This window comes from Neovison vison, chromosome 5 (assembly GCF_020171115.1).
Source record: "Neovison vison isolate M4711 chromosome 5, ASM_NN_V1, whole genome shotgun sequence".
NCBI lineage: Eukaryota > Metazoa > Chordata > Mammalia > Carnivora > Mustelidae > Neogale > Neogale vison.
This window is the reverse complement of record NC_058095.1, coordinates 19,186,030-19,255,673: the sequence shown is the minus strand read 5'-3', so window position 1 is coordinate 19,255,673 and position 69,644 is coordinate 19,186,030. Positions and strand designations below refer to the sequence as shown.

At 48.4% G+C, this 69,644-nt stretch overlaps 2 protein-coding genes and 1 non-coding gene across 7 annotated transcripts; 2 read left to right on the top strand and 1 right to left on the bottom strand.

Moving 5' to 3' along the window:
• Positions 1–5,466: 5,466 nt before the first annotated feature.
• Positions 5,467–5,539, top strand: TRNAK-UUU. Its single transcript has one exon. It is a non-coding gene; the product is annotated as a tRNA-Lys (tRNA).
• A 4,119-nt stretch (positions 5,540–9,658) lies between these two features.
• DHX8 (DEAH-box helicase 8) lies at positions 9,659–40,761 on the top strand. The gene is made up of 23 exons (XM_044247826.1): positions 9,659–9,869; positions 15,461–15,546; positions 16,497–16,569; positions 17,003–17,088; positions 17,946–18,055; positions 18,442–18,807; positions 19,288–19,432; positions 19,529–19,732; positions 20,372–20,459; positions 22,620–22,717; positions 23,615–23,762; positions 24,926–25,107; positions 27,068–27,262; positions 27,575–27,760; positions 27,883–28,093; positions 28,738–28,919; positions 31,446–31,586; positions 35,130–35,285; positions 37,394–37,531; positions 38,208–38,336; positions 38,516–38,712; positions 39,157–39,336; positions 40,059–40,761. The coding sequence occupies exons 1-23, from the start codon at positions 9,722–9,724 to the stop codon at positions 40,276–40,278; spliced, it is 3,669 nt and encodes a 1,222-aa protein (XP_044103761.1). The 5' UTR covers positions 9,659–9,721; the 3' UTR covers positions 40,279–40,761.
• Positions 40,762–44,034: 3,273 nt separating this feature from the next.
• ETV4 (ETS variant transcription factor 4) lies at positions 44,035–58,588 on the bottom strand. 5 transcript variants are annotated; one of them, XM_044247821.1, is made up of 13 exons: positions 58,509–58,588; positions 57,882–57,992; positions 57,620–57,713; positions 57,342–57,389; positions 50,249–50,302; positions 48,894–49,020; positions 48,315–48,476; positions 47,880–48,148; positions 45,782–45,856; positions 45,560–45,628; positions 45,214–45,386; positions 44,844–44,945; positions 44,035–44,530 (listed from the first exon to the last, which is right to left on the bottom strand). In XM_044247821.1, the coding sequence occupies exons 2-13, from the start codon at positions 57,939–57,941 to the stop codon at positions 44,306–44,308; spliced, it is 1,458 nt and encodes a 485-aa protein (XP_044103756.1). In that variant the 5' UTR covers positions 57,942–57,992; positions 58,509–58,588; the 3' UTR covers positions 44,035–44,305. The 5 variants fall into 5 exon arrangements, with proteins under 5 accessions (XP_044103756.1, XP_044103755.1, XP_044103758.1 ...); XM_044247820.1 differs by lacking the exon at positions 58,509–58,588 and adding an exon at positions 58,120–58,263; XM_044247823.1 differs by lacking the exon at positions 58,509–58,588 and adding an exon at positions 58,120–58,263 and having other exon boundaries at positions 48,315–48,458.
• Between the last annotated feature and the right edge of the window lie 11,056 nt (positions 58,589–69,644).

Below are 69,644 nucleotides of genomic sequence, written 5' to 3'. Positions count from 1 at the left end.
ATTTACTTGCACATACCAAAAGTATGCAAAGCAGTTACTTTAAAAAAAAAATTATTTCCCAGGCAAGACCTAAATTCTGGAATTCAGTGTTTAATTAAATAATACCTTTTAAAATGGTGAATGAAATTGTGTATTAAAAAATGCAAATTGGGATGCCTGGATGGCTCAGTTGGTTAAGCCACTGCCTTCGGCTCATGTCATGATCCCATGATCCCATGATCCTGGGATCAAGTCCCAAATTGGGCTCCTTTCTCCATGGGGAGCCTGCTTCTCCCTCTGCCTTGCCTGCCATTCTGCCTGCCTGTACTCTCTCTATCTTTCTGACAAATAAATAAATAAAATATTTGAAAAAAAATGCAAACTGATCTGAAACATATTATTACAGAATGGGCGAAAAGACAAAAAGCATGGTGTAGTAGACCTCAAAGAACATAACTGAATGTGAAGTCTTTCTGTTTTATGTAAACCAGGTTTAAAATAAATAAAGGGAAGGGCAAAACATAGAAAATGATAAAGAATAGCTTTTTTATGAATCAGCAGTTTAAAATTATAATAAGCAAATATATTGCTAATACAGATTATTACATATGAATTTTATAATTTTCAAGAGTATGTGTCATTATTTGCTCTTTCTATTATATTCACAGAAATAGCTAGGTGATACCCAAAGAGGATCTTCCCTTATGCTCTGGAGGAAGAAATTGCCGGAGTGATAGTAACATGAACCCTGTCTCCTAAGTGGCCAGGGGAAGAGTTTCTTGATCACAAACTTAGATGGAATTTACACGTAGCTGTGAATGACTAGTCCAGCCCAAGGCAACTGGGGCAAATGGCTTTTAGAAAGAGTTGGAGGATATAGTTCAAGGCTTAAACCAGCTATGCTCAGATCTGCTCCTGAAAAGCAGAGAAAATTGGAAGCCCCATCATCTGAGGCCTGGCCAAATGGTCCTGTTGCCTGTCTCCCCAGTTTCCCATATCTTGCAGTCCCTACTTACCTCCTCGGGCTGTGATGATAACCACTAGAGCATTTAGCCACATGCTTACATAGATACTCAATGGATATTGATTCTCTTTCTATAGCTCAAAAACCGTTAAAAAAAAAAATCATGGGCACATAAACAAGATGGGCTACAGACATTCAATTGTAAAACTAGGCCATATAGCTCAAATAGTGACTATGGTATCTTCTGATTTGCTTAAAAGTGGCCCAGAGGACCCCATGATGATTCTTTTTTTTTTTTTTTTTAAGATTTTATTTATTTATTTGACAGACAGAGATCACAAGTAGGCAGAGAGACAGGCAGAGAGGAGGAAGCAGGCTCCCCGCAGAGCAGAGAGCCCGACGTGGGGCTCGATCCCAGGACCCTGAGATCATGACCTGAGCCGAAGGCAGCGGCTTAACCCACTGAGCCACCCAGGCGCCCCCCCCATGATGATTCTTAATTTCAAAAATATCTCAGTATTCTAAATACTTCCTGGCCCACAATGAATTAGGCAGGCCTAAGCATGTTGGGAGGAAGAGTCACATCTACTCCATGAAAATACATAAAATGCTCATATTGTATCTTGTATTAGATAGAGACATGGATATAATTACAGTGCATGGTATGCCAAAGGCTCAAAATGGCAGAACACTTATTTAAATTGTAGTTTAGAATTTCTCAAACCACTACCCTTTCCTAAGAAGCCCGTGTCCTCATGACATTGTCAGCCCCATTAAAAAAAAACAACAACAGGAAGTTGTCTGTCATCTGAATGTGCAGTCTCCATCATCTAGCAAAACACTTCTAACTAGACATGTGGCTTTGGCAAAGCTGCTTGAGCCCTTCAACTTGAGGAACATTTTTGTGCCTACCACAGGGAAGGCTTTGGGATGGATTTCTGTGGGATGACTCAGACGTGCCCTTAAGATTTGGAGCCTGAGTAACTTGGAGAATAGGGATGCCTTTTAAGCAGCACCAGGGAAAATAGCAGGATGGTTAGTGGGGAGCTTAGACATACAAAGTTAAAGATCTTAGTTGGTTCCCCAGATGCCGCTCCCAATAGGAAACTAAAATGTGGGCTCAGAGCTTGGGAGAGTTGCAGTGGCTGGAGACAGAGCTGAGAATTTCTGGAAGTGATAGTTGAACTTGACTGACTCTTTATTAATGAGGTTGTAGGTTCAGCTGATTTAATAATGACACCCACATAATGGTACCTTAAACCAGACAGAAGTGTATTTCATTTTTTGGTCTTTTGCAAGATTTTATTTTTAAGTAATCTCTATGCCCACCATAGTGTTCCAACGCACAACACTGAGATCAAGAGTTGTATACTCAAGAGTGGCCAGCCGGTCTCCCTGGAAGTATATTTCTTTCTCCGTTACATAACAGTTCAGGAGTAAGCAGTCTTGGGCTGGTATAGTGGCTCTGGGAGGTCAAAGACTTAGGGTCCTTCGGTCATTTTGCTTCAACGACCCCAGAGTCATGACCTTGTTCATATGGTCCAAGATGACTCACTCAACACCACCACATCTGCACATCCAGTCAGTGGGAAGGGGGGAAAGTGGGAAACAGACAGGAGCCGAAAGTACTGTAGGACCAGAGCCCCAGTCTTTAGCTAGACATGGCTGCCACAGGAAAGGTCACATTTCTTGTCTTCCTTGAAGGTAATTGGTTAAGGGGAGGTGAGCAAAAGACTTGTGAGCAACTTCTAGGTCCACTCTGTAAACATGTTTTGAATATGAATATGTCCTTCCCTACTGGGTCAGAGGGCAGTGCTGAGAAGGCCACGTCAAGGAGGGTCTCCTTAAGGAAGGTTTTTACAATGCCACCCACAGGTCAAGGAGGATGGGAACTGAGGACATTAGGGCAATGGCTCTTAACCAGACTGATTTTGCTCCCCAGGGGATATCTGGAAATTTTTGGAGACTTCTTCCTTTTTTTTTTTTTTTTTTTTAAAGATTGTATTTATTTATTTGACAGCAAGAAAGAGAAAGAGAGAGTACAAGCAGGGGGAGAGGGAGAAGCAGGCTCTCCACTGAGCAGGGAGCCCAATGCGGGGTTCAAACTCAGGACCCCAAGATCGTGATCTGATCTGAAGGCAGAATCTTAACCGCTGAGCCGCCCTCGTGCTCCTTTGGAGACATTTTTGACATTTGTGACTGCTGGGGGCGGGGGATGCTATTGGCATCTACTAGGCAGAGGCCAGGGGTGCTGCCAACCACCCTACAATGCAGAGGAAAACCCCTAACAACAGGTGATCTGACCCTAAATGTCAGTAGTGCTGAGGTTGAGAAACCTTGCATTGGGGGATTAGGGGAGTGGTTCCCAAACTTTGCTACAAAGTAGACTCGTCTGGGAGCTTTTCCAAGTCCTGATGCTCCCATCACACTCAGACCAATTAACTCAGTATCTCAGAGTGAGTTTGATTACATTATTTCTTAAATCCCTTCCAACTCGAACATTTCACGAGTAATACAAATGATTGAATACTGCCTTTTTTTTTTTTTAAATTATTTATTGGGGTGGGTGGCTCAGTCGGTTAAGCATCTGGCTTCAGCTCAGGTCGTGACCCCAGGGTCCTGGGATCCGGCCCTATGTTGAGTCTGCTTCTCTCTCTCTCTGTTTTCTTGTTCCTGCTCTCTCACTTGCCCTCTCTTTCTCAAATAAATAAATAAAATTTAAAAATTTCTGAAAAAATGATTTTTCAGAGAGAGAGAGAGCACGAGTGAGGTGAGAGGCAGAAGGAGAAGCAGAGTCTCTGACGAGCAGGGAGACCGATGTGGGGCTCAGTCCCTGGACTTTGGGATCGTGCCCCGAGCTGAACCCAAGGCAGATTAGCTGACTGAGCCACCCAGGTGCCCCTGAATACTGCATTTATGATTTTATTTATTTATTTGACAGAGAGCTAGACAGAGCCAGAGAGCACAAGTGGAGGGAGTAGCAGAGGGAGAGGGAGAAGCTGGCTCTGCACTGAGCAGGGAGCCCGACACAGGGCTTGATCTCACGACGCTGGGCTCATGACCTGAGCCAAAGGCAGATGCTTAACCATCTGAGCCACCCATGCACCTGGACTTTTTGCTTTTTCCTTAAGTATGCTCCAGACCCAGCATGAAGCCCAACACAGTGCTTGAACTCATGACCCTGAGACCAACACCTGAACTGTGATCAAGAGTCAGACACCCAGGCGTGCCTGGGTGGCTCAGTGGTTTAAGTCTCTGCCTTCCGCTTAGGTCATGGTCTCAGGGTCTTGGGATCGAGACCTGCATCGGGCTCTCTGTCAGTGGGGAGCTTGGTCCCTCCCCACCCCGCTCTCTGTCTGCTGCTCTGCCTACTTGTGATCTCTTTGTCTGTCAAATTAATAAACAAAATTAAAAAAAAAACCAGTCAGATGCCCAACTGACTGAGCCACCAGGTGCCCCACTCACACCAATCTTTGAGTGTAGGCTGTGGAAATTAGGGAAAATTGGTCTTCCTGGGTCATGTAAAGGCAAATATATAACTAGGGAGAAAAAAATGTCTTTGCCTCACACATACCCATGTGATAGAGGTTTATCCTTACTTCCCCCCTTCCCTCTCTCAGCCCAGTTTGCAACAAAAGAGGGTAAAATAGCCATCCGGGAACAAATAACTTGGAAAGGTGGACCCCCAGGCTTGTGTTTACAAGAGGACCAGGGGCACTAAAGAGGCACAGAGGGGACACTTGTTAGAACCTGTGATCATTATTGGACAAGGCAGGGGCCCCTGAACTTTGCCTCCTTCTGCTGAGCCCTGAAAGCAGGAGCTGGGCTCTCTAATTACCACATATGCTGGTTTTATTGGGTGGCTCAGCTGGGTGGAGTGAACTCCAGGAAGGGACGCATTCATTTTTAGTTACTGCACCAGATTGCTAATTTTCACTCTGGAGGCATAAATCACCATAATTGTTGTAAACCCAAAATGGAGGGGCAGCTCTTCTGGGCATGGAGGGCGGGGGCGGGCAGGAGCAGCAGTTCCTGTTACCACCAAATCTCTGTTCCTTGCGGCTCAGGGCCTGGAGAGCCGGAGAAGAGGTCTTGTGTGGCTCTGCGGGGCACTCCAGATTTTGGATGGAGGCCATCCTGGAAACTCGTCTTCCTTCTGTTGGGGGAAGAAGCGGAGTTTCCAGAGGATCAGTCCCTTTTGAGTTAGTGGCAAGAAGATGACCCCAGATCTTTGGTCCGCAACTAACTGGACGGCTGTTGACATGCTTGGTTTGCAAATGGAACATCGTCCCTCTTTTATTTCTAGTCTCTTCCCATCAACACACTTCTTGGTTGGGCTTATTTTTTGCATCTCTCCTGAGGAAAGCCTTAAAAGTTCCCAAAGAATTACCTCGAATGGAAACCAGAGGCTACACAAATCACTAGAGGAAAAAGAAGTCAAGTGTATCTTGTCACTTTGTTGCCCATGCTTGCAATATTGACTTCTAAAAAATTTGTTTTTTAAAGAAAACCAACCTAGGGGCGCCTGGCTGGCTCAGTCGGAAGAGCATGTGACTTTTAATCTCCAGGTCATGAGTTCAAACCCCATGCTGGACGTAGAGATTACTAAAAAATAAATAAATACACTTAAAAAAGATAAACTTAAATCAAGTTTAAGAAGCAGGGTCATTTAAAGGATGATTAACTCATAAATAAATATGTGAAAATTCCTTACTATTCTCACAGAAGATGAGGAAGTGGAAAGTGGAGATGGGAGAATAATTTTTTTTTTTAAGATTTTATTTATTTGTTTGACAGAGAGACAGAGATCACAAGTAGGCAGAAAGGGGGAAGCAGGCTCCCTGGTGAGCAGAGAGCCTGACATGGGGTTTAATCCTAGGACCCTGAGATCATGACCAGAGCTGAAGGCAGAGGCTCAATCCACTGAGCCACCCCCCCTATTTTTTTTTTTTTTTTAACAAAGTTCATCTTGTAAGCATGTCTGGGTGTCTGATTTTTTTTTCTTTTCTCCTGATATTTTTAAGATGGCCCTGAAAGTGAGGAAGGAGGAAACTTGATTGTGATACCCCCCCCAAAAAAACCCTGTTGAGGAGGAATGTGTTTTTTAAATTGTTTTTAAAGATTTTATTTTATTTATTTATTTGAGGGAGAATGAGAGAGAAAGAGAGCATGAGAGGGAAGAGGTCAGAGGGAGAAGCAGATTCCCTGCCAAGCAGGGAGCCCAATGCAGGACTCGATCCCAGAACTCCAGGATCATGACCTGAGCCAAAGGCAACCAGCCGAGCCACCTAGGTGCCCCATGGGAAGAATGTTTTTTGCCTAATACTATAAAGCTTTGGAGAATTTGCAGCCCAAACATCCATTATTACTGATGGTAGGTTGTTGGCCTAACATGAGAGGGAATTTTACGTCAGGGACATTTAGGGCAAAATCGAGGCTGTGCCTGGGTTTAAAAAGATAAGGCTGACAAATAATGGATTGCAACTGGAGAAACTGTCCTGTGAGATGGCCCTGGTCCTGGTCTGTCCCCTCCCCTCCTCCAGCTGCCCCCAGATAACAGGGGGAAGCCCTGCTTTGTTTTTTGTTTTCCAATCACCTGCCCTCATGTTTAGGCAGCAGAGAGAGCAGAATTAATAAACACAGCTCTGCCACCAGCCACCAGTGCAGTATTTATAGTTTTCTAATTCTTCCTTGACAGCTTCCCACCACTTCTCAGATCCCTAAGTGTCCTTTTCAGAACTTATCAAAGTGCCCAGGTTCAAAGTAGATGTTCCATATGAGTTTGATGAATTCATTCAGATTTGGAGAAGAATTTGGGGGAAAAGTCAAAGAGGTATTTTTACTGCTTCATTTTCTCTGGGGCCCTGCCCCTATCAGGGAGGACCTCAGATGAAAAGGTTTAGGGCATCTTTGTCAATGTCTCTAGGTTGGGTCAGGGCTCCAGTGGAGCAGTGACCATTTTTTCTAAAGTTCCCTGTCATTAATAACAATCATAGCCGAGTGGCAGTTATATACTTAAAAGCAAATCATTCTGATTTTTGCCTTCCAGGGCAGAGGTGTTTCCCCCAAGAGCTGAGATTCCCCCCCAACAGAAAAAGCTAGGGCTCTCTTGGCTGCAGCAATTCCTTCTTGTTTTGGTGACGGGAAGTCTTGTGATTTTTCTCACCAACTTCTCTGAGGATGCCACCTTTTGGCTACACACACTTGGGTGATTTCTGCCATCCCCCATCCAATCTAGGGTTGCAAAGAGCTTCAGTACTTTCTTCTCTGCTTCCTACCTTCCCCAACTTCTTACCCGAATGCCAGCAGCTGTGACTAGTCTCTGAGACAGAATAGAAATAATGCGGGGATTGCCGTTAGGGCCGAACACATATATCAGTCTAGGAATAGGCATCAAAGCGAAGTCCTTGTTACTACAAAGAGGATGGTGGGAAATCATTTCTTACCCATAATGGGTGGTAGTGTGGGCGGTGATGAGGCCTAGGGTATTTGTTTTAATGTATTTTTTGGTGAAGGTAAATTATTTACTGGAAACTGTCAATGGCTGTGTTGTAAGGGCCACATGGAAGCTGTCCAAGGAAAGCAATATAGTTATAATGTGCAATTAGAAGTATCTGATATATTTAATAAAGTATTATAATATTATTAACATAATATTATATATATATTAACCAAAGGGCAATAGGAATATATTCATTTTTGGACTGCATTTGATTCAGTGTCTCTTAGGGGAGAAGAGGATTTCCTGGGCATCTGCATTTGGGCTGTCAAGTTATCCATTATCTTTGCTTTTCTTTCTTTTCCTTTGGCTTAAAAAATTCCTTGGTGTTACAGGAAATATGTGTATTGTGTAACAAACTTGCACTCTTGAAAACATGTATATGTTAATAAAATTTGGTAAGTTTTGCTGTTAATATTTACTACTGAGATGCATGTTCAATAATTTCCAAATAATCCTAAGAGTGCTTAAAGTTAAATTTTATTTTTAAAATTTTTTTGAGAGAGAGAGAGCACGTGGGGGTGCAGGCAGAGGGAGAGAGAGAGAGAGAATCTTTTTAAAAAAATTTTTATTTTATTTATGTATTTATTATTTATTTATGTATTTGAGAGAGAGAGGGAGAGAGCACGAACAGTAGGCCTCCCACCTAGCAGGAACCACCGCCCCCCACCCCCCCAACTAGAGGCTTGATCCCAGGACACTGGGATCAAGACCCAAGGTGAAGGCAGGCACTTAACCAACTGAGCCACCTAGGCTCCCCATCTCTAAGAGATCTTACAGTATTTACTGCTACTACTACTACTACTACCGACTACTACCCACTGTGGTTCTATATCCCTTTCCCCCACAGCGCTTTGAAGACAAAACAAACTCCATGTTCCCCCCTCCTTCCAGGTAAATATCAGGGAAAAGAAGAATATAAATTTAAAAGTTCTAAAGGCAGAGAAAGGAAGTCAAATGGGTTAAGTCCCTAAGCTGGCAAGTTGAGCACATTGACTGGAGAGCAGGATCTTCCTTTCCATTCACCAGGAAAAAGAATCCGAGCAGTACTGATTCCTTAGGAACCTGGAAACACAGAGCTTTTGGAGTCACTGAGAACTATTGCTCCTGGTTTTCTCTGTCATTTTTTCAGTCCGTGGTGAGATGTTGGAGGGACAGAGTCCAAATGTGCAGCACTGTAATATAGCCTGAAGCTAAAAAGCAAAAGGGTCTGACATCCTCCCTTTTGCCTAATTGGAGGGTCACTCAGGCCAGGGTGCCTTCATTTCGTTATGCGTTACACAGAGCTGTGCGGTGTGGGAGAGTCCTTACTTCACCTAGGATTGTTGCAAAGGAAAACAGAGACCAGAAATACAAGTTGGGAGAACCGAGCTTATGACCTTAGGTTCACAGCACGGCTGCTATCTGGGGGCACAAGTTCTGAGGGTACTGGCGGGGGAAAATTCGGAGTTGAGAAGTGGTTTTCACAAGACAGCTGGGTGGCTATCTGGGGTCTCAGACTGAGGGGACCTGTACCCGACAGATGGATTTGACACTGACCATTATCTCACCCTCAGGCTTCGAGTAACTGGCATTCGTAGTGTGTTTACTATGTGTCAGACGCCTTGCACAATTGTCTTAGTTATCACCTGAGCCCATTTACAGCAACATTATCCCATTTTATAGATAAGAAAGCGCAATCCCCAAAGATTAATTTGCCCAGTGTCACTTAGATTAGCGGAAGTGTCAGTTTTCTTATCTGTAAAATGAATTAACAGCAGAATTAGACTATCGCCTAGTGGTTTGTTACAGAATCGCTCAAGATAGTAGTTACGAGCCACGACGAGGTAAAGCTCCGGGGGTAGAAGGAACCGCTATAAAGCAAGTTTTGCCTTTTCTAGGCTTGAATTCGGGTTCCTTTTTCAAAGCGCAGGCGCAGGCGCGCAGGAGGCGTGAGGGTCGTAACTTCCCGGCACCCTTTGCGCAGGCTACGGTCGCCCTCTGCCGACGTCAAGTGGGAGAGCGCTGAGAGCGAGCGTTTCCGGGCCTGAGAGCCGCCTGAGAAGCTTGCTGGCCTGTAGAGGGCGCTGCCGGCGTACAGAGTAACCCACTTGGCCGTCCCTTCCTTAAGCACTTCCTGTCTGATCTCTATGATTCGTAGGCTGCGTCAAGGGAAATTCCATTCGTTTTCAATTTACTGTAAACAAAAGGGACGTGCGCCGACCCGGAAGTGAATACCGGAGCAGGCCGGGAGTAGCTCTGAAGGCCGGCTGTAAGGCTGGACGGCGGCGGCCTTAGCCATGGCGGTGGCTGTGGCCCTGGCGGGAGCCGTAACCACCACAGAACTAGGCCCCGCGGAAGAACTCGCCAAACTCGAGTATCTGTCTTTAGTGTCGAAGGTTTGCACCGAGCTGGACAATCACCTGGGGATTAACGACAAGGATCTGGGTAAGTCGGAGGAGGCCCCCGCGGCCTCTGGGCCTGGGTCGAGGGAAGCGGAAGGAGAAATGGGGTTGATGGGCTGAGTACCTGTGTTTCTGTGAGTCTCTTTCCCTCTCTGTCGCAGATACTTGGGCCCAGGGAAGCAGCGGCCTTAACCCCCGCTTGAGAACCCTCCCGGCTGAGGTGTTAAAGAGACCATTGCCCAGAGCTATCAGTGAAACCCCGAGCGGCTATCGCTCCTGCTCCCTGCTCCCTCCCCACCTCCAGCCTTAGTTAATTAAACAGCGTTAACAACAACAGCAGTAGCAGCCGCCGCTTCGTAATGATGATAATGATGGCCGACCTTTATTGACAGGGCAGATATTATGTACAGGGCTTTACTTACATTATCTTACTTGGTCTTCACACGACCGTGTCAGATAGTATTTGTTTTTCCATTAAGAAAACAAGGGTCTTGGGCTCCCGGATGATTCAGTCGGTTAAGCGTCTGCCTTCGGCTCAGGTCATGTTCCCAGGGACCTGGGATCAAGCCCTGTGTGGTGCTCCGTGCTCACCTGCGTCTCCCCCTCCCACTACCTTCCGCTCCCCCTGCTTGTGCGCTCTCTCGCTCTCTCTGTCAAGTAAATAAATACAAACGTAAAAGAAACCCCCAAAACCTAAGGGTCGAGTAATTAAGTGATCCCCCTCAAAGTTACATATCAAATGTGAGCCTAATCTGGAATCCCAAGTCTTTCGAAGTCTGCCTTTAACTGTTCTCAGCCACTTATTAAGCGTTTACGGATAGAATGTACCAAAAGGTGGAACTGAAAAAGGCCGGGGGCCTAGAGCTAAGGCCACAGGCAGGTGGAGTCCTTATGAAAGCAAAGGGAGGAAGGGATCAAAAGCGTCAGTGGAGGTGTTCACCTTTGATAGGTACAGGGATGCTTGATCCATTTTAATAGGAAGGAGGACAGAGAATGTGGTTTTAGATGCAGATAGGTTTAGGTACTAGTGGTAGGAAGATGAGGGAAAGACTTCCATTTAGTTGTTCTCTTTTCTAAATGAAGATGAAGCCATCAACTGAAGAGGTGGAGGGGAAAGGGCATGTGACAAAAGGGGTCAGGGAGGTTAGATGTGTGATCTTGATTAAGATACCTACTGTCTCTGAAGCTGTTTTCCTCATCTGTGAAATGGGGACGATAAGGTGTTTTTTCCGGGGTTATCATGTGACACCTAGGAAGATGCGTTGCCGCCAGTATGTTTTAGTTCACCTTTTTCTTGCTTCCCAGTCAAGATACGCTTGTCCTGTATTATTTGTCTTCATTCTCCTTCTCTTTTAGATGGTAATGAGTGACACTCTTGTAGTTTGCTATCTGGGTTGTATGTTCCTTCAGCAAACATTTACTGAGCCAGTGTTAAATCGTTTTGATGTTAACCTCATTATGTACAAAAATAGAATGAGGTATAAACGCCATAATTTTCTAGCCTATATATGACTGAAGACTCCATTTAATCTGCAGGTAGTCCACAAATTTTTTTTTCTGTTTGTAATTCTGACACCATTTTTTTATTTATTAAAAATATTTAAGTAATCTCTGTGGCCAGCATGGGGCTTGGACTCATGAATCTGAGATCAGGGGTCGCACTCTCTTCCAAATGAGCCAGTGAGGGCCCCCTGACGCCATTTGTAATGTGTGTTTTTTCCAGGACTGCTAAGCAGTTCTGTGACACTGGGTGGTAATCCTACATTGAACTGAGTTTTGATGCTGTCTGCCTGGAGATAGCATCAGATCCCACAGGTTATGGACTCAGACCTACAAGACTGCCCCACCCCAAACTTCAGGTTGTCAACTTGTGCCCACCAAGTTACTATATATATAGATAGAGGTTCCAATTACCCCCCCCCTTGGGTTTGATTAATTTGCTAGGGCGACTCCTAGAACTCAGAGAAACATTTTACTTACTAGATTACCGGTTTATTATAAAAGGATATAACTCAGGGATAACCAGATAAAAGAGATGTGTAGGGCATGTATATGGGAAAGGTTGACCAGTGTCCATGCTCTCTAAGTGCCCCCTGTCCTCAAATCTCCATGTGTTCACGTCGCCATAAGCTCTCTAAACCCAGTCCTTTCGGGTGTTTGTGGAGGATTTATTATAATAGGCATAATTGATTAAATTGTTGGCCATTGGTAAACGAACTCAATCTCCAGCCTCTTTCCCCTCTTCAGAGGTCAGGGGGTGGGACTGCAAGTTCCAGCCAGTAAACACAGGGTTGGTTTCCCAGGCAGCCAGCCCCCAGCCTCACCCTTTTTGAGGAGATTTCCTAAAGTCATCTCCTTAATGTAACAAAAGACTTTTTTCACTCTTCACACCTCTGAAATTCCAAGGGCTTTTAGGAGTCCTGTGCTGGGAAAGGTGATGGAGACCAAACATATATTTCTTCTTATAAATCTCAATATCACAGTGTTGTACACAGAATTATAAAACCAGTAACATTAAAGTTACTAAAGTTGGAAAAATGAGATAGTATTGTTCATTTGAAACTAAATTGCCAGAGTGGGTTTAATATCTAAAAGGTGTATATTTGCTACTCGTTTTTTTTCTTTTTAAAGATTTTTATTTATGTATTAGAGAGAGAGTGTAAGAGGAGAGAGGTCAGTGGGAGAAGCAGATTCCCTGCTGAGCAGGGAGCCAGATGTGGGACTTGATCCCGGGACTCCAGGATCACGACCTGAGCTGAAGGCAGTTGCTTAACCAACTGAGCCACCCAGGTGCCCCTATATTTGCTACTCTTACAGTTAAAAAAATTTTTTTTAAAAGATTTTATTTATTTGACAGAGAGAGATCACAAATAGGCGGAGAGGCAGGCAGAGAGAGAGGAAGGGAAGCAGGCTCCCTCCACTGAGCAGAGAGCCAGAGGGGGCTTGATCCCAGGACCCTGGGATCATGACCTGAGGGGAAAGCAGAGGCTTTAACTCACTGAGCCACCCTATTTGCTACTCATTTTTTTAAGATTTTATTTAGGTATTTGACAGAGAGAGATCACAAGTAGGCAGAGAGGCAGGCAGAGAGAGAGAGGAGGAAGCAGGCTCCCCGCTGAGCAGAGAGCCCGATGCGGGACTCGATCCCAGGACTCCGAGATCATGACCCGAGCCGAAGGCAGCGGCTCAACCCACTGAGCCACCCAGGCGCCCCCCTATTTGCTACTCTTATGATTATTTATTGACTTGATTCTTTTGATTTTGGCCTTAATTTTTTTTTTTTTAGGGAGATGGTGGGGGAGGGACAGTGGAAGAGGGAGAGAAGTAGGCAGAGAGGCAGGCAGAGAGAGAGAGAGAGAGAGAGGAGGAAGCAGGCGCCCTGCCGAGCAGAGAGCCGGATGTGGGCTCTATCCCCAGGACCCTGGGATCATGACCTGGGTCGAAGGCAGAGGCTTTAACCCACTGAGCCACCCAGGTGCCCCAGGAGGGAATCTTAAGCGGCCTGCAGGCCCAACCGGGAGCCTAATGCAGGGCTCGATCTTACCACCCTGATAGCATGACCTGAGCTGAAAGCTAAGAGTCAGATGGTTAATCGAATGAGCCACCCAAGCACCCTGATGTACTATTACTTAAATCAGTTTCATTATTTTTCCTGTTTTCACCACTTAACTTTTTTTTTTTTTTTTAAGATTTTTATTTATTTGACACAGAGACAGCCAGAGAGGAGCACAAGTAGGGGGAGTGGGAGAGGGAGAAACAGACTTCCTGCAGAGCAGGGAGCTCCGCGCGGAGCTTGATTCCAGGACCCCGGGATCATGACCTGAGCTGAAGGCAGATGCTTAATGACTGAGCCCCCCCAGGCGCTCCAGCACCAACTTGTTTTTAATCACTAATTCATCTTTGAGGTGCCTGGCTAAATCAGTTGGTAGAGCATGTGACTCGATCTCCAGGTCGTGAATTTGAGCCCCACATTGGGTGTAGAACTCACTTAAAAAAAAAAAAAAAAATTCTGGGTGCCTGGGTGGCTCAGTCCTTAAGTGTCAGCCTTCAGCTCAGGTCGTGATCCCAGAGTCCTGGGATCCAGCCCCGCATCAGGCTGTCTGCTTGGCGGGAAGCCTGCTTCTCCCTCTCCCCCTCCCCCTGCTTCTGATCACTCTCTCTCTCTCTCTCTTTCAAAAATCAATATATCTTGGGGCGCCTGGATGGCTCAGTAGGTTAAGCCTCTGCCTTCAGCTCAGGTCATGATTTCAGGGTCCTGGGATCGAGCCCCACATCGGGCTCTCTGCTCAGCAGGGAGCCTGCTTCCTCCTCTCTCTGCCTGCCTCTCTGCCTACCTATGATCTCTCTCTCTCTGTCAAATAAATAAAAAACTAAAAAAAAATCAATATATCTTAAAAAATTCTGACTCATTAGTTCATCTTTGATTGTTGACTTAATTTAATGATGTCCCCATTTAATTTTGAAAATTAAATTAAGAAAAAGCCCCTGATTAATGACAGCCGCAGTGTGAATGTGCTCCTGATTGCTTCGGAGTAGCCTCTCAAGCACTGCGTGCCCAGCACCACATGACTGACTTCTCTCTCCACATTTCTCTGTGGAATGTGGACCCAGAAGTCAGGTTGCCTCTGTTCCACTCCTGGCTCCACCAGTTATTGTAGGGTAGGTCAGCATCTCAAACCCTTAGCCTCCTCATCTGAAAAAAAAAAAGTGGGGGGACAATAATGGCATCTGCCGATGGGGGCTTATCGTGGGCATAACTCTGGTGAAGCACTTAGCATAGTGCTTGCTGGGCACAACAGGGCAGTCACAAAGCCTTGACCATTGACATTGTTATGTGTAAGCTCTGTCCCCGTACTCTGATGGCATTTGGCTTTTACTTAATGGCATCAAAAAGGTAAAGTCTTGGAAATGGCATGAGAGCACTAGTTTATGTTAGTTATCCAGATGTCCCATGCGATTATTGTTAGGTTTTAGCTTTAAAATCTAGATGAAACCATTACCGCTTTCCTGTGGGGGTCACAGCGTGAATGTTACTATCTCAGTCCCTCAAAAAATGCACTTTGCTCCCGAAAGTCTCTTACTTAATAAATAGCTCTAATATTAGAAATTTCCAACACTGGGCAGGTTTGTAGAGAAAAATCTGGGGGGCAAGTTGAGTCTTTGATCAACTTGGAGATTGTATCACCCAGCAGCCGCCTGGCTGGCGTAGATGGATTGGGTCTGACCTTCCTGAAACTGTAGAAAGCTTCCTACTGTGTGCTTCCATGGGGGGAGATGGGAGGGGGGAAGGAGGGCTCTTGCTTTTGGGTACAGTCACCTCTGGACTCTCTATGGCAATGTGGTCAGCTACTAGTCTTGTAAGAAGAGTATGATGATCTGGGGGAGGGAGAAATTTCTCGCTTTGGTGCATGAAGGGCCCGGCGAGCCATTCTGTAGTGATATCTTTGCATTTCTGAAAATGAACTGGAATATACCTGGATAATCTTGGTACTCTAAATTCTCTTTACTCTCACTGGATGGCGCTCTTTGGTTTTTATGACTCTTGGATAGGCTAATTGGTTTGGCTCTTAATGTACTTGAAAGTGATTTTTTACTGGTCTCCATTCCAGTTTTAATCCCTTTTCTCCTTTGCAGCTGAATTTGTGATCAGTCTTGCTGAGAAGAATACCACCTTTGATACTTTTAAGGCTTCCCTGGTCAAAAATGGCGCTGAATTCACGGTATGTGTATCTAGGGACCCTTGTTTTATTTTAATGTCACTACTGAAATTTTGATAGGATTTCACATAGGATTTTGGTGGAGAAAGGAGATTGTATTTGTACATACCAATCAAAGAAAGCAGTAAATGTGTAATGTTTTCATACCGTGGGGCAGCGGTGATATAACTGGATTTCCTGTGATACCTTTCTAGGAAAGTGGGGCAGGATTTCCATCATTAAGTCTTTATGAGTGTTTATAGTCTTGTTCTATGAATCCGAAGTCAAAAGCAAAAGAGTCTAGGTTTTGGAAGTAATTCTGAACAGTGGAAAATAAAAATGGTTGAATGGAACTAAATTACTTTTCCCCCAAAGAGTCCTAAATATCAGCTTTCTCTGAAGCCACTTTGCTAGGTTCATGCCCGTCATATAGATACTCTGTGCTTCGTTTGTTCCAGCTAGCTCCGTTCAGGTGTACAACCAGCTTTTCTTAGTTTTTCTTTTTTAAGATGTGTTTTTTATTTTATTTTTTATTTTTTTTAAAGATTTTATTTATTAATTTGACAGAGAAAGATCACAAGTAGGCAGAGAGAGAGAGAGGGAAGCAGGCTCCCCGCTGAGCAGAGAGACCAATGTGGGATTCCATCCCAGGACCCCAAGATCACGATCTGAGCTGAAGGCAGCGGCTTAACCCACTGAGCCACCCAGGCGCCCCAAGATGTGTTTTTTTTAGAGAGGGTGAGAGAGAGTGCATGTGTGCGGGGGGGCAGAGTGGCAGAAGGAGAGAAAATCTTAAGCTCAAGCTGAGCATGGAGCCAGACATGGAGCTCAATCTCATGACCTTGAGACCACGACCCACACTGAAACCAGGAGTCAGACGCTCAACTGACAGTTGCCACCTAAGTGCCCCTAAAACTAGTGGTTTTAAGCACTAATTCAGGGGCTGATAATTTTTGTTCTGTTTCTTTTCAAAGGATTCTCTTATTAGTAACTTGCTGCGCCTCATACAAACCATGCGGCCCCCAACAAAGCCGCCTACTAGCAAAGGTGAGTAGAGTGTCTGGCTGTGCTTAGCTTCCAGAACGCTGTAGAGCGTGAGCATCCTGTAAATTGTGTTCTTTTCCCTTGTGGCAGCTCTTGAGCCAAGTTCACAGTCTAGTAACATTTCCCAGATGACTTAAAATTAAACTCATTAGACATAACTAATCAAATGAATTCTTATGTATCTCTTTCCCCAACCTCACACCCTACCACATGCCCAGATAGTTTGTTGAGGGTTTTGTCATCAGTGTTATTTTCAGGAAATCAGATTATGTTTATATTAATGTACATGAGTTACATGTAGAAAGAAAAATGCCATGTTCGGTTTTTAGTTTGATGCAAATCTGATATTGAGGTTCTTTGTTAAAAATATTAAATCTGTCTTTCTCTTTTTCTTTTTCTATACTTTTAACCCCTCGATGCTCTTTGATGAAACAAGATCCAGTTGTTAAACCCAAAACCGGAAAAGAAAAGCTGAAGGAACTCTTCCCAGTTCTTTGCCAACCAGACAACCCTTCTGTCCGGGTACTGATACTATTTTGAGAATGTCTGCTGAACTGTGGTGTTTCCTCCATCCCTGTCCCTTTGCTTTTTGTCTCATTAGTTCCTAGTTTTAAGTTTGTGTTCATTGTAATATATTTTTCAAATTGAAAGTGTTGGTCAACTCCCTGAATGCGCACTATGCCTAGAATAGTGTTACAGTTCAGAGAATGATGTTTGAGGGAAATGGGATTGACAGTTGTAGGGAGCAGTGATTAGGGATATGAAATAAGTATGGAGTAGCTTAAGGTTCTAAAACAGATACTGATATGTGAAATGAGATTTTTTTTACTCTATTACATGTTAGAAGTGTTTTTGTTTTTATTTATTTTTTTGAAGATTTTGTTTATTTCTTTGAGAGAGATTGAGAGAGAGCGTGCAAGAGTACACAAGCAGGGGTAGGGGCAGAAGGAGAGGGAGAAGCAGACTCTCTACTGAGCAGGGAGCCTGATTCGATTCGGGGCTTGATCCCAGGACCCTGAGATCGTGACCTGAGCTGAGAAGCAGAGAGTTAACTGACTGAGCCACCCAGGAGCCCCCTTAACATCTGTTTTCTATTTATAGTAATACCTTGGATGCTTTTGCAGGAGGGGTGGTAGCTAATTGCCCTCTGTAGGCTAGGCTTGTATGAAGGAGAAAGGGAATTTGCCAAATGTAGCAGTGATTTCCAAGAGCCTCTGCTCATTCCTTCTGCTGGAAATCACCACCTGCCTCTCCTCTGCTTCCTTTGCGTAAATATGGTCAGTGATGTAGGGGCTGGAGTGATGTAAGGGATCTGGAGTGCGGATGCTCACGATTTTCTCCCCCTCTCCTCCTAACTTCACCGGCCGCGGCTGTTATAGACCATGCTGGATGAGGATGACGTGAAAGTCGCTGTGGATGTGCTGAAGGAACTAGAGGCCTTAATGCCCAGCGCTGCGGGCCCTGACAAGCAGCGAGATGCTGAGCACCGGTTCGTCCTTAGCGTCTTAGCCTTTGGAGGTTTAGGGTATCGTGATAGTTGAATTTCGTGGATCTGCTAAGCAGAATTTTGGGCAAGTTTACAGAATCTAGACCAGCCATGTCCCACATTGTTAGATCTCCTTCATTGCTCCCTGCAGAGTATTTACACAGCGAATGCTAAGTCGTTCATAAGGTAGAAGTCTGGGTTGAAGGAGGCTGAATATGTTTGTGACCTCCTCTTTTATTGGCCTGCAGGGGTGTCACAGAGAAACTCTTATTCAGTTCAGTGCTCAGAAGGCACTTAATGTATGCAGCACTGTGCTGGGTGCTTTGGGATGCAGAGAGATGAAATTGGGCTGGTTTCTTTTTTCAAACAGGTGTTTGTTGATTTGTTAGGGACAAGACGAAGAAGAAGAAGCGGAGCCGGAGCCGCGACCGGGACCGAGAACGGGACCGAGATCGGGAGCGAGACAGAGACCGTGATAGAGACCACAAGAGGAGACACCGGTCCCGCTCCCGGTCACGTTCCAGGACCCGGGAAAGGAATAAAGGGAAGTCTAGGTATCGGTCCAGGAGCAGAAGTCAGAGTCCCCCCAAAGATAGGAAGGACCGGGACAAGTATGGGGAGAGGAATTTGGACAGATGGCGGGATAAGCATGTGGACCGCCCTCCCCCCGAAGAGCCTGCCATCGGAGACATTTACAATGGCAAAGTTACCAGCATCATGCAGTTTGGATGCTTTGTGCAGCTGGAGGGATTAAGGTAATGGCTGGTACTCTTCTTTCACACCTGTGATGTGCAGAATTTCTCTTATCACTAGGGATTTTCACGTTCTAAAAAGTTATGATTAATGTTGCTTTAATGAAGTCAACCATATCAGGTTGTTAGAATTTGACTTTTTTTTTTTTTTTTAAGATTTTATTTGTTTATTTGAGAGAGAGTGCATGGGGCTGGCGGGGATAGCAGAGGGAGAGGGACAAACAGACTCCATGCTCAGTGTGGAGCCTGATGTGGGGCTTGATCTCACAACCATAAGATCACAACCCTTAGCGGAATTGAAGAGGTCAGACACTTAAACTGACTGAGCCACCCAGGTGCTCCACTATTTTATTTTTTGACCACCTTCTTGGTACTTTCAAGTTTTGGAGTTTAAGACCATTTCCTTTTGTTGAGTTTCAACAATAAATCTGTTGGGGTAAAGGTATTTTAGGCATTCTCCAGATGTGTGTGACTCTCCCTTAGGAAGCGGTGGGAAGGCCTGGTGCACATCTCTGAGCTCCGGCGAGAAGGCCGTGTGGCCAATGTGGCTGATGTGGTGAGCAAAGGCCAGAGGGTGAAGGTCAAAGTACTGTCCTTCACTGGGACCAAGACCAGTCTGAGCATGAAGGTAGGTGAGATACCCAGTCAGTTTCTACATCTCATGGCCAGGGAAACATAAGAGGACAGAGAATGAGTGAGTTCCCTTTTTTTGTATGTGTTTTAGGATGTGGATCAAGAGACTGGAGAAGATCTAAACCCCAATCGACGACGGAATCTTGTTGGGGAGACCAATGAGGAGACCTCAATGAGGAATCCAGACAGACCAACTCACCTCTCCCTTGTCAGTGCCCCTGAAGTAGAGGATGATTCACTGGAGCGCAAACGCCTTACCCGCATCTCTGACCCGGAGAAGTGGGAGATCAAACAGGTTGGGGCCATTTGCCTTTATGGCCACAGAGTTATTCTGCACGTTACGGTAGTTAGGAGGACAGACCCTGGAGCCCAGTGGCCCAGGGTGACTTTTGGGCACTTACTAGCTGTGCGATTTTGAGCCAAGCTACTCGACTTCTTTGTGCCTCAGTGCCCTCATCTGTGAAACAGGGTAGTGGTGGCGTTGTGGGGGTTAAATGAGTCCGTAGAAGTGGAGCGCTTAGGTTCTTGTTTTCACCATTCGTCAGTGTATGTCAGCGCCATGGGGTGCCAGGCCCTGAGTAGATGCTAGGGCCACAGAGATGGATGTATCATGGTTCCTTACCCTTGAGGAACTCAAAGTCCAGATGGAAACATCATTGTCACAGCTGGATGTTATGTAACAGGGAATGTGCACAGGGCTGTGCTGGGAAAAGCAGGGAGGGAGCAGGTTACACTTCCTCGGGGTGAGACTCTTGAGCCCTCCTTAGGTACTATGTGCCCAGGGGTGTGATAGATGGTGTTTGAGGCCTCATAGTCCTGGGTCAGAAGGGACAAAAAAACCCAGGCTTCCTATGGGAACTTCTGTGTTAACTCCTACGAAGGAAGAGTTGTGATCCTAGTGGGTTACAGACGTTGCCTTCTGTCCTTGCATTAGATGATTGCTGCCAATGTGCTTTCCAAAGAAGAGTTTCCGGACTTCGATGAAGAGACTGGCATTCTTCCTAAAGTGGATGATGAAGAAGGTAACTGGCTGCTTGGATTGAGCAGGATCATGGATCTGGAAAGACAGTGGGCAAGTTGAGCCATTGGATGGGGGGCTTAGATGTCGTTTAACCTTCATCTACGTCTAAGGAGTGACTTAGCTCGTCTTTTCCTTAGGTCTCGCCACTCCTTATCTCTGAGAACCAGAGTGGTTCTCATCCCAGCATCCCCCCCAGGATGGAAGCAGAAAATGCATTTTTCTGACAGACATTTATATATTGTACTTTTTGGTGATGATACTTTTTAAAAAAAAGATTTTATTTATTTTAGAGAGGGAGTGAAGAGCAGATACGTACCAAGCAAGTTGGGGAAGGGGCAGAGGGAGAGGGAGAGAGAGGATCTAAGGCAGACCTGCTGAGCACAGAGATTGAGACCAACTCGGGGCTCAATCTCATGACCTGAAATCATGACTTGGACTAAAACCAAGAGTTAGACACAACCAACTGAGCTACCCAGCACCCCTATGACACATGTTCAGGCTATAAAAAGTTGTATTTTATTTTGGGTAGTAAATTTCATCTGATAGTCTTAGTAATTGTTCTGAAAATTATGGGTCCAATTAGACTACCTCTGAGTTGCCATGGAAATAACTTTGAACTCAGCTTATTAACAGTTTTTTAAAAATTGTGAAATCCAACAGTGGGACATAAATTTATGTAACGGTAATAACTGAACACTATGTACTTAATTACCCAGGTTACATAGAATTTTACCTGCACCTTTGAAATCCTTACATGTCCCCCACTGATTAGATGCTCTGCTTTGCTCTGCTGGATAACCTCTGTCCTAAATTTTGTGTTAATTATTTCCCTGCCTTTTTTTTTTTTTTTAAGCATTTTTCTATCTGTATATCTATCTGTCCCTAACCACTACCTTATTTAGTCAGTTTGAATTTCCTTTCTTTTGATTATTCTTTTGATATTTATCTGTGATGATTTTTAAAAAAATATATTTTATTTATTTATTTGACAGAGATCAGAAGTAGGCAGAGAGGCAGGCAGAGAGAGAGAGGAGGAGGCAGGCTCCATGCGGGGCAGAGAGCCCGATGTGGGACTCAATCCCAGGACCCTGGGATCATGACCTGAGCCGAAGGCAGAAGCTTTAACCCACTGAGCCACTCAGGCGCCCCTGATTTTTATAGTTGTATTTCATTTTCATTTCTGTACTGTTTTCTGTATGTAAATTTACTATAATTTATCCATTTCACTTTCGATGGGTATATGTTTCTGATGGACATGTTTCGGTGTTTTTGCTTTTTATTTTTAATGATTTTATTTATTTTGAGGGCTCCTGGGTAGCTAAGTAGGTTAAGCATCTACCTTCGGCTCAGGTCATGATCCCAGGATCCTGAGTTCGTGTCCCATATTAGGCTCCCTGCTCCAGGTCTGCTTCTCCCTCTGCCCTCCCCTGCCCACTCCTGCTCAAGCTCTCTGTCTTAAATAGGATCTTAAAAAAAATGTACTTACAGATTTATTTATTTTGAGAGAGAGAATGTGAGTGTGGAGATGGGCAGAGGGAGAGGGAGAATCTCAAGCAGACGCCATGCTGAGCATGGAGCCTGACACGGAACTCAATTTCATGACCCTGAGTAATTCAACTTATTTTTTTTTGCTTATCTGTTGTGGGTTAAGTTACTCCATAATGAAGTTGGGTGGCAAATACCTTAGGACCATTTAGAATGTTGTACCATGTTTTTCCATAGGCTTAACTTTTCTTTTTTTTAAAAGATTTTATTTGACAGAGATCACAAGTAGGCAGAGAGAGAGGGGGAAGGCGGCTTCCTGCTGAGCAGAGAGCCCAATGTGGGGCTTGATCCCAGGACCCTGAGATCATGACCTGAGCCGAAGGCAGAGGCTTTAACCCACTGAGCCACCCAAGGGCCCCTTAACTTCTTTTGACAGTAGCTTCTCTGATCAGTTCTTCTGTCGGAGTATAAATGCCAGAAGTACCTGGGGGCAGGGGAAACAGCCCTTTCTGTTAGAGTTTCACTTGAATTGCTGTCTTTTTGACCTTGTTAGCTGTCTTTGTTAAAGATCACTGGTGCCCATGGAAATCATTTGTTTTGGTAACAATGATTATTTCTCTCTCTCTCTCCCTCCTTTTTTTTTTTTCCTTAATTTTTCTTTTGGGGGGATTTTTAGATGAAGATCTTGAGATCGAACTGGTTGAGGAAGAGCCTCCATTCTTGAGAGGGCACACCAAGCAAAGCATGGACATGAGCCCTATTAAAATCGTTAAGGTAAGAAATGCTGGGCCTCTAACCTGGGTGTGCCGAGCGAATTTCTTTTCTTGATATAACTGTTCATTTAGTTTCTCAGAGCAGTCTATTACATATGCAAAAGCAGAAGTTAGGCTGAAGGTAATATTAACTGTTGGTCAGAGTCTAGAATGTTTTTGTGAATCTTTAGGGTGATTTTTTAGAATCTTTAGGGTGATTGATTTGGCTTTGTTACTTTTGCCTTTTTGCTTCTTTTTCTCTCATTCTGCTCTGTTTTGGGAACAAAGGAGGAAATAGGAGTGGTTGATCTACTATTACTGCCTTTGCCCTTGCAGATTCCAAGGCAGTTTTTGAAGGGCTCACGTGACCAGTTGGGGCCGGCCCTCAGTAGAAAGCTCTAGTGCTGAGTGCTGCTGGTGGCAGGGCTGTGAAGAGAAGAACGCATGGAAAGTTATGATATGTTTTTAGGTTTGGAAAAGGATATTTTAAAGATCTTCCAGCCCAGCCCAGTAATTAACTCACATAGCCTTTGCAGCAATTTCTCTCCTGTGCTTTTCTGTCTGCTTGACATTTTGGTGACAGGGAATTTGCCAGCCCTTAAGGAGACCCACTCCCTTCTTCAGAAGGATCTGATCATTAGCTGTTCTTTAGAAGCTGAAATGTCTCTTACCAAGACAGCCATGTTAGTCTTAATTTTAGTTCCACATTCTGTAAATACAGAAGAAGTGTTACCCCCCTCCTGTGTGTCTCATCTCTCTTGGGGTTCTTATCTTCAAGCCAACAGCCCCATTGTAGTCTGGTACATTGAGATGAATGTCCTTCTTAGGTTCAGGGGGCTTAAACTCTACATTTTATTTCCCGGATATTTACTGCATGCTGAGATCTTCTTGTGATGCTGTTTGTTCTCTGGTACATTAGAACCCGGATGGTTCCCTCTCCCAAGCAGCAATGATGCAAAGTGCCTTAGCCAAAGAAAGGCGGGAACTCAAGCAGGCCCAGAGGGAAGCTGAGATGGATTCTATTCCCATGGGGCTCAACAAACACTGGGTTGATCCTCTGCCTGATGGTAAGACCCTGGGAGGAGCATGTGGACTGTTCAAAAATAATCCGATCCTTCAGTGGGTTAAGCATCCAACTCTTGATCTCAGCCCCCATTGGGTGTGGCGCTTACTGAAAAAACAAAACAAAACTTTTTTTTTTTAAGTATTTTATTTTGTGATTTTATGATTTTTTTTTTTTTTTAAGATTTTGTTAATTTTTTTGACAGACACAGCAAGAGAGGGAACACAAGGAGGGGGAGTGGGAGAGGGAGAAGCAGGCTTCCTGCTGAGCAGGGAGCCCAATGCAGGGGCTTGGTCCCAGGACCCTGGGATCATGACCTGGGATGAAGACAGATGCTTAACGACTGAGCCACCCAGGTGCCCCAAGTATTTTATTTCTAAGCAGTCTCCACACCCAATGTGGGGTTTGAACTCACAAACTTAAAATCAAGAGTCGCACACTTTACCAACTGAGCCAGCCAGGTGCCCCAAGAATTTTCTGTGCTAAAGATAATACAGCTTTGAAGCTTCTTTTTTCACATAATTGTTTGTGTAGTCAGTGTTAAATAACTGCCAGATAGAGTCTTACTGGTGTGAGGCAACTGGGGAGCTTGAGGTATGCTGTGAAGTAAGTAGACATGATTGCTTCTCTCACAAGGCTTACAGTTTAGTGGGGAAAATGAAGATTAATCACAGTTGCCAGGTAACTAACCATGTCACGACCGGTACCATGTGAAGTACAGGTGATGTGAGTCACTTCCCTGAGAAAGTTGAGACCTGAGTATAAATAGGACTGTGTCCATCAGAGGGGATGAGGTGGGCTTGGGGCGTGTCCCAGGCAGAGGAGTAGCCTGGGCTGGGGCTGTGAGGTGGGGCGGCCGGGACTTAGGAATTGGGGCTAATTCTAGAGTCCACTGGCAGGTACTGCTGGGTCTAAACAGGGGAAGGGCATGATCAGAGTTGCATTGCCAAGGGATTGTTGAGTCTGCCCGGCAGAATGGATCAGATGGGGTGAGTGTAGACACCTGAGGTGATCTAGCTGGCTTTTCTAACGGGAGAGGATGGTGGCTTGAACACAGAGGTATTAGACAGGAGGGATCCACTGGAGAAATGGGATTTGTTGAATGTTGGGAGCGGGGGCACCGAGGTAGCTTGAGGATGTTACTAAGCCATGTGTCTTCCCTTGCAGCGGAAGGCAGGCAGATTGCTGCCAATATGAGGGGTATTGGGATGATGCCCAATGACATTCCCGAGTGGAAGAAGCACGCCTTTGGGGGCAACAAAGCTTCTTATGGGAAGAAAACCCAGATGTCAATCATTGAGCAGAGAGAGAGCTTGCCCATCTACAAACTGAAGGAGCAGCTGGTCCAGGTGAGAAGCCCCTTTATGATGTGTCGGTGCGGGGGTAGCAAGGTTTTCTAAAAGAAGGATGATGTGTTTGAATTGAAATTAGTTGGACAGATATGTGTACCTTTGAGGTGGCTTTTTTAAGAGGATAGGAAGAAACAGAACACACCCAAGTACTCTAAAAAACTACACACACACACGTACATATAAAATATTTATTATATATATTATATACATACATACATACATATGTATACATACACATATATGTTATATACATATATATACATATGTAACATATATATTTATTAGTCTGTACATTTTTTTAGATTTATTTATGTAATCTCTACACCAGTATGGGGCTTAAACTCACAACCCCGAGATCAAGAGTTGCATGTTCTGCTGACTGAGCCAGCCAGGCACCCCTGCATTTTTCTTTTTCCCAATGAGGAAATAAACCTGTTTGAACGAGAGGCCTCTGTAATGGTTCTGAGTGTTGTGTGGCACAGAGCAGTGTCTCCGGCCAGTAAGAGAGATGGGGATGCATAGCCAGGGATCCCATTCCGGCAAGACTTCGCTAGGGGAACTTTTTCCCATTTTTTTGGAGATTGAATTTAAAGACCAGCAAACTCCCTAGGCAGCCGAGTTTACTGGTTCCTAGTGAATCCTTTCAGTGTTATCTCACACATACACAAGCAAGTACAAATACGTAAATACATGCATGAATGCTCTATGTTTTATGCCTGCTGTTTCTAGGTGGCAGCATACGGTGCATATGTTCTGCATCTTGCTTTTTCCCCTTCATGATAATCATGATAAGCTCAGAAAAATTTTCTTTTCTTTTTTTTTTTTTTTTGGTGCTTTTTTTTTGTGGATGTGCTCTGACTTATTTAACTTGTCCTGTATTTTTTTTTTTTTTAAGATTTTATTTGACAGAGACACAGTGAGAGAGGGAACATAAGCAGGCGGAATGGGAGAGGGAGAAGCAGGCTTCCCGCTGATCAGGGAGCCTGATGCAGGGCTCGATCCCAGGACGCTGGGATCATGACCTGAGCCGAAGGCAGACACTTAACAACTGAGCCACCCAGGCGCCCCAACTCATCCTGTGTTAATAGACATATAGGTTGATGGCCATCCTTTACTGTTATAAATGGTATAGAAATAAGACTTCTGGGCTAAGGTATTGGAGTTTTGGCAGTGGCAGTGAGTGGGGAGCCCATTTGGGGGCTCGATCCCAGAACCCCAGGATCATGACCTGAGTGGAAGGCAGATGCTTAACCCAATAAGCCACCCAGGTGCCCCAGGAACGCTTTATATACCTTTTTTATTTACTGTTGAATTCTTCAACTGTGTGTGTATAATACTTAAAAAATAAATAAGTAAAATCAGGGGTATCTGGGTGGTAGTTTATGGTTTTAGCCTCAACCGTTATGTTCTTATGAATTTAAGAAAACCAATAAAATTTTAAAAAGTAGAGTTGAGGGGCGCCTGGGTGGCTCAGTGGGTTAAGCCGCTGCCTTCGGCTCAGGTCATGATCTCAGGGTCCTGGGATCGAGTCCCGCATCGGGCTCTCTGCTCGGCAGGGAGCCTGCTTCCTCCTCTCTCTCTCTGCCTGCCTCTCTGCCTACTTGTGATCCCTCTCTCTGTCAAATAAATAAATAAAATCTTTAAAAAATAATAATAATAAAATAAAAAAATAAAAATAAAAAGTAGAGTTGAGTCAGTTACAAAAAGAATATCCATAAAGTTTCAAGTTTTTAAGTTATACATGTAGTTCAAGTAAGAAAGAGCATTACCCATAGAAAATCACCATTGATTTTTTTTTTTCTATGCATAACTTTAGACTCTGGTTATAATTCTATCATATGTCTATTATCATATCCCCTTTTTCTTCTTTAGTGTTAGAATGTAAACATTGATTATTTTCCTCCAGAGTAATGTGTGGGAAATTTTAATGACTGTATTTATATTCTGTTGCTTTCAGGCTGTCCATGACAATCAAATCCTGATAGTTATTGGAGAGACAGGATCAGGGAAGACAACACAGATCACCCAGTACCTGGCGGAGGCAGGCTACACATCCCGGGGCAAGATTGGATGTACCCAACCCAGAAGAGTAGCGGCCATGTCAGTGGCCAAAAGAGTGTCAGAGGAGTTTGGTTGTTGCTTGGGCCAAGAGGTAAGTGGGTAGTGAAGCTGTTCTGGAAATGCCTGAAGAGAGTGTATAGGCCCAGATCTCTCTCTGTGAAATGGGAATGGTACTGTCTTCCTTCTTGTTTCTCTTGTGGGGAAGAGGGTTCTCATGGTCATCATTGATCTGTTCAGGGTCAAATCCAAGGCAGATTTTACTGTGAGGAAGTCACTGCATGTCTTGGTTGAATTCTTACCTATTAAGATTGCAGGGAACATTCTCACCGGGCTGAAGTCTTGCCTGGTGATTGCAGAAAGGAGAGGTTCGTGTTTCAGGTTTTCAGCTTTGTTTCTGCTTTAGGTGGGCTACACCATTCGATTTGAGGACTGCACCAGCCCAGAGACAGTGATCAAGTACATGACAGACGGGATGTTGCTCCGAGAGTGCCTGATTGACCCTGACCTCACACAGTACGCGATCATCATGTTGGACGAGGCGCACGAGAGAACCATTCACACGGATGTGCTCTTCGGGTTGTTGAAGAAGGTAGTAGCTAGGTGCTCTTTGGTGACCCTTCCACCTGTCAGGGACTCAGTTCTGGGAATCGGGTTTGAGTCCCTGTGCCTTTTTGCTTTAGTCCTTCTTAGCCACGTCGTGTTTCCCTTTAGACGGTTCAGAAACGGCAGGACATGAAGCTGATTGTCACCTCAGCCACGCTGGATGCAGTGAAGTTTTCTCAGTACTTCTACGAAGCGCCCATCTTCACCATCCCTGGTCGAACATACCCGGTGGAGATACTGTACACGAAGGAACCAGAGACAGATTATCTGGACGCCAGCTTGATCACTGTCATGCAGATCCACTTAACAGAACCACCAGGTGGGAGGAAAGAGCATTTTCCCCTCTTAGGCCAGAAGTCCCGACGTGGGTTGATTTTCTCTCATTTTATAAAACAATGCCTTTTAAATATCAGTCTCTCTCTAAGCCAATGACTTATATGTTTGAAGGGGCAGTAGAGATATAAATAATGGCCCTCAGGGTTTATTCATTTATTTATTTGTTTTTTAATTTAAAATTTTTTTTTAAAGATTTTATTTACTTACTTGACACACAGAGAGAGGAATCACAAGTAGGCAGAGAGGCAGGCAGAGAGAGGAGGAAGCAGGCTCTCCACTGAGCAGAGAGCCCGATGAGGGACTCGATCCCAGGACCCTGAGATCATGACCCAAGCTGAAGGCAGAGGCTTAACCCTCTGAGCCACCCAGGTGCCCGGCCCACAGGGTTTAAATGCATCTTTAAACATAGACACACACACAAATAAATATAGACACAAAATTTTTTTAAATTAAATATTAAAAATAAGAACACACTAAAAATGAAAAACCAGAATCAGCATGGACAGATGAAAACCTCTTGGTTTGTTAGAGGTCAGAATAGGAGTGTATCTTCTATCATTTGGCGTTCTTTTCATGTCTGTCTTTTCTGTGGAGCACACACACAGGAAGTCAATGGTTTCTTCTTAGGTGATATCCTGGTCTTCCTGACTGGTCAGGAGGAGATCGACACTGCATGCGAGATCCTCTATGAAAGAATGAAGTCCCTGGGACCGGATGTTCCAGAGCTGATCATCCTGCCAGTGTACTCTGCTCTTCCCAGTGAGATGCAGACCCGAATCTTTGACCCGGCTCCACCTGGCAGCAGAAAGGTAACAGCGGGCAGAGGTGAAGCTCCTGTGTGCCCTGGAACCATGTGGCCTATGCACCTGGCCCTAATGGGGATTGCCTAAGGTGCACGCAAGCTTTGGTTTTTTTATGTCTTAGAAAACAGTCGGACCGGTTTGAGGAATAAGGATCTTGTATGTGGCCTTAGCTCCTCATCTTCTCCTGTATTCGACAGATATTTTTTTGAGCGTCTGCCAGGCTTTAGGGTGTGCACCAGGGCTGCGGTGTGAGGCCAGGCCTTTCTGCTGTGGGGCACCCAGCGGTAGACAGGCCTTGAACGTATGGTGTGAAAGAGCTGCTGGGGCTGTGGATACCCCGAGGGGGAGGCCGTCGCCCAGAATTCTTAGAGGAAGTAAGGACCTAGGCTCATCCTGAAGAGCACATGGCTGTTCCTCTAGCCGGGAAGGGTAGGAGGACAAGCATTCTGAGAGGATAGTCCGTGATTAGCCTTGGGACAAGAAAGTGTGGCCATCTCGGGGCTGCATCCTTCTAGCAGCTAGAACTCACTGTGTGGGTGTGCATAGGAGACCGTGAGAGAGGAGACAGATGGGTTTTTTAAAATAACAGCTTTCCTGAGATATAATTTACATACCATACAATTCAAGCTTTTAAAACATACAATTTAGTGGCTTTTAGTATATTCACAGAATCGTTTGATCGTTAATTGCCACTACTGATGGTAATTAATCATAACTGTTGATCACTAGAGTTAATTTTAGAATAATTTCATGACTCTAAATGAAACCCGGTACCCCTTAACAATCACCCCCCCTTTACTCCTCTGCTTAGCCCCTGGAAACCACTAATCTGCTTTCTGTATTTCCGGATTTGATTATTCTGGACAGTTCATAGAACGGGGTCATATAATAAGAGGTTTCTGGTGACTGGGTTTCTTTCACTTAGTATGTTTCCAAGTTTCATCCACATTTGTAGCATGTGTCCAGTACTCATTTTTTTTAATTGCTGCACAATATCCTGTCGTAGAGTGATAGTCTACATCCAGAATGTGGATGTACTGCATTTTTATTTTTCCATTCACTAGTTTTTGGATATTCAGGTTGTCTCCACATTTTAGCTATTACGAATAATGCTGCCGTGAGCATTTGTTTACAAGTTTCTGTGCGGACATATGTTTTCATTTCTCTCTCTTTCATTTCATTTCTCTTGAGTACATATCTAGGAATGGAAGACAGATGGATTCGAATCACACTGAAGCATTAGAATGGATGAGCCATAATGGGTGCATGGAGGTGTGGGGAAGAAGGGCAGGGAGAAGTCAGGAATGACTCCCAGCTTTGTGGCTGGACAGCTAGATGGAAGAGGGTGCCTAGGGAGGGGAAAGATAGTGATTCCTCCTCTGTTCTGTTCCTGATGATTGGACTTAATCTTTTAAAAAAAAAATTTATTTATTTATTTATTTATTTGACCACAAGTCAGAGACCACAAGTAGGCAGAGAGGCAGGCAGAGAGAGAGAGAGAGAGAGAGAAGCACCTTCCCTGCTGAGCAGAGAGCCTGACTCTGGGCTTGATCCCAGGACCCTGAGATCATGAATTGAGTGGAAGGCAGAGGCTTAACCCACTGAGCCACTCAGGTGCCCCTTTTTAAAATAATTTTTAAAGATACGTTTGAGAGAGAGAGAAGAGTGCACGGAGGGAGAGTGGGAGGGAGAAGCAGACTCCCTGCTTAGCAGAGAGCCTGATGTGGGGCTTGATCCCAGGACCCAGAGATCATGACCTGAGCCGAAGGCAGACACTCAACCAACTGAGCCACCCAGGCGCCCCATGGACTTCTTTTTAGGAGGGCTCTGCAGCTCAGTGGCAGGTGGAAGCCTTTCAGGGCCAGTGAGATCCTGGCACAATGTGGGATGTTGTGGTGCTTCCTCGCAATGATTTTTCCAAGCAATTGTGTTTTATTAGCTGAACCTCTGGGTGGAAGAACAGTGGCAGTGCCAAGCCGAGACCAATAATCTTCCAGATCACACATACGGCTGCACACACACAAACCATGAAATTCCTCTGCCGCCTCATTCATTTTATGATCAGAAGAAAAAAAAAATCTCTCTCTTGTTCCACATACACAAACAGCCTGTTTTGTAGTCCAGATGTCCCCATGGGGGAAGAAAAATCTCATTTTGCACTGGCACATGTGATGCCAGGAAATCTCTGCTTTCCCAGGGTGTGAGAAAATTAAAATTGTAGTAATCAACATTGGATCTAGAAAATGAGATATGTAGCCATTTGCATCAAATGAAATTGGCTTTGATTGGCCTTTGCTTTTTAGTGTTCCACTTCTCCTTTCAGGTACCACTCCGTCCCCAACTTGACCTTTGAGATGAAGGCACCTCCCTTTCCACCCATTTGAGGCCAAACAGATTAAGTGCTGTGTAATCACATAGAGAGGCAGAGAGTGGCATAATCCTTCAGGAAAATGTCTGAGGTCCGATGTCCTGATTCACACCTCAGGACTGTGCCTAGGCAGCTCAATCCAGCGGTGTCCCTCTTATCTGCAGGTCGTGATTGCCACCAACATTGCAGAGACCTCACTGACTATTGACGGCATCTACTACGTGGTGGACCCTGGATTTGTGAAGCAGAAAGTTTACAATTCCAAGACCGGCATCGACCAGCTCGTGGTCACTCCGATTTCTCAGGTATAGCAGCTTCTACCTACAGTGGTCCTGAAAATCCTCACTAGGGCTTGGTTTTATATTTTGAACTTTATTGTTTTTCTTTCTTTCTTTTTTTTTTTAAAGAGATACTCTTTTTTTTTTTAAGATTTTATTTATTTTAGAGAGAGTGCACGCACCTGTGTACACACAAGCAGGAGGAAGGGGAAGCTATGGAGGGAGAGGGAAAAGCAGAAGCAGAAGCAGACTCCCTGCTGAGCAGAGAGTCTGACAGGGGTCTGATCCCAAGACTCTGGGATCATGACCTGAGCTGAAGGCAGACGTTTAACCTGCTGTGCCACCCAGGCACCCATAAGGACATATTTTTAAAAATACTGTACTTAGCCACAGACATCTGAGATAGTAAAAATTCATGAGATGTTACTGTGTTTCTTTGGTAATTGTGGAATAATTTCCTGTCCAAATTATATTTAAAAATGAAAAACCTGATCAGCTATTTTGGCTACAAGGCATCAAACATTTAAAAGGTCATTTTTTGGGGTGCCTGGGTTGATCAGTGGGTTAAAGCCTCTGCCTTCGGCTCAGGTCATGATCCTAGAGTCCTGGGATTGAGCCCCACATTGGGCTCTCTGCTCAGCAGGGAGCCTGCTTCCCTTCCTCTCTCTCTGCCTGCATCTCTGCCTACTTGTGATCTCTGTCAAATAAATTAAAAAAATCTTTAAAAAAAAAAAAAATAAAAGGTCATCTTTTGAATGTAATGGTTCCACTTGCAGGAATACATCTGAAAGTTTATAGTAAGCACACATCCGAAGGTAAGGGAAAAAGGTTATTCACCGAAGCATTATTTATATGAAAGGAAACCTGGGAAAATTCTAAATGAACTCCAAAAGGGAAGCTATTTAATAAAATATGGCATATCCCTGCCGTAAAATGTCTTGTGGTGTTAATGTCGTGGTGGGCATCTATGTTTAATGACATCAGCATATAATTATGATATGTTATTTGAAAAAAGTGAGCTGAAACATAGCATGTAGACTCCCAACTTTTGTTTAAAAATAAATGGTGTGCGCTTGTGTATGGGGTGTAGTAGTTTTGGGCTTATTTGTCGGTGGAGCTGCTGGTTCCTGTGTTGGGTTTGAAGTGCATTTTTCCTCCTTATGCTTTTACATATTATCTTGATGTTCTATAAGAGGGATGTGTGACTTTCATCATGCATAGAAATCCAAAGGCTGTTGTCATTTTGACCCTTAAGGAATGCTAGCTACCGTCTGCAGAGTGCTTACTAAGTGCCAGGCGCGAGGTACTTGCACGTACACAAGCTCACTGCATTGTCACATCCATCCTTAGTGATAGATGTTGTTTGTACTCTCATTGCACAGATGAGAAGGAGGCACAAAGGGGTTAGTGACTTGCCTAAGGTCACACAGCGGGTGGAGCCAGGATTTGAACGGGGGTGGTCTGGCCCCTGCACGTATGCTCTGTGCCATGTCTCGGGGTGGTGCGTGCAGCCTGCAGTGGTTGAGAAGTTAGCTACATGTGTCCTCTCTGTAGAATGCCGTACAATATGCGATTTCTTCCTGCCTTTCAGTGCTTCGTGACTTTTCGTACTCTATCCTTTGGTTTGGGGCTAGAATAGGAATTTGTAAAATCCTGGTGCCATTTGTAAGACAGATGGTTTTGTCACCAAATGGCCCTCTTCAGATTGCCAGTCCCTGTTTCCTAGCAACCTATGGCTAAACCATGTATATTTTTTTAACTTAAAAATTAGCGCCCCTCATGGCACCTGGCTGGCCCAGTTGGATGTGACTTGTGCTCTCAAGGCCATGAGTTCGAGCCCGACACTGAGTGTAGCGATTACTTAGAAAAACACATACATGCTTTATTATTGATTATTATTTTAAAAATTATTTATTTATTAGAAGATTTTGTTTATTTATTTATTTGACAGAGAACACAAGTAGGCAGAGAGGCAGGCAGAGAGAGAGGAGGAGGCAGGCTCTCTGCCGAGCAGAGAGCCCGATGTGGGGCTCGATCCCAGGACTCTGGGATCATGACCTGCGCCGAAGGCAGAGGCTTTAACCCACTGAGCCACCCAGGCGCCCCTTTTTAATTTTTTTAAGATTTTATTTATGACAGAGAGAGAGTGAGAGAGGGAACACAAGCACGGGAGAGCTGGAGAGAGAGGAGCAGGCTCCCCACTGAGCAGGGAGCCTGATACAGGGCTCAATCCCAGGATGCTGGGATCATGACCCAAGCCAAAGGCAGACGTTAACAACTGAGCTACCCAGGCACCCCCCAAAACCACTTTTTTAAAAAAAGATCTTGTTTATTTGACAGATCACAAGTAGGCAGAGAGGCAGACTACAGAGAGGCAGTAGGGGGAGAGAAGGGGAAGCAGGCTTCCTGCTGAGCAGAGAGCCCGATGTGGGGTTCGATCCCAGGACCCTGAGATCATGACCTGAGCTGAAGGCAGAGGCTTAACCCACTGAGCCACCCAAGCGCCCCCCCAAAAAATACTTTAAAAATTAATACCCCTCTCCCTTAAGTAGTGCGGAGAAGTATTACATTATTTTGGAGAAAGAGGAGAAAAAATTTTAAATGGCTCATAATCCTCATACCAGAGCTGTCATCATTTTGATGCTTTTTCTGCCCATCATTTTTTGTTTCTTGTTTGCAAGTCTAGTCATCTACTAATTGTATGGTTTTGTGTATTTTTTTGTTTAAATATTTATTTTCTTGATTATTAATGTATAATTATGTTCAACATCAGATCTTTGATAAAAATCAGTAGAACTGGTCTGCAAGCCTACCATCAGAGTTACAGGGCATTTTGTCCTAGTTTTTCCTTCTGGTAGTATTTTTGTTTTGTTTACAAAATGAGTATTGTTCTATAACTTGCTTTTTCATATGTGTGCATGAACATTTCTTTCTGTTATTAAGAGTCTCAAACCTGATTTGGGAGGGACTCCTGGCTGGCTTAGTGGGTTAAGCGTCCAACTCTTGGTCTCTGATCAGGTCTTGGTCTCAGGGTCATGAGTTCAATCCCTGCGTTAGGCTCCATGCTGGGCCATGAAGTGGAGCTCAGAATTTTTTTTGCAAGCGGAGCCTACACATATGCCTGAGCACGTGCGCGCGCGTGCGCGCACACACACACACAGGCTGCAGAGTCATCACTGGTATGATTAACATAACGTTTCTTTAGTTCACTTACATTTTTGGTCACGACTGTGGGGATGGTATTTTTCAGATTGTGTTATGCCTTTTCTTTTCTATTGTGGCACACTATTTGGAACGTACATTTCTACAAACATAATCTACAATTATGATATTTCTTCCATTCATGTTACTAATATTTGCCTCATTTGAACAAACTTTCCTGGCATGCCGAGTTTTAGAGAGGGGATGATAAGAGCATTGATAGTCTTGGAAATGGTCCTAAAGGAAGTGAAATAAACCCCATTTCAGGTTTTGCCAGCTGCTCAGTGCCCCCCTTTTAGCAGATTTCCTGGGTAAAACTGTTGAGCAATGTTTAACAGATATGTTACTTTTATATGCCCGCCCCTCTAGGCTCAGGCAAAGCAGCGAGCTGGCAGAGCTGGGAGAACAGGCCCAGGGAAATGTTACAGGCTGTACACCGAACGTGCCTACAGAGATGAAATGCTGACCACCAATGTGCCGGAAATCCAGAGGACCAACCTAGCAAGCACAGTGCTCTCACTCAAGGTAGAAATCACTGTCCTGTTAGAATGGGCTGGTGGAACAGTCCAGTCCTGTGTCCATCGTAAATGAATGTCAGTTTCACCAACCTTGTTAAATACTTCAGTAATTTCGCGGAACCAGTCCCTTTGAATGGAATGCAAATGGCTGTGATAACAGCCGCTCCACTGCCTTCTGAGGCTAAGTTGGCATGACTGCTGTGAGCGTGTGTTTTTTTCTTACCATAATAACCAGCAGGATATTTGGTTGTAAGAGATTTTAGTTTAGGAACATTTTCTAAAAGGATATTAGAAAAATCTAATTGGTGCCAAACCATGGACAGACACACTTCCTTCAACCCTGATCCAATTCTCTTCTTTTAGAATGGAAGTGAAACTCCCAGTCTAAAAACTTTGTAAGGGAACTATCAGTACAGGTTTCACCCTGACCCTCTGGGGGCTGGGTTTTCATTCTGAATCAGTGCTCTTCCTTTGTCAGTCCCCAGTGAGGACCCTCATTCTCTTTTGGCAGGGGGAGCTGCATGAATAATTTCCCAGCTGATGGCATCCCCACCCCTGACATGGATGCTGCCCTGGGGCGCTGGCATTCTGCTGGTGTGGAGTGCTCTGTTGTAATTTATTATTCATCTGCTGTAAGAGGGGCTAAAACAGAGCTTCAGACAAAAAAAAAAAAAACCCTGCCCCAGTCTCTGGAGTGAGAACAGAGAGGCATCTGTGGCTCAAACTTCAGCTCTGAGCTCTCTGTCCTTGGCAAATTTATCTGTTCAGCCTTCTGTTCTATATTCTCCTTTCCAGAAGTGGGCTATTAATAGTATCTGTTGTGAAAATAAATGAGATAATACAGGTAAAGGCCCTTGCCACAGTGCTTGCTGATTGCTAACATAATTTCTTGTAGTTATTCATACAATAAGCATTTATTGGACACCTGCTGTGTTTATGGTCACAATCACTTTAGGGGAAAGAAACAGAAGGCTTAGGTCCCACCACATCTCCCTTATACATACTTGGATAGTGCATCACTCTTCTGTTTCTTCGATTAATCAGATTAGCTAACAGACACATCAAAGCCTGCTCTGCCCAGCACGCGGATTGTGCTGTGTTACTGCGGTTTTGTATCCGTGAGTCTCACCATTGCGAACTCTGTGAGGGCCAGGACCATATCTTAGTCATCTGCACAGCCCTGCCACCTGCCACAAGGCACTTCCTTGATGCATAGCAGAAATTATGTATGCAAGAGACAGGACAAGCTGGTGTGTTATCCTTTTAAAAAAAATTTTGGTAAAATATGCAATATACTACCCTTACAACCTTTTAAAGATGTACAGTTCAGTGGCATTAAGTGGCATTAACTTTCCCGAGTATGCAGCCATCACCACCGTCCTTTTCTGGAACTTTTTCATCATTCCAAACAGCAACTCTGTCCCCGTTACAACAAACCATCTCTTTTTTCCTCTCCTCCAGCCCCTGGTGACCATCAGGAGCATTTTCTAAAAGGACCATTAGTCCACTTTCTGGTCTCTGTGACTTAATTTCCATGTAAATGGAATCATGCAGCATTTGTCCTTTTGTGTCTGGCTTCTTTTGCTCTGCATCATGTTTTCATGGTTCATTGTGTTATAGCCTGTGTTAGAATTTCCTTTTTAAGGGTCAGTAATACTCCTGGCATACATACACTGTGTTTTGTTTGTCCCTTCATCTGTTGGTGGATAATTGGGTGGTTTCTTTTGGCTGGTGTGAATAATGCTGCTATGAAAATGAGTGCAAAGGTATCTGCTTGTGTTCTCCTCTTGGTTCTTTTGGGCATATTTAGAAGTGGAATTGCTGGATCATAGTGTGATTGTATGTTTAACTCACCGAGAAATCACCTGTTTACATTGCCACTGGCAACACAAGCGTCCCTGTTTCTCCACATCTTTGCCAACCCTCCTTAGTGTGGCTCTCGTAGCAGGTGTGAAGTGGCATCTTCTTGTGCTTTTTTATTTTAAAGATTTTATATATTATTTGACAGAGACATAGCAAGAAGAAATAGGAAAGAAGTGGACAAGGACTTCCCCTCCCCATTAACGCTGGTGGGGCTGACCCTTTCGTCACACACTTTCTTCCTTTCTCTTCTAGGCCATGGGCATCAATGACCTGCTGTCCTTTGACTTCATGGATGCGCCTCCAATGGAAACCTTGATCACAGCCATGGAGCAGCTGTATACGCTGGGGGCCTTGGACGACGAGGGCCTGCTCACTCGCCTGGGCCGCAGGGTAGGAGCCAGACTGAACTTCTGGTGCTTTTGGGGAGAGCAGCCAGCCTTCTGGACGCTATGTTCTGTGCAAAATCAAACTCTGAGGCCCTGGGTCAACTTTGAGTAGAATTCTAGATGCCTGTTTTTAAACTGGATTTCCCCCTATCACTTAAAAATTCTTTTATTTTATTTTATTTATTTGACAGAGAGATCACAGGTAGGCAGAGAGGCAGGCAGAGAGAGAGAGGGAAGCAGGCTTCCTGCTGAGCAGAGAGCGCGATGCGGGGCCTGATCCCAGGATTCTGGGATCATGACCTGAGCCGAAGGCAGAGGCTTAACCTGCTGAGCCACCCAAATGCCCCTAATTAAATTATTTCTTTACAGCAAAAGGAATTCCATCCATAGTCAGTTTTATTTCGGGATACATGATTAAGTCTAGGCTTAATTTTGAAAGATGTCTGCAAAGTTTCCATCTACCCCAGCAAGAGTTATATTCTCGGTCACATGCATTTCGTTGAGGTTTATTTGGGAAATTTGAAAACAACATTCTTCCTGATAGAGACCCACAGCTAACATCATGCCCAGGTAAAGGTCCTGTGGTCTGTTGCCCACTGGGCTCTCTCAGGGTCTGCCACTGGCCAGTACAGGTGGGTCTTCTGCTTAGCAGCAGCTGTAGTCTCCACTTCTCCCTCTAGATGGCAGAATTCCCTCTGGAGCCAATGCTGTGCAAAATGCTGATCATGTCCGTGCATCTGGGCTGCAGTGAGGAGATGCTGACCATTGTGTCCATGCTATCGGTGCAGAACGTCTTCTACAGGCCCAAGGTAGGGAGTTCAGACTCACGTTCAGGTACAGGGTGTGGTGATGTTGGGTTACATCGGCCTGTTGCCACTGTAGTGCTTGATATGGACACTTGATGGGGCTGGGTAGGGCTCTGCAATTGCCGAGTGCTCACTTAGTAGCTGTTGGATGGAAACTGATCCTCTGTCTCACTTCTTGGCAGGATAAACAAGCCCTCGCCGACCAGAAGAAAGCCAAGTTCCACCAGACCGAAGGGGACCACCTTACCCTGCTGGCTGTGTACAACTCCTGGAAGAACAACAAGTTCTCCAACCCGTGGTGCTATGAGAACTTCATCCAGGCTCGCTCTCTGCGCCGGGCCCAGGATATTCGCAAGCAGATGTTAGGCATAATGGACAGGTGACGTCTGGGGACTTTCCCCGTGTCTGTGTGGACTAACCTATCTGTTCGTCTCTCCGTGCACCTGAGAGGTTACAGGCTTCTCACATATGCCTTTTCCTCCAGCTTTTCTATCTTTGTTGTACCCCTCCCCAGGCGGGTGCAGCTGAGAATCACTTCAGAAAGTTCCTAAGAAGCTTACTTCACAGTAATTGAAAAATGCTTTGTTTATAAGCATGTGGAACATTATAGATTGAATCAAGTAGAATCTCTGGCTCTTCCTGCATCCATCTTGCCCACTGTAGAGCTGCCCCTTTGGTGCACTTAGGGCTGAAAGAGGGGAGCCGCCGACTCTGGGGACCCACGGTGGGTGGGGGGGTGTTTGACCCCTTCACTAGAATATAGAACCTTTGACCGCAGAGTAGTTACGCGTCTTTATCCTCTCTTGATCTCTTCTCCTGCTAGACACAAGCTGGATGTGGTCTCCTGTGGCAAGTCCACGGTGCGAGTGCAAAAGGCCATCTGCAGTGGATTCTTCCGGAACGCTGCCAAGAAAGACCCACAGGAGGGCTACCGGACACTGATCGACCAGCAGGTGGTCTACATCCACCCTTCCAGCGCTCTCTTCAACAGACAGCCCGAGTGGTAAGTGGGCGGGACCCGGGTCTGGGGGGCAGTCGTGGGCAGAAAGGACCTGCAGTTCTCCTGGCACAGTGCATTTGGCTCTTTACCCAGCCCAGCACTACCTCCTCTAGCATCGCTTCCATTTCTAAAGCGGCGGAAGCCGGAGGTGGGCACAGTGTCCGGCACATTGGAGAAATAAAGTCATAGGAGTGAGAACCAAAGAGGACCTTAGAGGTTGTCTAGTGGGGCGGTTTAAGCAAATTTTTTAAAGTAGTACTTAAAAATTGGACTCTTACCCACCCTAATACCAAACTACGATAAAACCATGGATTGTTGTGCTAGGAGGGGTTAGAGATGCAGAGCCTTGCTGCTCGGCCTTCCCTGGCCCTGCAGCAGTCCCCGGGACGCTGCCTCGAGGCCCCAGAATTCTGTGGAGACAGCCAGAAAAACCACCCTACCATCCCACAGAGCAGGAAACCCAGGTCCAGAGAAGGGGTGTGCTTGGCTTCATGTCACTTACCTAGTTAGAGCCAGGACTAGAACACCTCCCGACAGCACAGCTTTCTTACAGTGAGAGGCGTGCAGCTCCTCGGTATTGGAGCATGGCTGTCATCCTCCCGAGGGGCCCCTCAGGGGAGGTAAGGGGGTAAAAGGTAAGCTCAGCTGAGGCCCACCGGGGACCACGGGGACTGTGGAGCGGGGCCTGCGTGGGAGGCTGCAGCCTTCTCTCTGTGCCCACTCAGGGTGGTGTACCACGAGCTGGTGCTGACCACAAAGGAGTACATGCGTGAGGTCACCACTATCGACCCCAGGTGGCTTGTGGAGTTTGCTCCAGCCTTTTTCAAGGTCTCCGACCCGACCAAGCTGAGCAAGCAGAAGAAGCAGCAGCGTCTTGAGCCCTTGTACAACCGCTATGAGGAGCCCAACGCGTGGAGAATATCCCGGGCCTTCCGCCGGCGCTGAGAGGCGAGACTGGTTCGTCTTCCTGGCCTGCAGCAGTGGCCCGGGGCTTGGACACACGTTGCGGAGGAAGGGCTGGTCCTGAGGATACAGCCGTCTGGTGACCGAATGTCTTCCCTGGGCCTTTTCTAAACTTGACTCTTACTTCTTCCCTGGTGGTAAAATATGAACAGGGATTTCCGCCTGCTTTGACCAGAGCCTCCAGCCCCTGCCATGTTGAGGCACTGTGGCCAGCGGGGGCTCACAGCTGGCGTGGGAGCACAGGGCATCATCTCCACGAAGTGGGCAACTCCTGTCACTCCGGGATGGGAAAGGGAGTCGTGAGCACATGACCTCCAGACACGGTGAGGGCTGATGCCCTAGCTGGGACTCTGGAGGAGGGAGCCACGAAGCTCACTGTCCATGTTGCCTCTTCTTCCTGCCCCTGTCCAGCCCTTGTACTTTGGCTTAACCTCCTAGAAATATTTATTTTCTTAAGAAAACAAACGGTTTTCCGTGGGTGTTTCTTCTGGTTGGAAGGTTAGGATACTGGCCCGGGGTCAGGGTGGGGAGATGGGTGACTTTGGTGTCCATGGTGGAGAGTCCCCTGTAACCAGAGCTCTGGGCCCCTTTGGGCTAGGAGGTGACGCATCATCCAGGCCTGCAGTCAACACCCGAGTGAGCCTGGCTCTGCCGCCTTCCCCCAGGATTAACCACATCCCCTTGCCCCGGTCTGGGTGCCCGGGTGGTCACAGCCGCAGTGCGCTTGGTATGGAACATGTCCTTTCTCCTTCGGGAACATGCAGGCAACGTCACAGATTTGATTTGATTTTAATTTTTTTTCCCCTGGGGTCCTCGATGGGCTTTAACAAAGGGTTTTTCTGGTTAAAACCTCTCATCCCCCACCACAAACAAAACCCACAGAACCCCTCTCAGAGCCAGTTTGTGCCGCTGTTGCTGAGTGGGTTTCTCGTAGCATTTAGTTGGGGAATAACCACCTCCCAGTGTCCCCCCTCATGGTGCCTGAGGAAGCTCTCAGCTGGGAGGAACATCAGAAAGATGCTGCCAGGCCGAGTGATGGAGCTTCTGGAAAGCGGGTCTAGGTGTGGAGCTGGTAGAAAAGCCCCTGGGGGACTGGGCCTGCACTGCCTCTCTCATCCCTCTTCTAGTAAGTTCTTAAATGATGTGAATACCAGAACTGCTGAGTTGTATACCAGGTGCTGAGACTCTTAAGACATTCTAGGATGTGAAAGAATGTAGGTTTTGGGCAGCAAACTGACCACCCTGTAGACCGTTCAGAGAGGATCCAGCAGGCCAGGGCGTCTGCCGGCAGAGGTCCCTACCCTGTCCCGGGTGCTCCTCAGGAAGCCCCGGGCGTCATAGGCGGGGCAGGGGTGGGGTGGGGGGTGGAATATGTGTGTTTACCTTTAAGGCCTTGTGGGGAGAGACAGGGAGGCGCCTGCAGAGGAAGCCACACGTGAAGCAGGGGCTGGGCACCCAGCTCCCTAGTCCCCACTGAGTGACCAGCCCCGGAGGCATTGGCACCTAGGAGATCTTCAAGACCCTGGGGGCGTGTGGAGAAGTTTGGGATTTAAGCTGAGATTGAGAAGGACATGTTTAAAAGGCCAAGGTGAGAGACAGCAAGGCTAGTCATCTTCTGTGGGTTAGGTGAGCAAAAAGGACCCTAGCTCTGTGGGTGTTCTTTGAACATCTACTCTGAGAGCTACGGTTATTTCTCTGCTCTGTCGGTATGGCTAGGGGTCTGACCTTCAGACTATCCGTCAGAAAACAACATGGAAGCAGTGTTGTTCGGCCTGCTCAGAGGGAGAAAGGGGCCAAATTGGGAAGGAGGACTTAACGGCTGCTCCCACGCAATGGGGCCCTTGTTTCTCTTCTTTGAAACAATATTTCCCCAAGATTGAGTGACAGGCCAGGAGAGGTTGTGGGTCACCTATAGGGAGCTGGAATCTTCTAGGCCATTCACCCCACCCCTGCAGGAGCCTGACTCAGGGGTTCCCTGTCCCGGTGCACATGCCATGTGTGTGCTTGTGTATGTGGGGGACGATCCCAGTGCTGCTCGTGTAAACTCGACTCCTCCGTCCAGAGTTCACCTTTATCCAGTCCAGAGCTTGCCTGCCTCCTCTAAGTAGTGGCCCTCCAAGTTGAGGGATTTGAACAAAGAGCTGTGAGGAGTGGCCTGTTAATAAACAATCCTGGAGGGTAGAGGTCACAGGTCTGGGGGTGGGGTGGATATCACTCCTTACCCAAATCTTGGTCACTCCTTTACGCACACTCAGGACCTCAGGGTTTCCACCGACGTCTACAGTTTCCCACCCAGATGGTCTGGCTTTAATGTGGAGTTAAATTATGTATTTTTAAGAAAACGTGTATTTTTTAAAAATTATATTTTAAAATGTCCTGTTCCTTGCTCTCAATTATAAAAGTTAAGTTGATGTTTTCAGTTTCTAGGAAAACAATAACGTTGCTTTTCATTTGTGGGTAGTGGTTGACAAGCATCCGTTCCTTTGAGGGCTTGGGCTGGGGACCCAAGCTGCTCCAGCCTTAATAAGGGCTGAGCCTGTGCAGGCTCCGATGGCAACAATTCTGGTTTAACTGGAGAGTGCATTTTCACCGGAGCCTGAATTTAGAACCTTCCATTCTGCCCCTCCCACCTACACTGCTGCCCCTTGTCACGTCTCTTCCCTCCCTAGGTGTTCTTTCCCATCTACCCATAGAGAACAGCCCCAGCATTCTGGTCTCCCCTAAATCTGGGGAAGGAGCCAGTGTTTTCTATTCCCCTCTCCCTTTAGACCCAGAAGACCCAGTGTCCTTCACCTTCACTGATGAGAACACAGAGCTCTTCCTGCACCCTCTTGCCCCGGGGGCCTTTTTTCTCTCCCCATTCTCCAGATCCTCTCCATATAAACTCTTGTCCCCAGCTTTAGCAAAAACAAATCTGGAGCCACAGCAGGAGGGCGCACACAGCTGGGGTATAGACACAGACAGTGTGGTCATGGGAAGAGCATCATGGAAACCGCAGGCCAAAGTCTGCCTGAGGAAGCCCCAGGAGGGCCTCCAAGCGAGCCCTGCCTGGCCCCTGCCTGGCTGGAACAGCCAGTGGCCTGGGGGCACCAGGCCAGATTATAAAGTACCCATCAAACATTATTTCCGGATCCTGACACAATAATCCTGGAGTGGGGATAGAACAGGGCAAAGAACAGGTATCACGAGTCCATTTTTCAAAGGAAAAGCCAGAGATCAACTGTCTTTTTCCAAATCCATCTGGGAAGCTAAGCATCAAGGCCAGGCCCCAGACTCTGGTCATCTGCCCCAAGGCCTTCCTTCCCCCACGGCAGCAAAGTAGACATGGGACAACTAACAGGAGAAGCAGGGGCCTTTATTGGGGTCTGGCAGATGTGATGGAGGTTGGAGGTAGAGGTGGAATCCCAGGCCTGGGCCTAGGAAAAGGCAGAGAAGAGGCAAAGGGCCCTAGGAGCAGGAACCCAGCCCTCCCTGCCTCCACTCTGCAGCCCCTCCCCCACCCCAGGTTCCTTACTCCAGCCTCCCCCTGCCTCTGGGAACACAGAGCACCAAGAATGGACAAGCAGGACCCTCCAGGGCCACAGCTTGGAGTGGGATGCAGGATCCAGGATTCTGTCTGCCTCTTCTGCCCACAGGGGGAGATCTGGGGAGCTCAATGCACCCCTCTCCACCAGGACAAAGTGAGAACGCTCCTTCTCTGTCCCCAGAACAGACCAAACTTTTGTTCCCTGTGTGGAGGGAGAGTAGTGTGGCTTGGGCCTCTAAGCAGGACCTGGAAAGAGGCTGAAGGTGACACCCCCGGAGGAGCTTCTAGAGCCCACCTTGACACTTGCAGTGTTCTCCATTTTTCCTTCCCATCAACTCTGGTGAGCAGCTCAGAGTCTGGGCAGGGGCGACCGATGGACCAGTGGGGATCTGCTCCAAAGACATCTGTGGGTTTCAGAGTGAGGGTTTCCCCAACACCAAATTCATCTATATGTACACAGGGCAGCCCCCACCGGCGGCAGGGCTAGTAAGAGTAGCCACCCTTGGGGCCAAAGGGCTGGGTAGGGCCAGCTAGCTCTGGGAGGTAGGCAGGGCTTTCGTCCAAGTGGGACAAAGGGACTGTGTCCTCCTCACTGACCGGCCGGTCAAACTCGGCCTTAAGGGCTGGACGCTGATTGTCCGGGAAGGCCAGAGAGAAGAGGGCCTCAGGCTCGCACACAAACTTGTACACGTAGCGCTCGCCAGCCACCTGGGGGAAGAGAGGGGCTGGGTGGACCTAGTGCTCCCTCCAGGAGGGTTAGAGACACAGCCCAGCGTGTTTCTCTCCCGTGCTGGTCCCTCCCGCAGGCCAGCTCCCCACACACTTCCTGTTCTCCAAACTTCAGGCTTTTCAGTTTCTATGTGGCACTTTTCTGGGAGAGGGAAAACTTGTCTGCAATTTCTCCTTCCCTCTGGTTCATTATGGGCTCTCATACACCTGTTGAGAAGTGCTCCCCTGCCCCCACCATCTTCCCCCAGCTGTTGCCCCTACCCCTCCCATTCCTGGGCCCTTGGCCCCCCACCTTCTGCATGATGCCTTTCTCATAGTAGTAGCGGAGCGAGCGGCTCAATTTGTCGTAATTCATGGCCGGCCGGTTCTTCTGGATGCCCCAGAGCCTGGCAACCTGAACAAAGGACAGAGTTCTGGAATGGGGGTGCTAGCTCAGCACACAAAAAATGGTGGGGGGCAGGTCAGAAAAAGCACCCGAGATTCTCCGTACAAAATGGTAAGCTGGTCCTACAGGCTATGCAGCAGCCCGCAGACCCAGGTCTGACGAGAATTCAGCTCAGGTAAACTAACTGATGGGGGAGGCATCTGCTATGTTCCCACGTCCCAGTATCTCCAGGCCCCAAAGACACAGGGAGGAGAGGCACGGACTCTGACAGGCCCACCTCCTCAGGCTCTATGAGTTTGAATTCCATCCCCCGGCCGGTCCAGGCAATGAAGTGGGCGTTCGTCGGGTCATCCAGCAGGGCCACCAGGAACTGCCACAGCTGCAAGGCCCCCCGGCGCTGGTAGGGCGGTCCCTCTCGGAACACGCCCACCCCTTCCTGCTTGATGTCTCCTGGGGACACAGGAAGCAGGGCCCATCAGGTTTGTGCCTTCTGATCCCCCAAGCAACCCCTTCTCCTCTCCCCAGGGGTAATGGGATTCCTGGGTTGGGGGGGTAGAGAGAGGTGGGGACACAGAGGGCACAGTGAGGACCCTGACCCTCTCGCGAACAGTCACTTCTCTGACCTTCAAATTTCTCAGGGACAACGCAGACATCATCTGGAAATGGTCGCAGAGGTTTCTCATAGCCATAACCTTGGGGAGGAATTGGGGGTCATTCAGATCTAGAGGGGATTCACCGCTAAGCCCCCAGCGCCCAGAGGGACTCCTGGCCAGAGGACCCTACCCGACCGCAGGACTCCCCCCTCCAACGTGGGGAGCTTGGCAGAGAGGAGGGGGCTGCCTTACCCATGGTCCCATCACCTGGAGAGTGCCCAGAAAAACCCTCTGTGTGAAGGTACATGGACGCACACCCCGGGACATCTGGGAGGGGAAGAAGGGAAGGGGGATGTTACAGGTGGCTGCAGGGGGAGAGGGGTGGCAATCCTGCCCACATCCAAGAACGTCTTCCTGCCAGCCTGCATTCCGGTTCTTTCCCCGGCTGCCTGCCAACCACCAAATCCCAAGGCAAGTTCACCCAGAGGGAGCGCAAGGCTTGAACCTCTCAGCTTGAAGTCTGGGCCAGAGGGCATGGGCGGCAGCAGCTGGGCCCGGCAAAGCTGTTGCACAAGGCCCAGGATTCCAGGCAACAGCTGTTTCCTGTGAGTTCAGGAGGAGGAGGGAGGGGAGGGATGAACCTCCGGGGAAAGGGTTCAGTGTCCATGCCTAAGACTCCCTTGGAATGGGCTAACCTCCGGTCAGCAGGTCAGGTTCCTAGCCCCAAGAGGGAGAGGGGGAGAGAGAAAAAGTGTAACAGTGAGTGTGTGTGTATGTGTGTGTGTAGAAAGGGAGGAAACGGAGGAGGATGGGGGCTGCGGGAAGACCCGTAGGGAGAGAGGTGGGAAGGAGTGCGAGAGCGCACTAGAACGTATCTGTGTCTGGGGAAGAGGCGGTGGGCACTGGGCCGTGTTTTTTCAGGTCTGACAGCAAAGCCCATTTGCTCCCTTTCCCTTCCATTCCTTAGGATTGAAATAGCCCTACTCCACCTGGAGGAGGCGGGTTGTGTGAAGCCACCCATTCAGTTCCAGCCCCTTCTCGCCCTACCCCCTCCACTCCCACCTATGAATGAGATGGTGAAACCCGACACCTCCGGGAGGAGGCGGGAGGGTGGGCTCATTCATGCCTCCATTTTGTGAATGGAATTCCTGACTCCATTGAGAGGAAGCCGAAGGGGGAGGGGCAGGAGTTCAAGGGCATGTAACAAGATCTCCTCCGGTCTACATCCTTTGAAGGTCAGCAGCAAGAGCGTTTCCCTCCTCCTTCCTCCACCTCACTGCCAGGCGCGGCTCAGCGTCTGCCCCACGTTGGAGGACAGGCACACCCTTGTGGTTCTCACTTGGGCAGCCTGGGGGCTTGTGGTTCATCCCCCTGCCCCTACAAGATGGCACATTAGGAAATGGGAAATCCGAAAGCTCTAGCCTGCCCTGAGCCTACTCTAATCTCAGTATTTCTTTTTCTCACACAAGCTTGCAGATAAACTCAAATTTGGGGCTGGTGACAATGTAACAGAAGCCAAGGTTTTCCCTACCTCTCTCCTAAATGCGAATGGCCCTCCCTCGGCAACAGAGGCTTTACATTCTTGCTGGCCAAGAATCTGGCTGAGTGCTCCTCACTCTTGTCAACGGTCAGGTGGAACTAGAGTTTGAAGCAGCCCTACTTTGTACCCAGCTCCACCAGCCTGGAGGCTGGGACAGAGGGTGGAAACCACTCAGTAATCCTGCGTTCCTGCTGGGAACGCGTTTCTCTTCATTCAAATCCGTTTATACATATATTAAGATTTTATTTGTTTGTCAGAGAGAGAGAGAACACAAGCAGGGGGAGCCCAATGCGGGGCTCGATGCCAGGACTCTGGGATCATGACCTGAACTGAAGGCAGATGCTTAACAAACTGAGCCACCCAGGTGCCCCCAAATTCATTAATATGTGTGAGTTTCTGTGGGGACTGGGCCCAGTGACCCATCCTACTCATCTTTGTGTCCTGCAGCTCCACACAACTCATGATCCCGCCCAGCACTTGGGTCTCAGTAGGTAACCCCTATAACCACTTGGCAAGAGAAAAAAGACGCAATGCCTCAACTTTCCTATTAAACCACAAGCCACCCGAGGGCAAGGAGTTGCACACCCTTATCTTTCCTCTGAGTAGAAGTTTGCTGACTGAAAAATGACAATTCTTTGGAATCTATGACAAAAAGGGAGCGTCTGGGTGGGCTGGATGTAGGAAGCGGTATCCGGGTGGGAAGGTAAAAAACTTGTAGGGAGACCTCCTGGGTTTAATGGAATCTATGCCACCTTCCCCAGCAATCCCAGCAAAACTCCTCCAGCCCCCTTCCCCAGGAGCATCTCTTACCTGAGTCATAGGCGAAGTCCGTCTGCTCCTGTTTGATCACCACCCCCGCCCCTGGGTACCTGTGCCCATTGACTCCACCCTGGCCCACCGAGGGCTGGCATGCCTGTTCATACAGGGGGTCGAGGTATTCCTGCTTGAAGCTCTGGGGGGGATAGGGCGGGCAGGGCTCCGACAGCTGGTGTGGGTAGGGGGCTGGGAGGGGTTCCCGGCCCCCTCCCTGGGAGGAGGTGAAGGAGTGGCAAATATCCAAGGGCTGCTGGAAGACAGAGCTGGATGTGGTTGGAAGGAGAAAGAAGAGAAGATTAATTTAAGCTGTCCCTGTGTGTCCCCCCACGCCCCCCAATCCCACACCAGGTCTCTTAGGGGCTGCTGGAGAACACTCAGGGACTGAGGAAGAACCGGCCCACAGATCTACGGGTCTCCTCGTCTCCTTACCTCTGCTCCCCGAGGTACCCGTGGCCAGGGTGGGGCTGGGAGGCGCCAGAGGATCTCAGGAAATTCCGTGGTTCTCCCCGGGGGAAGGGCTGCAGGGGCGACTGTCCGGGCGCACCGGGGGCGGGGGACTTGATAGCGATTTGTCTAGGGGGGTCATAGGCACTGGAGTTGAGGGGGAGACAGGGGTGAGGGGGCAGAGAAGCTGGGCGAGTATCTTTGAACGCTTTATCCCCAGAGGACGAGGAGCAGAGGGTGCTGGGAAAGGAATGGCCTGAGTGAACTTTTTCTCCCTTCTCTTCTAAATCCTGAAAATGGGTGTAATCTTGAGAATGCCTCTCCGTAGCCAGAGCAAGTGGGCTGGGTGAGCAGATGGCTTCCTCCAGTGGAAAGGCTTTGCCCTCCAGTGGAAAGATGCCCTGCCGTCGCCCTCCCAACCACTCAGAGGAAATCCTGAGCCTGTGCAGCTCCCTTACAGGGACTCAGAAATCCTTTGGTAGTCTTGTCTAACTTGCATCCCACTGTTGCCCAACTGCTCCCTCCTCTCCCCTCCCCCCTTCCCTGGAAAGGTCTGGGGCTCACCTGGAATAAAGGCACTGCTCGCCATGGTGGTAGGGGAGTGGCAGCTTCCTGCTGCAGGACAGGGCCGGCTCTGTGCGGGGACTCTGGGGTTCCTTCTTGATCCTGGTGGTGGGGCTGTGGAAAGCTACTGCAGGAAGGGGAGCAGGCAGAGTGAGGCCAGAGTGGGTCACAGAGGAGGCAAGGGGAGCTCCTGACACCTTCTGCTTTTTGACACCTTCTGCTCTTTGTGGACCAGCCGGGTGATTCCCTGGGGCTCCATTTTCAGAGACTCTCGGTCAGACACTTTTAAGGGCAGTTTGGCTATTTACACTATGTCTGGTTTTATACGTCGGGCTAATGTCCAATCCTAACTGAAGAGACGGTCTAAAATTCAACACTTAATGCAACCCCAAACCCCCAAAAACACTGTTGGAGGCGTGAGCACCTCCAACCTAGGGCCCGTGGTTTTCCTGCATGCCTTGGAAAATTCCAAGGGAGAGACATGTTTTCTTCTTTGGTGCTATAAAGGATCTTTCTTTCTCTGGCGCGGGTTGGATATGCGCCCGCTTGCATGTCAGCTGACTACCATTAAGCACATGCTCCTAATTATCTGTGAAGAACATTGGTCTTTCCTGTGGCCCCTTGCTGGGTCCGAAAACTCCAGCCACCGGACTAAACAGCGGAGCTGGTTCCGTGCGAGCGTGAGGTCCTGTCCTACTGCGCGGAGAGTCCAACGCCAGTGATGGACTGTTCGGTTATGGGCTGTTTCCCATTATTTGTGCCCTAGTTCATTTCAACGACGAAGACGCTTGAGAACGGGGTATGTGACATTAAAGCGGGGTTTCTCAACAGTGCACTGAGAACCTTTGGGACAGATAATTTTTCTTGGGGGGGTGCTGTCCTGAGCATTATAAGGTGTTTGCAGCATATCTCATCTCTACCCCCTAAAAGACTGTAGCACCCCACCCTCAGTCGTAACCACCAAAAATGTCTATAGACGTTGCCACACGGTCTCCTGCGGGACAAGATTGCTCCCGCACCCCCAAGTTGCACAAAAGTAACTTAAAGGGGTAGAACTGGGCCCTGCTCAACTGGTCCAAACCCCTCATTTCAGAAATCAGGAAATGGGGGGGCAAGGGGAGGAAATGTCCACGCGCAGGGCACACAGCAAGGATGGTGCAAACCCTGATTTGAACCAAGGTCTCCAGTTCCCAGTTACTGCCTAGGTCTTGGCATCCAAATTAGAATGGGGAGCCCTGTTCTTCCCCCTTTTCTTTAGGAGAGAACAAGTTGATCTTTTGTGATTCTCTATCCCTGTGACTCATTTCCTGCCCTCCCCCACTCCCTAGTCCCTCAACCCAGGGCCCTCCACTCACAGTTTTCTGAATGGAAATCAGGAACAAACTGCTCATCACTGTCGGGTACCTGGGCTGCAGAGAGAGGTCAGAGATGAGTCTTGGTGGGCCCCTCCCCCACAGCAGCCCCCCAGAGACACCATTAAGGCAGCCTTGCAGATTAGCACTGGCCCGAAGGGGAAAACAGCCTTCCTAGGACTGAAAGCAGCCCCACCCCAGGTCCTAGTGCCCTCCATGTCTGGGCTCCACTAAGACCCTGGAGGCATCGCTGTAAGTTCCCAGAACCTGTCTGAGCAGATTCCAGAGTCTTTTCCTAGATGCTTTGTCTTTATTCCCTCCATTTTTTTGGAAGTGAAGGCAGCCCTGCCCCGCAGAGTTCACAAAACTCCCGCTCTCAGCTCTCAGCTCTCAGCAGGGTCACATCTGGGATGTCTAGGCATTACACTGACATCCTACGAAACCTAGAATAACCTGCTGGAGATTCTGAATCGGGCTGGGCCCAGGAATCGGCGTTTTATACAACCTCCTGGGTGAACTCTGGAAGTGGAGAACTTGGGAAAGAAGAAGGGATGGAGAAAAGGGGGTGGCTCAGGAGAGGTGAATAGGACAGTGGGAGAGGAAAGTGGCTGGGGACATGGGCAGATCACCATGCCTCATGTCTTCAGCGTTTAGCTAGGAGAAAGGGCAAGGTCTGAGAAACATTCCCAGGGTGCCAGTGTGGGCAGAGCTGGGTTTGGGGGTGAGGCAGCCATAGGACCTTCGGACTTTGATTTCTAGTTCTTACCCTGATTCTCCAACTCCTTCAGGTGGGCATACAGCTGAGTACCACTCCTGACCTCAGAATCTTTGGCCCCTTTCTCCAGAATAGATCAAAGTAGGAAGGGGAAGGGTAGACACCAAGAAGGACTTCCTGAGAGTCCAGGAAGAGAGTGGCTTGAAGGTGAGGGGTGGAAGACAAGGAGAACACTCTTAAGAGCGGACAGTGATGGAGAAACTGATGGCTAAAACAAGCAGAGTTGAGAAAGGCCAGTAAGGATGAAGGACGCAGGACACAAGGCTGGGGAATAGCTCCATGCCTAGCTCTACCCAAACACACCCCAGCCTCTACGGCTTCCCCATCAGCAGAGGCTCCAGTTTCTTCCTGGGATTTCAGCCAGAGCCTCTGTTGGAACTCCTTCCTTCCCTGCTCACCTCCTTCAGCAGGTGGTTCTCCACACAGCTTTCTGCAAGGAGTCGACTCCCTTCTCTCCTTGCTAGAACCCCAACCTCTTCCTCTTGGTCAGCCACTGAGGCCCCCACATTGTCTGACCAGGTCACATCTCCTACTTGCCTCTCCAGAGCTCTTCATTCCTCCTCCCCAGACCTTTGTCTGCCTGGGGTTTTTTTGTTTTGTTTTCTGGCCACTGAAGTCTTAGCTCACTTTGTCACTTCCTCAGACAACTCTGGCCACCCACACCAAAGCGGTCCCTCTCGGCTGCTATCTTTGCTCTAGCGTGTACTGCACCGCTACCTGGATGCCTCTTACTAACTCATTTATGCATCTTCTTCTTTCTTTTAAGAATTATTTTATTTATTTATTTGACAGAGAGACAGCAAGAGAAGGAATACAAGCAGGGGGAGTAGGAGAGGGAGAAGCAGGTGTCCCAGGACCCTGGTATCATGACCTGAGCTGAAGGCAGAGGTTTAATGACCAAACCACCCAGGCGCCCCTATTTACACATCTTCTTGTTTATTTTTGCCCGAGCATCTTCTTCATTTACTTACATTTATGTGTTTTTTGTCTACCTTCTCTGCATGAAAGTTAAGCTCCCTGAGGGCAGGGGCTTTATCTTCCCAGCACAGGGAAAACAAGGTCTGGCTAAGAATAACTGCTTTATTTGTTGGCTACGTGAATAAACATACAATGACCACAGTGACCCCTACAATGACCACAATGACCCCGTCCTCAGGCAGGTGGGTGTCCTCTCAGCAGACCTGGGAGCAGGAGTGGAAGGGATCCTAACCAACCAGCTCTTCCCTCTCCCTGGGGGCTTCCCTGTCGTCCCCCCCATCCCCATGGTAATTGTAGGGGTAGGTCCTCCCTCCAGAGAAATCACATCTCACAAGAGATACATTGGGCTGTGATCAGTGCTTGGCAGGAACTCTTCCTCAACTTGCTTTGACTATCAGAAGGGCCAAGAGCTTTAAAATACACATTTAGGGGCGCCTGGGTGGTTCAGTGGGTTAAGCCTCTGCCTTCAGCTCAGGTCATGATTCCAGGGTCCTGGGATCAAGCCCCACATCGGGCTCTCTGCTCAGCAGGGAGCCTGCTTCCCTTCCTCTTCTCTCCGCCTGCCTCTCTGCCTACTTGTGATCTCTGTCTGTCAAATAAATAAATAAAATCTTTTAAAAAATAAAATAAAATACACATTTAGAGAGAGTAGACTTCTTGACAGAGGGATGGGACTGAGGGGTTTAAGAATCAGAAGCCACCAGCAGCTAAAGAAGAACTCGAGAAAAACCAGCAGAAAACTATTCTAAAGTGATGGAATGAATGAGCAGGACACGAAGTCCCCAGGCAAAAACAGGCAGCGTGTTTTCTGTTCAGGAGCACAGCTGAGGCACAAAGGCAACCATCCCTAAACGGACCCAAATCCAGAATCCCCAAGATACCGTTAAAAATATACATTCCTGGGGTGCCTGGCTGGCTCAGACCATAGGTACAGCATATGTGACTCTTGATCTCGGGGTGATGAGTTCGAGCATCAAAGTTACTTAAAAAGAACGCAGGCTTTCGCAGTCCCCACCCCTGCAGAGCCTCAGTCCATAAGCATGGGTTGGGCTCCAGGCCGAGGTATTCTTAACAAGTATCCCCAGTGGCCCTTCAGAATAGGCAGGTTTGGGAAACACTAGATAAGGAGGGGGGACACTCTCCGGGGCACAAGGGCCAAGCTCATCCCTGATGTGCCCTCTGGTCCAGCCACAGGCAATACCCCTAAAGCTGGCAGGATGAACATTTCTATCCCTGCTACCTAGACAAGGAGGGTCCCGAGGGCAGGGGAGGTGGAGAACATGGGGGAGGCTGACGCATTCTGGGCCCCCTTTGGGGCTTCATTAACTGCCGGTTTCCACTGAGGTAATGGGCTGGGGGCATCTCCTGCTGGCGTCACAGGCCAGTCATAGGCTACAGAGCCCTAGGGGTCATCTTGCCTTTCCTCCTACCTCAGACCTGAAGGTCTGACCAGAACCCCCACACCTCCAGTGGTCCCAGGGGAGGCTACCCCCAGCACACAGACCATACCCCATAAGAGGCGCCATCTTCTTCCCAGGGCCAGGAGAAGGCAGTCAAGACAAAACTGGGCTGTGGTGTGAATCCCAGTCTCTGCTTGGCCCCTCCCCAGAATACTGGCATCTCAAACCAAAGGGACAGGATAGGGCCTGAGACTGCCAACAAGGACAGAAACAGGAACGGTGACACTGAGCCCCGAATTCCTGGAGCGCAGGAGAATTTCTAATTACCATGTTCCATCTTAAGAACACGCCACTCTACTTATTTGTGGACTTTGGCTGCCAAACTTGTGTGCCAGGGGCTGCCCCCCAACTCCATCCGGGCGTGAAGGTGGAGTTTATCTGCCTGGGGACATGGTATGTGATGAAGGAGGAGAAGAGAAAAGTGCCACACCAGCATGGTGCCAGAGAGGAATTTTAGGGAAAGTCCCTCCAACAGGGGGTGGTCAGTAGAAGAGAAGGGGCTTGGGAGCCTCCCAAGTTGGGCTCCAAGAGAACTGGGAGGTTAAAGCAGCCAAGCAGTTAAGCCCCCGCCCCCCAGGTTGGCCATCTACCTACTGTGCCCCATCACCTTCTCCCCTTCCTGGAGTCCGATCCCAGGGTGAAGGGGCCTCTTGAGGAGTTCCAGTGGAGGCGGGGGAGACGTTCTCTGGAGTTTCTGCTCCATTGTGTCACCACTAGCCCTGTCTCTCACCCTAACCCTGCCCCACCCCGGCAGCCTCTTGTACTGGAAGGAACCAGTTCTCTATCTATGGAGGGACATTTGTCCCCAAGAGCCTTCTGGAAGGGGAGGAGACAGAAAGATGTAGAAGGAGGCATTGTAGCTAGGAGAAAGTGGGGGAGGGGATTAACCCCATCTCGTCCCACAGACACACCGAGGCACCAGCATGCATACACACGGATTCACACGCACTCTACTTCCTTTTTACTACATGGCAGCACACCGGTAAAATGTATCCTCCATGCACAACCTTCACACACTGGCTTTCTTTCTGGACTTGCAAATGTGATGGTTAGGGGGGGAACCAAAGGGCAAAGGGACTGAAGACCATAGAGGAATATTTGAGAGCAGTAAACCTTTTGAAAAGGGGAGCACAGACCCACCCCTTTAAGAATCCCGTAAAACCTATGGACCTTCTCTTCCTAGAAAAATCCACATTCCTTTGTGTATGGTGCACCCCTAACAATTTTGCACACGATATTGGAGGGCGTAAGGACCCCTGCAACGTACCGAGAGGCTCTGTGAATCCAGACTCTCCATTATAGACCCCAGCCTCATACAAAGGACATACGTGGCCCAGACTCAATGTTCCTTGCTACCAATTACACCCAAATCATTGTCCCTGAGAGCTCCCAACAAGCCCAGAAAGAAACCTTCGATCAGAAGCAGCACATTTTTGACCCTAGCCAGACACATCCCGAGCCCAGCCTGCCTAAGCCCGGGTCTCCCTACAGCAGACCGATTCTTTCTGTAGCAACTCAACAGATCCCAGGCACCCGAAACAGACAACCCCCCACCGCAACACACACACTATTTAGAAAAACCTAAAATCCAAAGATGTCTAAGCTGTCTCTACAGAGCCCCACTTCTACCCATAAATAAGCCCAGACATCAGACTGACCCACAACCCCATCCTTGCAGACCTAACCTGGCATCCCCCAAATTCTTCACAGCCCCACCCACACTACAAGGAGCCACTGCTTCTCTCCAAATTGGGCCTTAAAAAAAAAAAAAAAAATCAAACTTGCGGTGGGGACGTTGGGTTCCAGCCCCCATTCCTCCTGATGTACCTACCCCACCACTGGCAAGTTTCCAAAGAAGCTAGTCCCCTCCCTACCACCCCAAAGCTCCCTCTGGGCTGTTGGGGTCACTGACCTGGTGGGAAGAGGCAGGAGAGGAGGCTGGGGTGTTGCTGGGATGGTGCAGGGGGACAGGGCCCCGGCAGCTGCATCTGTCTCCGCAGAGAGAATGAGAAGGAGCGAGTGGGCTCAGCATCCCCCTCTCAGGCCTGGCCATCCATCGCCAGCTGGGAACCTGAGCTGCTCCCTCAGAAGGAAGGAGAGGGAACCAAGGAGATCCCCACCCCCACCTCCCCACCCACCGGATTTAAATGTACAGGGACTCCCAGCACACACTCGTCCTCACACTGACACAAGCGGATAGACACCCGTACTGTCTCTAGACCCCCACCGCCTAGGGGTGGGGCTTCCAAGGTTGAGAGAGCATTTTTTCCTCCCCTTCCCATTCCAGACCCAGGCACAAATGGACCAGCTGCTGCCAAAATGCCAACCTCTGAGCCTACCCCCTATAACACAGCCCTGGGAGCTGCCCGCTGAGGGGAGCAGAGGGACCCTCCGCTGACAGACGAAAAGGCTGGCAAGCCAGACAGAAATCGGGCGTTGGGAAAGGAAGTCTTGGAGAGACCGTGGAAACTGACACCCCTGCGTTCTTCAGCTCCAGCCCAGCTCCGGAACCTCGAGAGGAGGATGGGCAGACTGGGCATATGTTCTGCCCATAACTCAGAGCTGGGCACACAGGGCTTACAGAGTCTGGGCAGATGTGATCGTTCCCTCCCCAGGAACCCCAGATCCCTCCAGCACCCATACAGCCCTTCGGTCACAGATTCCAGGATTCCACAAAGTGTCTCGAGTGTTTGCTATATGCTAAATAGCCGTTTTGCTAATACACATATTTTGGGGGATACCACGGTAGTCAAGGCAGACAGTTTCACTCCAAGGATCTAGTCAGGGGTTTTTCCCTTCTACCTCAAGCTTTTAAAGATGGTTCAGAGGAGCTGGGCATGGGCTTAAAAAAAAAAAAAAAATCACCTAAGATACCCGGGTGAAGGGATGGGGAAATTTTGAAGAAAAGCCCTTAGTAAGGGGTTCCTAGTGTGTGGTTTCTTGGTTTTCAGAGTGTTAAAATAAAGGGACCTTAAGATGGGGGTATTAACCCTTCTCTCTCAGACTGTCTAAACACCCAAAGCCTTCTACCTACCACCTACCACCTTCTACCTACCACCACCAGCGACACCCTGAGGCCCCACCAAAACGCACTGAGAGATCCAACCAGAAGACCCTGAGAACACAGCTCCCAACCCAGAGGAGGCCCAGCTCCTGACCCCACACCAGCCGGCTGGAAGTTAACCCACCAGCAAACACCCTAGCCAAAGTAGGGGGAATTTGCCTGGGGCAGAAGTATTCCGGGAGAGAAGGGGGAGGGAGGATCGATTGCCATCAGAATTACAATCAGGGCTATTTGGGGGAGAAGCCCTGGGCCCTCTCTGCCAAAGTGCTGCAAAAAATAATTATTTAAACTTCTGTTGTGTTTTTGCCTCAGAAGGAAATTGTTTAGCACTGGGGGGTTGGGAAGAAGAGAAACCAAAGGGGTGAAAAAAATCAATGTTTTGGCAACTCCTGAAGACAGGTTACAAATTAATTGTTCTTTCCCCGCGTCCTCCAGTCCCTTACTCAGCAGCCCCCTCAACACACAAACACAACACACACCTCGGCCCGGGAGGCTGCTGCCAAACAAACTTTGCAAATGAAAATTTCTACCAGGAAAACGGGCCTGGGGCCAAGTTCCATTCAAATAAGCAAATACCCCACACAATGGTCTGATTCATCCCCAGGCCTAGTTACACAAGCCTGGCTCAGGGCAGAGAAAATAAATATCAATATAAGTGTCCACACTGGGCGCTGGGGAGAGCTAGGAGTAAGGGGACTGGGGGCGGGGGGTGTCTTTGGAGAGTTCCTTGAGGCTGGGAGAGAGGAGAAGTGGGGTTGGAATACCAGGAGTAGAGAGCATCCCCCACCCGGTAATAGAAAAGGTCACAAAACTACTCACCTTCAGCGAGCCACGTCTCTTGGAAGTGGCTGAGATCCTGGAAGAGATCTGCGGAGTTAATAATGGAATTGGAGGTGAGGTGGGGGCGACGGTAAGACCGAGGGAGCCCTAACGATCCGGGTGGTGACCCCCCCTCCCACCGCCTTGGTGTTAGGGGCTCAAGAATGATCAGAGTCCCTTGGAGGGGAGTCTTTTGGAGAACAGGGAGGTGGCTCCAGGATCGGCCCTCGGGGTGTGGGAGGTGAGGAGGGTCACGGTTTGACTCTCCGGCTCTTTACCTTCGGAGTCGGGGGGCGGCAGGGAACCCGGGTCCATGAGCTTCCCCTGCGGGACCATCAGCGCTTCGCGCAAGCTCCCATTTCCGGGCGATTTCTTAGAGGAAGGGAGGGAATGCCCCCGAGTCACCCTGAGGCCGCCGGGTCTGGGGTCCCGGGGTGACACAGGGGCGGGGCTGTGTTGGACCCCGTGGGGGCAGCGGGGAAGGGGCCGTGGGGCGGGGTGCAGGGCGGGGGCGAGCGTGGAGGCCGGCGCGCCGCTCACGCTGCAGAAGGTGTAGGGCACTTGCTGGTCCAAGTATCCTCCTTTCATCCTCCGCTCCATCCAGCCGCTCCCTCCGGCCTCACTGCCTGGGCCCCGCGCGGGGGCAGAGACCTGTGGGCGGGGGGGCTGCGTTCGCACACCGTCCAGGGAAGGCAACGGGGTGGGGGTGGGTTAGAAGGGCAGCAGGGAGGGGCAGTCCCGAGGCTCTGGGTCCGACAGCAAAACTTCTCCGACTCACTCTGGCGATGGGAAGGTTTCCGCCTGCTGAGCTGAGCGCCGCCACCACTCCCCTCCCGCCAAAGGAGGTCCCACCTGCTCCTGGGAGTCGGGCTCGCCGTTTCGGCTGCTTTCTGCAGCCCTGCTCTGCCCAAGCTCGGTTACATAAGACGTGTGTGTGTGTGTGTGTGTGTGTGTGTGTGTGCGCGCTCGTGCGCGGAGGAGCGGGCGAGGCGCGCACAGTTCGCACGCCCACAACTCCCGCGCCCCCTCCAACCCGGACTCCCAGCGCCTCCCACCCGCCCCTCCGCCCTAGGATCTGCGGAGGCGGCGGTTAGAGAGTGCAGAGTGTGTTGGAGGCCAGGCGAGGAGTCGCAGAGGCTCTCCCTCCCTCCCCCTCCTGCGCCTCACCTGAGGCCGGGGCGTCGGAGCTGGAGCCGCCGGGGGTCGCGAGCTTGCCCCGGGGCCGCACCGAGGGCCGCGGGGCTAGGCCGGAGCGAGGCGGCCCCGGCCCCGGGTCCCCCGCGCACCCGCTTGTTTTCCGGGCGCCGCCGACAGTTGTGAGCCCGGGGGAGCCGTTGATTGGTGCATTTCCTCCGCCTCAGCCTCGGCTCTCTTACCCCCCCGCCCCAACCCCTTTCCCTTTGTTTCATTGACTTTTGTGAATGAAACCCCAGGGCCGGGCACGCCCGCCAATCCGGAGACTCGCCCGGCAGAGCCGTGGGGGCGGAGTTTCCCAGACGCGGGGGCCAATCAGAACGTAGGGGTTGGCTCCCGGCTTCATTCACGGCTCGGGCTCCCATTCATAAAAAAATAAACTCCTCAGCGGCCGGAGTTCATTCATAAAGAGCTGAGAGAAAAGGAGCGAAGCCGAGAACCCGACGGCTTCATGGCGGGGCTCCGCGGTGTCCCTGGGTGTGAGGCTCGGCGAGCTCCTCGGGCTGACCCGACTGGCGCCTGCACACGTCTCTGCATCTGCGTGTATGTGGGAGTGTGAACATGTCTGTGTGTGCGCCCTGCGGGGAGGCGAGCGGACTTGTGCCCAGAGGAACAATAATAACTAGCGTTTATGAAGCGCTCCGCTTCCACGTGCTCATTTCATTCCCATAACCTGGCGAAGTGATTCTATTGTTTCCATTTTACAGAGATTGAGAATGAAAGCTTAGTAAGGGGTGGTGACTTGGCTGCCGTTACTCAGGCAGCTGGGGTTTACAGCCCCCAATCTCCCACCTTCTCCTGTGCAGCCCTTTGAGGCCACAGTTAAATGAATTAAGGCTTTGTGACCACAACTGGTACACAGTAGGCCCTCGATAAATGTAAGTTAGCACGGAATCCAGGCTTTTCTTCCAGGGTCCGCTCAGCAGAGCTGTTCTGTGACCCACTTTCTGTTGATTGCAGCAGAAACCAGAGCCGCCCCCCCCCCCTCAGCCCACATGGACCTCTGAAAGTGCAGTTCCCTCTCAGCCATCTTTCCTCTTAATCCTGAGAGCAAACACAAAGTTTTAGGGAGAAAAGCCCTAAGGCATTTGATGACCTGGGAGGTAGGATTGGTTTCAGTGTAGCCAAAAAGCTGGTCATAGTCTCTAGTCGCTCAATCATTCAGCAATTCGTTGGATAAACATTTTTTTGTGTGTGTGCCAGACACAGTGCTGGGTGCCAGGCAGAAAGCTGTGACCAAGACAGACCCCTTCAATAAGAGCTGGGCTGTTTAGGCCGTAGCCTTGGGGGGCACACAGGACATGAAGTCCCCCAGGCCCTCTTTCTGAGACAATCTCTGCGTCTACAGTCCATACACTCCCTTGAGGAGAGCCCGATTTTGCCCCCTGCCTACTTGCGATACACACTAGAGAGTAGTTGAACTGCAGGCCAGTTGGGGCTGCTTTCAAAATTCATCTAACCTGGGGCACCAGGCTGGCTCGGTCTTTAGAGCACGACACTCTTGATCTCGGGGTTGTGAATTTGGACCCCATGTTGGCTGGAGAATTTATGTAATAAACCACAAAATTTGTCCAATCTAACACCTCCACTTTACAACAAGGCAGTGGCATTTCAGAGAAGGAAATGATACCGGTAAGCTCTTTAGGCTGCTCAGTGTTAGAACTGGGACTTGAACACCAAACCTCTAACATCTAGGGCTATTTATTTTACTTAGTGTTCATTCCAGGAGATCATTGTGGACACATGAAAATAAACTTCTCTCTCTTCTCTGAGGAACTATTCTTTGAGGTTCATGTCTATTGGCTCTCTCCTCCAGGAAGCCTTCCAGGTAACCAGAGTCAGTTTCTTAACGACCCCACACAACATTCTCGCCTGTATCTCTGTTGTCAATGTCTTTCATTCTGCCTCATGATCATCCCGAAGTATGGCAAGCTCTCCAGGTCCTGAGGAGGTCTCTTTTGTCTCTTAAAATCTTCCCCTAGCTGTTTCATGCTTAGGAGAGTCCCTTGAAATACTAGTTCAGTGAATATGTGCAATAAAGACCAAACTAATCGAGCTTAGCAGGAAGCTTGCCCAAAGCAGGAGAGACAAGCCCCAGCAAATCCCAGCTTTGGGCTGGATGGAACCAGTTCAGGGAGGAGCTTGTGTCTCAGGGCCAAAAGAAGTGGGGGAGGAGGACAGAGGATTCTTCTTGGAAAGCAGCTCCAAAGTAGTAGTCTCCATGACAATGAAGAAGATTCCAGTGGGTCCCAGAGGGGGCGCTCCAGGTGGGGGCCCTCGGTGGTTCTGAGCCTTTGCATTTCTCTGGAAGTCCCCGGCTCTCCCGAGAGTAAGTGTTTCCTTTCTACTCCCCATCTGGGGTCCCAGCTGAGAGCCACCCCCTCCTCCGGCTCTTCCTCCAGCTCTGGCTCAGCAGGCTGGCTGAGTGAGGCAAAATGCCATTCGCTGCTATTGCCCCTACTGTCACCTGGCCTCAGATTCAACACCCAGACTCCGAACAGCTACATCTCCAGGAGGAACAGTCGAGCCTTTTCCAGGGCTTGGGATAGCTGGGGGAAAGGAAGGAATAGAGGTTTCTGTTGGAAATCACTTCATGACAAGCAACATTTCTGCTCCTGTCCAGTGCTCAATTTCTGGTGATCCTGTAAGGGGTCTTGTCCACTTTACAAATGGGGAAACTGAGGCCTTGCAAACACACATCCATTCCAAGGGTCCACTCAACAGGCTGAGAGCACCCCAAGCTGACTTTTTGTCACAGGGACTATACATTGAGGGAACACACAACAGGTTGGCTGGGGGACTCTCCCAAGCCAGGACGCAGATGTGTGAACTTCTCCAGATTAAGGATGTTCGAAGTCCCCTCTTGGACTTCATGGATGAAGCCCAACATAACCCTGGTACCCACCCCCCAAAACACCTTGGAAAGAGGTCACCTGGGTAAAAGCTTCTTTCTAGTATATTGAGGCTGGACTCTGACCTGTTTCCCAGGAGCCTAAGTTATAAAGTGTCAATGTGGGTTTTAGATATGCAAATATTCATATAAAAGCAGCCTGGGGCTTGCTCAGAGGGCTGGGCAGAATGCAGTAGCAATGACACAAAGAAGGGAGAGGAACCTGGGTCAGACCAGAAGACCAAGAGCCAAGGAGGTCAGAAGCCAGCTCTCCCAGGCCCCCTTCAGAGAGTGTAGTAGCAGGGGGTGAGTGATCTGTTCAGTCTACCTGTGAGGGGGGACAGAAATGTCTTCAAAGGCCTGGCTTCCCCAGTGTCTGGAAGAGCTCAGAGTCCCAGTGGCATAATGGGTGGAATTCAGGAGGTAACCCAAGGAGACAGCTCCATAAGGCCAGATGAATGAGATAAACAGGGTCAAGTAGTGTCCTATGCCTCTTCAGTGGCTCCCAGACTAGATCTGTAGCCAGGGGGAATGAACGAGAGAACAGGGTCAGGCAGTAGGGATGGGATACAATGGGATCTTCTTCCCCGTGGACTGGTGGGTCAGGACCACCGAAAACAAAGTGCCACTCGTGGGCTTTCTTTGGTCCTTGGTTCCCAGTCCCATTTTCACATGGCTCCCTCCAAAGCGTAGGGCGTCAAAGCCTGGATTCATGGATGTGCCGCCCACTGAGGCCAGCTTGCTGCTCTGGCTTCCGGCCATATGGCCATACTGGTGCACTCTGCTGACGGGGAGGGCTGTGACTTTCATCAGGGTCATCACCTGGGCAGGTCTGAGACCAACCCCTGCCACCTCCTCCACCTCCTCCACCTCCTGGTTAAGAACCACTGGGCTAATGGCATTGTAAATGTCTTTTTTTTTAAAAAAAGTATTCATTTATTTGACAGAGAAAGAGAGAGACAGCTGGAGAGGGAAAACAAGCAGGGGGAGTGGGAGAGGGAGAAGCAGGCTTCCCTCTGAGCAAGGAGCCCAATGTGGGACTCAATCCGAGGACGCCAGGACCATGACCCGAGCCGAAGGCCGACGTCTAATGACTGAGCCACCCAATGCACTGCTCATCACAGATGTCTTTACATATATCTTGCCAATATATATGACCTTAAAAAATGGTTGGAAAGGCACCATTTCTGGAGGATGTGCTTGGGTGGGGGTGGTGTGTAACAGCTTCCCTCGCCCATGTCCACCTTCCACCTAGCCTGAGTGGAAGCCTTGACACCACACCGAAAAGAGAGTCCTTCTAGCCAGCTTGGCTGGGAGCATGTCAGGCTTAAGAGGAAAGGTACAGATAAAACTGATGTCTTGTTCAATTCCAGAGGGCACCCTGTAGAGGAGAACTGTCTTAGGAGAAAAGTCCTAAAGATGAGGTCTTAGAAGGGGCCTCTGGGTAAGTCGGTTGAGTGTCTGGCTCTTGGTTTTAGCTTAGGTCATGATCTCTGGGTGGTAAGATCGAGCCCCACATCCAGGCATCCAGCTATCCAGCTCCATACTCAGCGTGGAGCCTGCTTGGGATTCTTGTTCCCTCTGCCCCTCTTCCTGCTCTTAACCTGTCTCTGAAGTAAATAAATAGGGGCTCCTCGCTGTCTCAGTCCTTCAGCATCTGCCTTCAGCTCCGGTCATGGTCCCAGGGTCCTGGGATGGAGCCCAGCATCGGGCTTCTTGCTCAGCAGGAAGCCTGCTTCTCCCTCTCCCACTCCCCCTGCTTGTGTTCCCTCTCTCACTCTGTCTCTCTCTCTCTTAAATAAATAAATAAAATCTTTAAAAAAAATAAATAAACAAAATCTTTTAAAAAATGATGTATCCTTGGAGACTGGGCTTCTCTTTCTCTTGGGTATTGTGGTGGGTTATACTCAAGAACCTTGGGAGAAATCGAAGGTGATCATGTCACCCTGACTCTCAGGGTATGGGGACGGGGTGGCTCTCCCATAGCAGATGGAGTTGGCAGTCAGGAATCTGGGGGGAGAAACTCCAGTTCCTGGGAGAGACCCTTGTCTCAGTGTGGCAGCTGTGATAATCTCAGGAGGAGAGGGACAGACACAGTGACATCCGTGGGGCCAAGCCAATCCCCGGGAGAAGCTGATTTAGGATTCCTCCTGAGGAGACATCTTTTGGGGGAGCTGTATAAGAACTTGTCAGAAACCCCGTCAAGAGCCTTTAAATATTTTTTTAAAGACTTTTTTTTAAAACGTAATCTCTACCCCCAGTGTGGGGCTCAAACTCAAAACCCTGAGATCAAGAACTGCATGCTCTACTGAATGAACCAGCCTGGCTCCCCAATAGATATATTTTGTTCTGTTTTGTTTTTTATATATGTTTAAGTAAACTCTGCACTCTACACCCAATGTGGGGCTCAAACTCATGACCCTGAGAGCAAGAGTCACACGCTCTGCTGACTGAGCCAGCTGGGAGCCCCTACCTAGCCTTTCAGTGTTTTTAAACCAGGCAGAATACATGCGCCCTCCTTTCATCTGGAATATTGTCCCGGGGAGAATGGTTGAGCCTAATGCTGGCAAGAGTCTGGAAGGCCAAAGAGACCAACTGGCCCCCAGGAGAGTCATTTTTATTTTTAGAAGGTGTTGGTGACTTCAGCTTTTCATATGTGCCGCCTGCAGCCATTCGGGACTCCCCCTAAAATGCAAAACCTTCCTTGTCCTGTTCTGTCTCTTCCCCTATTAATTTGCTTTCAACCCTCTACTTCGAGACCAAGTGCCCCAGCTCAGCAAGATCTGTCTGAAAGCTGCAGGATGGAAGATCCTTTTTCTCCTTTGATTTGCCCCTCCCCCACTTTTTGTCAAAGAGAGACGAACACAAACGTCAGCGGCCTGAACGATTAGAATGGAATTGGGGCCAGTTGGGCAGAGTCCAGAACGCTCCCCTTTTTAACTGAGTGGAGACTTGAATGATGAGGGGCCGCAGCTCCTGCTGGGGCCGGGGGTGGGGGGTGGGGGGGATTGTCTACTCAGCAAAGGCCATTTCTCTGTTTTTAAAGACGAAACACCGTTCGTGTCACTTAGTCTCTCCTTGTTTTCTAAGCATCTATATTTGCTCTTCTCATCATGGGAAGTGGGCAACTGAGGGGATGCCCCGCGTCGCTAAGGCTGTGGAAGAGAACGCCACAGCAGGCAGAAGCCTTGCACTTGACTCATTCTGGACTGTTTTGGGGGGAAGAGTGGATGGCGTGGGGATTCTCAGTTTTGTTTCCAAGTGTTTTTGTTTTTCACAACAGAAAGTCCTCTGTTACCACTCCCAGCCGCTGACTGACCCTGAGCCATGTTGGGGTTCCCCTGTGACTCAGGGAGCCCCCCGCAGCTGTAGATTTATCTCTCCTGTTGATTCTGGTCCATCCCACTGGTGACCCCAGCCCAGAGTCATCTGGTAATTTACAACCACATTTGTTAATTTACAGGCTGGAGACGTGGAGCCCAGAGCCCAGGAAATGACACACCCTTCAGGGTGAATCTGCTTTCTTCTGTCTCTGTGGGGACCGAGTGCCTGAGTGGAGAAAGTGTGTGGCTGGGAGGAAGGACTAGCATGCTGAGATGACATAGTACTTAATCAGAGGGGACCAGGCATTCTGGATCCCAGTTCGAGTTTCCAAAATACAGCGTTTGCACACACACTTTACACTTGTTTTCTTTCCTAAACGTTCTCAGATATGTTCTCTTACACTGGCCTAGCTCTCCTTGAAGCTGGTATTTTTAGGTCCATTTTATAGTTGATTTCTCTAAAGTTCAGGGAAAATTTTGCTCTATGTCATGGGGGTGGGGACCCAGCTCCTAGCTCCTGGGTCCCATCCAGCTTCACCCAGTTTCAGGGCTACCTAGGCTTCTAGAGGGAAGAGAGGAGACAAAAGCAAGTTGTTCTCAGTACCCTGACCCCACCTGACCCTCCCCTCCCTGACATTTCCTTTTTATGTCCTTCCCCCTCTCCCCAACAATTCCCACTTTCCTGATAAGAAATACCTGGTAGGGTCTTGTTAATTGTGGGTCCTCTTAGGGGGCAGTTCGTCATTTTCTGAAATTGCGCATCAGGCATGAATGTCTCCCCACAAAGGGGAAACTGATGGGGGGGTAGCATTTGGCTCCCTAGAAATTGAGAGTGTAAAGTATATTTAATTAAAATGATAAATCTGATTTTCAGTTTCATTTTTACTACTGCTTAAAACTAATCTATTTTATGCACGTTTGCCGAAGGCTGCAGCTGTCAAATCAGAGAATATTAGAGCTGTGAGGCACCTGGAGATCTTTCTGCGCCAAATCCTTCATTTTATAGACCAGGAAACCGAGTCTCACATGGGTGACAGGTCCCCGAAGTTCCAGTGGTGTATGAGGGGCTGGTTCTTCATGGCTTCCCCTATTTTGACTTCCCGGGTATCTCAAGGGCTCGAATCACCGGCTGGGCTCCTCTCTCGTTAAAGGTCTCCTCCTGGGTGCCTGGGTGGCTCAGTGGGTTAAGCCTCTGCCTTCAGCTCAGGTCATGATCTTGGGGTCCTGGGATCGAGTCCTGCATCGGTCTCTCTGCTTGGCAGGGAGCCTACTTCCTCTTCTCTCTCTGCCTACCTCTCTGCCTACTTGTGATCTCTCTCTGTCAAATAAATAAATAAAATCTTTTTTTAAAAAATAATAATAAAATAAAGGTCTCCTCCTTGCCTTCACTTCACCCTCAATGCAAACTCACTCTGGGAAAGCCTTGGCCTCTTTTCCCCACCTCCTAGTTGGTACCAGATCCCTTCTCTGCCCAGTTTCCTCCCTCTTGCTTTCCTGACTTCCCAGGCTGCTTCCTTATTCCTCATGAATCCCATTTGGTAAGATTTTAGATCTCATTTGGTTCTCTGTAGTTGTCTCTCTGCTTTGCTCCAAGGCAGTAACCAGACCTTTGTTTTTTGGCCGCATTGAAAACAAGTCACAGAATGCACATTTCTTTTCTTTTTCTCTTTTTAATTTTTTTTAAGATTTTATTTACTTATTTGGCAGAGAAACAGAGAGAGAGCACAAGCAGGGAGAGTGGAAGAGGAAGTATTGGATCCCAGGACCCAGAGATCACGACCTGAGCCTAAGGCAGCCACCAACCAACGGAGCCACCCAGGCACCCCCAAAATGCACATTTTATGTTGTTTTTGCTTAAACTGAGGTTGTAACCATTTACAACCTTACTGATTTATTTAAGCACTTACTGATTTATTTGAATAGGTAAGGCACTCACATGGTCCAAAATTCCGAAGTCCTATAATATTCTCCGGTGGGATGTTGTAATCTCTCCCCTGGCAACCCATTTGTCTTACCCAGACCTTCAGTTTCTTGTATACTCTTGGTGACACGGATCCTGCGTATCTCCATACGACAAACAGAGACCTCACACACCTACAGGAATCTCCTCTCCTTTGTTTACTTACACACACACCGTGCAACGGTGAGCACTGAGGCCTGACTGTATCCCGAGCCAAAGACATTTCATCCCAGTAGAGGCTGGCACAACCAGAGAACAGGTAGTTCAAGAAGCAATTCCTCCAGCTGGACTAGAACTTCTGGAGGCTGTTCTCTGTATTGTTGCGACAGCTGTGCCTATTGTCCCACCTGCCGTGCAATTAAAATACAAACAATAGAAACCATAGAATAACTTAGAGGAGGTGCAGAAAGGTTTGATTTTTACCTTACCAATGCCACAGTATGTAGGTATGTATGTATGTATTGATTTATTTGTAAAGATGTTATTTTTTTATTTACTTGAGAAGGAGAGACAGAGCACGAGTGGGGGTCAGAAGGTCAGAGGCAGAGGGAGAAGCAGACTCTCCCGCTGAGTAGGGAGCCCAATGTGGGGCTTGATCCCGGGACCCTGAGATTATGACCTGAGCCGAAGGCAGACACTTAACCGACTGAGTCAACCAGATGCCTCCTATTTATTTATTTTTTAAAGGTTTACTTATGAGAGAGGGTGGGGGGTGGAGCGTGCATGTGTGTGCGTGCCAGTGGGGGGAGGGACAGAAAGAGAGAGAGAGTGAGAGAGAACCTCAAGCCAACTCCTAGCTGAGTGCCCCGACTGGATGCTGGGACCCTGGGATCCTGACCCCAGCTGAAACCAAGAGTCGGCCGCCCAACCGATTGAGCCACCAGGTGCGTGGATACTCTTAAGTATTTAAAAGAAAAAAAATGTGGTGCTTCTGCTTTGCTGGAGCCATAGGCACAGTCTTAGACTGACTCTGGTGTTACTGGCATGAGTTTTGAGATAGGCCCGGGTCCAAATCCTGGTTGTGCCTCCGACTGGCTTCCTGATCTGGGTGAGTCATGCAATCTCTCTGAAGATCAGTTTCTTCCTCTGTACCATGGGGATAATAAGTTCCCCCTTGGCTCTGGATTTCAATGACCTCATAGGAGTGAGAGGGCTAGAGATAATGTGTAGTCAATGCCAAGTTCAGAAGAGCAAGCCATTTTCTGGTCTCTCTCTGTATGTCTGGGCACATACAGGCAGGTGCAAGGTCCCTGTGGCTGTTCCCTTTTCCTGGTGCAACTTCACTTCACTGACTCCTCCACCTCGGGCTCCCTGTGTGCGGGCTGATGTTTGGACAGGCAGCAGGGCCTGTGGGCAGTGGTGGGTTAGCTTCAGGGTCAAGGGCACCCATGGTGGGAAAAGCTGAGTCTCAGTCACCAGAGAACTCTTCTCAGAGAGGTCAGTCAGCCCTGTTGGCCAGTGTGAGAAGGAGAAAGCAAGAGGCGTCGGGGGGGACGGGCTCTTTTCAGTCCATCCAGATTTCATTCCTCCTGCTTCTCCTCATGCCGCTTGGGCACACATCCGTAGCTGTTCAGCTGACGTTCTGGTTTGCCAGTTTCGAGGGAGGGACCTATCTCATTCCCTGGGTGTTGGTGGTCAGGTTCATTTGGATTCTAGGGGAGTTGGCTTTGAGGCCCCTAGAGCCCAGTCTGCTGTGGCCATTGGGATGTCTAAGGGACACCGCCTTTTTTGGCAGAGAAGTGGGGGGGTCCAGTTAAGAGGCAGGAAGTGGGGCGCCTGGGTGGCTCAGTGGTTTAAAGCCTCTGCCTTTGGCTCAGGTCATGATCCCAGGGTCCTGGGATGGCCCTGCATCGGGCTCTCTGCTCAGCAGGGAGCCTGTTCCTCCTCTCTCTCTCTCTGCCTGCTTCTCTGCTTCCTTGTGATCTCTGTCTGTGAAATAAATAAATAAACTCTTAAAAAAAAAAAAAGAGGCAGGAAGTGGCTGTCAGAGATGGGAGGATTGTGGGTTCATTTTTAGGAAGACAGAAGGCTGCAGTAATTCTTCCAGAATAAGGAGTCTCCTCTGAGACTCTTAGGTTGTGCCCAGGACAGCTGGTGTGTTCCCTCGAAGTGCCTTCCTGGGGCCTGGGGAGCTGGAGGAAATAGAGGGAACAATACAACCTGGTTGGTTCAATTTCCATTAAATCTTTGTCATCCTTGGGGCTCCTGGGTGGCTCCGTTGATTGTGTCTGACTCTTTTTTTTTTTTTTTTTAAGATTTTTCTTTTATTTGACAGATCAGAAGTAGTCAGAGAGGCAGGCAGAGAGAGAGAGGAGGAAGCAGGCTCCCTGCTGAGCAGACAGCCCGATACGGGGCTCGATCCCAGGACCCTGAGATCATGACCTGAGCCGAAGGCAGCGGCTTAACCCACTGAGCTACCCAGGCGCCCCTTTTTTTTTTTTTTTTTTTTTTAAGATTTTTCTTTTATTTGACAGATCAGAAGTAGTCAGAGAGGCAGGCAGAGAGAGAGAGGAGGAAATTGTGTCTGACTCTTGATTTGGCTCATGATCCTGGGGGTCCCTGTTCATCGGGGAGGATTCTCTCCCTCACCTTCTCCCTCTGACTGCCCCCCGCCACTTGTGAGGATGAGCTCTCTCTCTGTCAAATAAATAAATCTTAGAAAAAACAAATCTGGGGCATCTGGGTGGCAGAGTCGTTTAAGTATCCGACTTTTTTGATTTTAGGTTGTGAGATCGAGCCCCAGGTCCAGTTCCTCTGAAGTTTGCTTGGGATTCTCTCTCCCTCTCCCTCTGCCCCTCTCCAACACACACACACTCTCTCTCTCTCAAATAAATAAAATCTTTTTCTTAAAAATATTTTATTTATTTATTATTTATTTGAGAGAGAGAGAGTATGAGAGGGGAGAGTTCAGAGGGAGAAGCAGACTCCCTGCTGAG

Excerpts from the sequence above, each read along its gene's own strand:
- ETV4 (XM_044247821.1), bottom strand. The coding sequence starts at position 57,941 with ATGGAGCGGAGGATGAAAGGAGGATACTTGGACCAGCAAGTGCCCTAC. Across the intron at positions 50,303-57,341 it reads AGAGACGTGGCTCGCTGAAG|CCCAGGTACCCGACAGTGAT; the intron begins GTGAGTAGTTTT and ends CTCTCTCTGCAG. Across the intron at positions 48,477-48,893 it reads GAGCAGTGCCTTTATTCCAG|TGCCTATGACCCCCCTAGAC; the intron begins GTGAGCCCCAGA and ends CCTCAACTCCAG.
- DHX8 (XM_044247826.1), top strand. The coding sequence starts at position 9,722 with ATGGCGGTGGCTGTGGCCCTGGCGGGAGCCGTAACCACCACAGAACTA. Across the intron at positions 19,733-20,371 it reads AGAAGTGGGAGATCAAACAG|ATGATTGCTGCCAATGTGCT; the intron begins GTTGGGGCCATT and ends TCCTTGCATTAG. Across the intron at positions 37,532-38,207 it reads TCACTCGCCTGGGCCGCAGG|ATGGCAGAATTCCCTCTGGA; the intron begins GTAGGAGCCAGA and ends TTCTCCCTCTAG.